Below are 72,089 nucleotides of genomic sequence, written 5' to 3'. Positions count from 1 at the left end.
AGGCTGTTAAAATTATACTGAATTAGAATACATTTTTTAGCAAGAGTTTGCCTCTTTATTAATGGGTGAGCTCAATATACTGATAGAGTCACTTAAAAATTCCGTCATTACGTTTTGTATAGGCCCAGCTGAATGTTGCAATAATAATGTGTGGTTATCACAAAATCCCACAGCACACTGCAGTGTGCTGCGGCACACCGTTTGAGAACCACTGTTTTAGGGAACCAGCCTTAACGCTGATTATGTCATTATTCTATAGCAGATACATTGGGTCAACATTAGCTTCATAATGATAAGTTAGAAAAACGTGTCCATTTCCACTAGAGATGTAGATGTAGATGTAGATGTAGGTTAGTGGATCTAATCCAGGGGGTGAGGACACCCATGAGGCCTGTTTCCACTGAAGAAGTTCCTGGTACTATTTGGGGGGAAGGAACTACTACAGGAACGTCCTCTCGCTCGCTGAGAGGTTGTGAGATGGTTACAGGGATGTAAAAAGATGTAGATGTTTGGTGCTCGCTCTTCACTTCCTTCTTTCTTCGATTTCTGTGACCCTCTTCGATACAAAGCTGCTTTCTCTGTAGAGTTGTATAAATGATTTGGATTTGTTTTCTTACAAGTAGTCTGACATTAGGTCATTGTTCATACTAGGGCTTCCCCAGACTAAGAATTTTCATATTGGACCAATAGTCCTCATTTAGGGCCATTAGTCCACTAGTCGCTCTCATGTTTACGATATTAATCTAATTATTAAATGATATATTTTGGTGATTTGAGTTGAAGGTGTGAGAAAGAATAGTATCAGTAACATTGTTAACACTGTGCTACATTACAGAGAAATACAAACCGTACTAATGAACCTTCATTAATATAGGCCTATATTTTATCTCCAAGTGCACGTCACACACTGAGCGAGCCGCCTGTTAATGACGCTGTGGGCTAATGGGCATGTAGCTACTTCCATGTTTCAGATGATACGTCATGCTTGTAGTCGACCAATGAAGATGAGTTTACATATCACCTTGGGTTCGTCCTTCACCTTCTCAAAATGATCCCACACTTTGGATTTCCTGCCCGACATGTTATTAACTAGCCTGTGGAATAACCGCAGGTACCAGCCCTGGAGATTAACCTGACTCCTGTCTGACTGCTGAGCGTGGACACTTCCTGTGTCTGTCCTTTCAAATTAAATTCCCACATGGTCCAGTCATATAGTTTTGACTTATTTTGACAAGGCACAGCTCCTAATAAGAGTTTCACATTTGTTTTTGGGTTTTTTTTTTGCGACTAAGCGACCAATGAAATCTTGCGGACTAACAACCTTTCTGGTCGACTAACATTTGGTGGGCTATCAGGGGGCAGCCCCAGTTTCTACCATGTTTATTTTATTTCTGCAACGCTGTATGAACAGTTTATTAAACTCCCACCTCAAACCTGCACACTGCTGAGTCTGAGTTTCATTTTGTCACCATAACCCGGTTTATATTTACAGATGAGGAACTGAGAGTCACTCCTGACTCTTTAATTCCTCATGTTCATTTGTTGTTTTGTTTTGGAGGAACTGGAGGCAGCAGACGACTCTGCAGTGAGTCAGTCCAGCATCTATGGCTCTGAGGAAGGAAGTTCAGGCATTTTCAAAACCATTTTTTTTTTTTTTTAAATTATTTCGCAAAGTTCTTGATTCAATATCCTCTAAATATGAAGGATTCAGTCTGTACAGAGTGTCTGGGTGGCTGTGGTCAGACTGCTGACAAATGTTTTTGTTAAATCTGGATACATTAGGGTGTTTCCAGAAAAGTCTCAAATACAAGCCCACGTCAAAGTCACGTTTCACCTCTTAATGAAAAATAAGCCTCTCAAAGAAATGGCTTGAATTGTATTTGAACATTCTTCCAAAGCTAGTGTGTTAATAACGTATACTTCACTTGTTCTCAAACTTTTTTTCCGCCAAGTACCTCCTGACCCAAATGACGACCGAGTGGCTTTTCCCTGCAGCTTCAGTGATGGTTCATATTACCCCCCTCATCGCAGCTCTGGCAACTCCCAGCCCTGCCAGAGCTTTAGAGACTGAGCTCCAGGAAACCCGGGTTGGCGTAGTGGATGGGTCACAAAGAACTGAACTTTCATCCGTGACTTTCTGAGTGAACTTTGAGTGAATTTTAAGTTATTTTAACGTATGTCCTCACCATGTTTCTTTTCCCAAACCTAACCTCCGTAGCTTTAAATTCATTACGTAACTGTACGTTAAGGATGTAACATCAGTCGTGGGGCACAAATTTGTAGGATATCATATGAATTGTTGTGCATGCATTTTTTGTAGGATATCATACGTACTGTTTCTTCAAGAATATGTTGTGTAGTAGCATGACACACTGGCACAGGCCTCCATAGATGGCAGATGAGTTATGAACATGCACAGAGGCGTTTATACTCAACGATTTGTTGGTTTTATCAAAATTCACTGAAAAACCAAAATATTCTGTGGATTAGCAGGAAGTCAACGAGTGTTACCAGAAGAACCGGACCCACCTAAAAAAAAAAAAAAAGAAGTACTCTGCCTGGCAAAAGTTGTAAACACCAACGTACTGCCAAACATTGAATCTGTGTACTTAAATTATGTGGCAACTTTTCTGTTTGTCATTTGACCGTCCCTGTGGTCTCTCAGTGAAGAATTGTAGAGTCTGCAAACCTGCACAGTGGGCGCCTTATGACAAAAATCCAAAGGTGCACAATTTTTAAAGCCTTTGTGCTCAATGTCAAAGGAGTGATTTCTGGCACATGAAGCTCGAATCGATTGTTTTCTGCAGAGTACCACGGCAGCAGACTTACTTGTGCGCTGAAGGCTCCACGAGCACACCGGAGTCCACCACCTGAGCCTCCTGTGAATGCAACAATTTCAAACTATTTTCCAAAGATCAGAGTTTGTTGGTTGATTTTGTTTTATTAGTTTGTTATTTCAGAAGTTAAGTTATTAGTTATTCACATAATAATTAATAATATAATGATGAAAAACTGCAACCCCCTTACAGAATATGATCCCTTCATTACTGCAGCCCTATTTATATTGTTATTAGTGTGAAATTATTAAAGTGGGCCAAACATTTAATCCAGTTTCATATATTTTAAACACACATTGTCGTCTTAGTCAGAGAGAAGAAAAAGAAGAAGCAGAGAGCGATGACGGATGATGATACAGACAGCAGAGAATCAGACAGATAAACTATGTATTTAATAATAGATGGAAGCTATTACTCAGGACTGCAGGAAGTTGAAAAAAATCTCTCCACACCCTTGCGACTACTGCTAGACTTCAGTTAAACATTATCTCTGGCTACAAGCCTGACTCTGTCCATCAGAATCAACTGAAGTGGTGACAAAGTGTAACACACCCACTGAGAGAGGGCTGCAGACACATTGTCCCTTTTGTACCTTACAGCCGTTTTATGACACGCTGGTGTCACATGAAGAGTCACATGAATATATATAATAAGTAATGTATGATCATTTTACAGTGCATTTGCACAACTGAAACCTTATGGTGTTTCTCTGCCTTTAAAGCAGTCTGGCAGTCTAGCAGTGCCATAAATCTTTGAAAATCCACCTCAGCAATTCAACAAAAACAGCAACATTTGCTTCAAATTGTAGGCAGACCCCGACTAAAATAGGAGAGGTGGATGTTGAAGGTTTAACCTGCCTGCTGATTGAAAAAGCTCAGTGTTGGGAGGTATTGCAAACAAGTATGAGCTATGTTTACTATTTCCGTTTTACATCAGGTGATAAGAATCTTCTTTTATATCTATAAACTTCAGCTGGGATCAGATCAACAGAAGTTTTCCGATAATTATCTGGTGTTCTCTATCCTTGTTAAACACTGATTAAATCAGACAGCACCACTCGTGTCTTACATTTATGAATAAATGTTTCCTCTTCCCTCCACTGACCTTTGACCCACTTATCAGTGGCGGCTTTGTACCATCAGTGTTTGAGGATGTGAACATTTTCATGATGCATTAATTACTATGAGCTTCACCAGCAAATACAGAGACGGGCATTCATAGTGTTTATTACTGGCTTGGTGTGTGTGTACGTGTGTGTGTGTGTGTGTGTGTGTGTGTGTGTGTGTGTGTGTGTGTCAGATCATGTGACCCTGACTGACCTCAGCGGTTAATTAAAGGCTGAGAAAATAATGACAAGCATGAATGAAGATTTAAGAAGCGCAAAATCTGCCTCCTCATGGTGACATGAACCACAGTTTCTCTCTTCAGATCAGTCCAGTGGGAAAAATGCTGAAATGAAATGAAAGGAAATCTAAAGATCACAAATTTCACTATAGTGAAAATATTACACAGATTGCTCAAAATAGATCTCTGGGGTTTTGGGGACCAGACAGAAAAATACATCAGTTTGGACTCCAGTAACTCAAGAAACATCCATCCATTTTCATTTGCTTATCCGGGGCTGGGTTGTGCAGCAGATCAAGCAAAGCACCCCAGACGTCCCTCTCCCCAGCAACACTTTTCCAGCTCCTCCTGGGGGACCCCAACGTGTTGCCAGGCCAGATGAGATATATAATCCCTCCAGCGTGTTCTGGGTCTGCTCCGGGGCCTCCTACCAGTGGGACGTGCCTGAAACACTTCCAGCGGGAGGCAACCAGGAGGATCCTGATCAGATGCCCGAGCCACCTCAACTGACCCCTTTCGACGTGAAGGAGCAGTGGTTCATAATACATTGTATTTGTGCATTCCATCAAATCATAACAACATTTCTGAAAGATGAAATATAAGTTAACTTTGTCATCAGGAGGTGACGGGGATGGTGGATGGCGAGACGCCTGCCAAGCTGCAGATCACTAGCCTGGTAAGACCGTCCTGATGATGTGAGCTCAACATTCTATTTCACTCTCAGTCTGGTCCTGCTGCTGCCCAAAACACTTCCCAGAAATCAAAATCCAATCAGAGACAGTCAGGGATCTGCACCATAGTTGACGATGTAAGCAGCCAATCAGGGACCACGTTTTAGTTGATGACATAAAATGCAGGCTGTAGCTTGCTGTTAGTAGAGTAAACAATAAGTGAAGTTAATGCAGAAATAGAGTCAGTAACAACAATTAAATTCAGGAAAAGACTTTTTGCTGTTCTAACAACTAGATTTAGCAAAAGCTTGATTTATCAAGTGGCTACGTTAGTGATGAAGAAGATGCCCTGGTGTGTGTACTCCCGCCCTCTCAAAGTGTTTAAGGCAGCACAAAGTCCAGGCTGATACAGAGAGTGAAACAGAGTGTTGAGCTCATGTCATCAGGATGATCTTACCAGGCTAACAGACCACTCTTTGAGACCAACAAACAACAAAACTGGGTATTTTTTTGCGATGCATCGCAGTGTTTCCAGTGGGGACTATGCCTACAGAACCAGGTGTTTTAAGCCAAAACATAATCTTTTCCTGACCATAACCAAGCAGGTTAAGTGCCTAAATGTAACCAAGTTAACCACAGCCTTGTTGAATCGTTTTTCCAGTAATGAGGAGTGTAGCCAATTACCAATAAAATATCAGTAAAAATTACAGTTACCCCAAAACCAAACCACTAGTTACATTACTTCTGTAATGACATCACTACTGACTTGAAATACAACATCACACCAGCAGACTCATTTACATAATCTTCGTGCTGTGCAGGCACGTTACAGAGCAGTAAGCAAGTTTGGAGGATGAAAACGCAGACCTGCCAACCTTGAAGGAAGGTTATGAGTACCACCTTACCCGACGCTCGCAACCCAATCCCAACTGTTTACAGACAGAAGCTAACTGCTAAGAGATAGAAGCTAACTCTAATAGACACAAGCTAACTGCTTATAGTAGTAGTAGTAGAATCTTTATTTCGAACATAAATAAAAATAGAACAAAATGTAGGTGATCAATAAGGCATACAAAATAAAAATAAAAAACAATCATAGTAACAGAGGTAAATATTTAGCTGACAGAAGCTCTCAATTTTTGCATTTCTCTCGTCATTTTACCTTTTCAACGTTGTTTGAATTGACTATAAAGTCATCACTGAGGACTATCCAGAGGTGTGGGCGAAGAGGGTTTGTCTAGCTGATTGTCCAAAAATTTTTGCTCCGCCTATGTGCCTATGCTCACAGGGCATCAACTTGAGAGTGACAACTTGCATAGACCAATAGACTGAAACCGGCGAAATGCGAGGTCGAGCGATATGCGTACTTTTAGAGCATCAAATCGTACCAGCGTACTTTGATGTCAAAATGTGTGCCTGGTACGCAAAATGCGTACAGGTTGGCAGGTCTGGAAGCACTTACCGTAGTGACTGGAAATTTTCCCATTACTTTCATTTTGTCGGGAAGAAAGATGACAAGAACACTGCTGCTGCAGGTAGTTGTACTAAAACTCTTTTCACTGTGAAAAATGCGTTGTTAAACCTACTACGACCAGCAACACAACATAAAGCTCCAGGAAATACACCCCATCCCACCAAAGGTGTGCCCAACCCATCCGTGGACATCACAACCAACAACTAAAACTGGATTTTACTCTTGGTGAAAAGTAATTTGAGTAGCGTCACAAATTACTGTTGGCAAAAAGTGATAAGTAAAGTAATATTACGTTTGAGATGAGCAACAAGTAAAAAGCAATTTATTACATTTTTAGCGTAACAAACCCAACGCTGATGATAATGTAATGTAAGTGTAACGTAACTGTGGTTTGCAGAAATGTGCAAAGTCAGCATTTATTCTGCCAATTCAAGAAAATAATTTGTCTTTATTTGTGACATCTAAGAGGCTAAAGAACTAATTTGCAATATTATAGAGGTATATATTTTTTATTTCTTTAACCAGGAATAGTTCCATTGAGATTCAAAATATCTTTTTCAAGGGAGTCGTGGCCAAGACAGCAGCATAAAGGATGAATATCCATGTTGAATAATTATTATATATTATTATATAATATAGTATTATTATATTATTCCCAAGACTGAAAAATCCCATAAGAAATGACAAGAGCACGAAATAGAAGGATCAAGCTTAAAGTCAGTAAACAAAAAGTGTGTGTGAGATCGAGGCAGTCGCACTGATTATTGTAAGTCGACTCAGAGAACACCTCAGGTCTGTTTGATTTGGCTGATTGTGGTTTATCAGGCTGATGCAGGTCCATCTCTCTCCTGTTGTCTTAAGAAGGCTGCAGATGGACGTGTTCAACCTCTGTGTCACGTGTGTTTTTCCCAGCTGCTTCTCTTCACCTGCCTGTGACAAGCTTCACCTGGAGATCTGAACACCTGTGGGAGGCTCCTGCTCTGCAGAGTCCTGCGACAGTGATGTCATCCCTCACTGGCTTCCCACACTCTAACCAGGTGTGTGTGGAGGTGAAAGATACTCTTTTTGCTTTTCCATATGAGTATATTAATGCATGCATGAAGTGTGTTCATATTTTACATGGATCTTTGCATCTTGATGCTTTTAGGTGTGGATGAGTGTATGCGTGACGTGAACTCAATGACCTTCTGTAGGCTGACCAAACATCCTCTTTTGCCCGGACATGTCCACTTTTCACGTCCCGTCCGGGGCGTCCGGGGCGTCCGGGTGGTTTTTATAAACTGATGATAATGTCCGGTTTTCCCTGTGTTTGTGTGTGTGTGTGTGTGTGTGTGTGTGTGTGTGTGTGTGTGTGTGTGTTAGAGTGCGGCACAGGCCACATATTTCTGTCCGAACCCGAACCGAGCCAGACATTATTTAATGACCAAAGCACTGAGTTTGTGTCACACAGTGGTTACAGGCTATTTAACAGGCCGGGCGTGTGCCGTGGGTGCTCAGCTGCGGAGAGGGAGACCTCCGTGTTTGAGACGGGAGCGGTAGGCAGGAGGTCCGACGCTTCTAGCGAGAGGAGAGGGAGAAATATAACAAAATAAGATAAAATAGGAAAAACCTGTCTCCCTCGTTTATTTTATTTTCAGCGTTTAATCAAGGCGGAGGCGGGTGGCTGGAGGTCCGAGACTTCCAGAGAGGGGAGCGGTAGAAACAATCAGCCAAAGGTGTTGTCACGTAACAGGACAGACAATAGGATTTTATTTATTTTTACACTACATTTTCACTGAAACCTGACCGAATCCGACCCGAGCCCGAATACAATTTATAGCTACATTTTTGACCAAACCCGGCCAACTCATCGGTTACCGTCGGGCTCAGATCGCCACACTCTAGTGTGTGTATGTGTCCCCTATTGGGGCCTATCTGAATTTCTGTCTTTAAGAGATATTATTTTGTAATATAACTGAATTTTCTATCCATACATGTAAACTTTAAATATATTAAAATCATAAGGCATCTTTGAGTAAACTGCGAGTATCATTTAAGTAGGCTATGTCATGGCTGGCCGAGTGTCCTCTTTTTTGGAAATCAAAATATGGTCACCCTACCTTCAGTGTGTGTGTGTGTGTGTGTGTGTGTGTGTGAGAGAGAGAGATATAGTACAGCCTGCTGAGCAACGGCTGAAATAATCTGAGCTGCATTTCAAAATTTAACCAAGAACAGGAAGTAGAATTGTGTGGGTACATGTACATTTTTGCCTGTGAATGTACTCATCTTAATGCTCATGTGTTCAAAATAGTGTGTGACTGAGTGTTTGAGAAAAAGATCTTTAAAGTTGGACCTCCCCTTTAAATCCCTCCAGCCGAAAACCTCTAAGCATTTTTTTTCCTTCTCCCACACATCATTCCACGTGCCGTGTGGACGCCACGTCAGCTGTGTCAGCCTGACTCTGCACTGTGTGTGTGTGTGTGTGTGTGTGTGTGTGTTTAAAGAGCTCTGTATGAGGCTGTCTCTAGCAGCAGGGAGCAGTCAGAGTCCATATTTCATCATCAGACGCTGGATTTGGATGCAGATGTGAGGTTAATATTTCTATAAGGCTGCACTGAAACTCTTCGCAGGCTCAAAGAGTCACTTCAGCTTTGGTTCACTGAGTGTTTCACTTTACAGCCTCTGTGGTTTCCTGCAGTAAATACCTTAGAATCAAATAAAAACGGCATTCAACTTGGATGACGCCGCATAGTATAACAGTGATGCCTCGTCTGAAATCAAGCTTGGTTATGTCAACTTCAGAGGAGGTTATTATAATATCCCTTCAGAGTAGAAGCAGAGACACTTCACACAGGCCACATATTTAATAAGAGAGGGAGCTGTTTATGCACCATCTAAGAAATCCTGATTCAGCTCAGCAGGTGACACTGATTGATCAAGTGTCATACTGTATGATGGCTTCATTGTAATTAATCAGCACTGCACGTGAGAGCTGGGGGAAAAAGAACCTGAGTTTGTCAGAGCAGAAGCAAATGGCTCAATCAGTCAGTCAGTGAGAGGAGAACACGAGTCACATATGTAACTGAACTCTATGAATTTCAGGTATTCAAAACTCAGCTATCCATATTGTGTCTCTGGAGGTCAGGAAGAAGAAGACAGGAGTTTACAACCTGTTTGAAGGAAATCCTGGAGGCAAGTGTGACGTGATGATGAAGTATAGATGCAGAGAAAAATGCCTCATGAAAATGCATGTGGATGAAGATAAAAGACAGGATGTCCTCTTAAAGAAAAAGTTATTTGGAAGAACATCATTTTTAGCCTCACTGTAGCCTGTAGCTCTAAGTGTCTCTATGTGGGCCGCGCTCACGTGTGTGCACGAGACCAGCGAAAGCACGTGAACACACATGAACGCGGTGCCCATGTCTCACGATCTCTCTCCCCTGGGACTCTAAAACTTCACCTGAGCCTCCATCGGCATATGGGTGAGTAGATAATGGCTGAATTTTCATTTTTGGGTGCACTATCCCTTTAACAGCCCTTTTCAACTTTGCCAGTTCAAGATTTCTGATAGCTTGGACTCATTATACCTAATAAAGTCATTAGTTTAAGGTATGTAAAATTAAATTCTGATTTTCATATTTGCCTTTAAGTTTTATGGTGTTTCTTTGACTGTCTAAAAGTGACCAAGATCCAAGTGGGAGCAAAATAATGCGACAACCTCCAGAGCTAAAAAATTAAGACAAAGTGGAAGTGCCAAAAACTGCAGTTTCTTGAATGGCCACTAGAGGCTGGCACAACAGTGAGTCAGTCATGGATCTATCAGGAGAACTGGATAAAGCATTGAATGTGGGCCTCTATTCATTCCTATGAGAGGCGCATGAAGCCAAAATGGTTCAGCTGCTGTGTATAAAATTATTGATGGTCTGAGAATTATCAGCACTATTCCACACTGTGCAGCCCACAGAGCAGGCACACTACAAACTTTTGCTGGCCAAAATGGCTAACTTTTGAACAGGAATAAAAAGAATTGCAGCTCTTCTAGACTTTCCAAATGTTGTCGGACCAAATAGATGAAGTCACTTTGGGGGGGTTGTGATGGCAAAAAAAGAAAGAATGGTATCCACTGATATAGATATAGATATAGATATAGATATAGATATAGATATAGACGTCTCTTTCATCATGTAAGTGCATGGGAAACAGTTCTTTTGGGCTTCAGGGCATCACATGACAACTACAGAACCACTGTTTCGCCATTACGAAAATTGGCTTCAAAGCCTAGTGCATGACCTGGGGGCTTGGAGTCAGTCCCTGTAGACCCCACGTTAAAATGCTCAACTTGACAGCAGAACTAAGCATGTTTACAGCCTGGTAAAAAAAGAAACCTTCTGATCCCTAGAGCTATTTTCTGCATTCATGACAACTGTGCAGGGGATGAATTGAATTATTCAACTTGCCCATTTAAATGTTATTAAGTCTTAAAGTTTTGCATCGTTAAGGGCGTGGCTACTGTGAGTAACAGGTGAGTGCCATCTGTTGACAAGTTGCTACCATAGTGACAACATTGGTTAGGTAACATAACCATGGCACAACTCCAAAACTCACACAAGATTTGGTTGACTAAAAAATGTCTTGTCTAGTTTTTGGTTGTACTAAAAGACCCTCTAAAGGCCCATTTATGCTCCCTTTATGTATGAAAATGAATACGTCCGTTTCAAACGATGTTACCGTCACTGCCCTCATACTTCCATGCGTCCTTTACGTTGGCATGGATGTTAACCAATATATCCACAAAAACAAACATGGCAACTGTGGAGGAGATATTGATAATGTACCTCTTGCATAAAAGACAAAAACAGGGGCAGCGTTGTAGGAGGCGGTGGTCGGTGAGGTTGTTAAATACATTGCGGCTGGAGGACGGAGAATTCTTTTCTCTAGTACTAGTACTTTCTTCTTCGTGTCTCACTAGAGCTACATATCGGGTAGTGACAGCAACACTGCCCCCACAGTTTCCGGTGGTACTGCTCCGTTTGGCCCGTATCCGTAAGCTTTATGGAAACGTGCAGAAATACGAAATGAATGCAGAGCACTGACAGAAGGCTCCGTCTGTATCCGGATCTAACGTCAGGATTTGATGTTGAGCATAAATGGGCCTTAAGGAGTCGGATGTTTTGTTTTTCTGGTAAATAGTTTACAAAAAAAGAAAAATTATGGTTTTAAGCCTGTTTTTGCTAGAGAAATTTAGCATTAGCATTCTCACAGTTAACCATAGCTGTAAATGTACCATGCTAATCAAGCTAGCAGCTTGTGTTATGGTTAGCTCCACCCTCTCATCTAAATATAGTAATTTCTGACCTGGAAAATCCAAGATGGCGACTGGGGAAAAAAAAAAAGCCAAACTTTCAAAACGGGAGTCCACAAAGCAGTGGTTGACGTCATGGTGGCTACATCCATTTTTACAGTCTATGATTGAAACGTCACAATTTAACTTTTGTGGCATGAAGTAAGTCCTTTTCTTCATAGTCGTTACGTTCTGATCACCTGGCACTTTTTGTATGAAATGTGCTCTCCTTCAACTCCAGGATTATCTAATTCTATAATATCCGTACCTGTTTGATTCCTTAACGGTAGTCAGTATTTCTGTTAAAGTCCGTAATTCTGTGCTTAGTCCTTCACAATTAAATATATCCTTATTATCTTTTTAATTATGTCAAATGATTGTATTACCAGTCAAAGTGCAGCTGTAAATATCTGGAACTGGAGTTCTGAGCAGTCTAATGTAAAGCTGAGATACCCTGAGTTTGAGTTACTCGTGAAAATCTCCTTCATATAACCTATGACACAGTGATAAATATATCACTAGGAGCAGATATTTGCATAGATATCTAGAGAGCAGAGTCAGGTATCAAACCTGTGACGAACCCTGACCAATCTTTTTTTATTATTTTGGTCTCGAGGCGGCGAGCTGCAGCCAACACATTCCTGCCTGAAATAGAGCGAGTGTAGGATTTCACCGACCTGACCTGCTCGGCTGCATTACACAGATCGTATCCCCGGTGATGACATAGTAGCACATTTAGCTCCGAACGAGGCGTGGGCGGGGCTTACTGCTGCTGCAGGACAGCTAGCCAACCGGCAGCATCGGCGCCATCTCTGCTGAAACACATGATCAGGAGTAAAGACTGGATCACCGGGACTTTGCCTTGGCGTTAAGTGTAAATCGTTAACATTTAAAAGCGCTGCATGCTTTTGACTTTGTGAGTAGGAATAAACACTTTTCCTCCACTATCTTTAAAAGTCATATCTAAAGATGTTCTTCTATTTGAGTTCTTTATTCTTCAACATGTCTCCAAAGTGGATACAATGTACTGCAGGTTGAAATTAAACCTGACAAATACAGAATGACTCTGCAGCCAAACACAGTTTAAGCTCAGTGTCACTCCTCGAACACACGTCGCCTGAAGAAAGAGAGAGTGAGAGAGAGAGAAAAAAAAAAAAACTCCCGCCAACCAGCTGTCCAAAAAGAGTGCTGCTGCTTTTGAGTCCAAGAACCACCCAGTGAACCTGAAGGAGGAGGGGGTGGAGGGGGGTCGTCAGGTTCTTGGGTTCAGTCATGGTCACATAGAGAGAGAGGGAACAGCGGGGGAATGTGTGTGTGTGTGTGTGTGTGTGTGTGTGTGTGTGTGTGTGTGTGTGGGACAGCAACAGGCTGCCAAATATGGCGAGGGGAGACGAGCATCCAAACATGTCCGACGACTACAGTATGTTCCCCTCACACTGCGGGTGATGTGTGGTGTGTGTGTGTGTGTGTGTGTGTGTGGGTGTGGGTGTGTGTGTGTGTTGCTCTTGCTCTTTATTGGTATCAGCTGATGTTGGACATGTTTCATGCCTCCATCCAAAGACAAAAGCTAAGTAAAGCAGACTCACTGAAGTGTCCCAGTCATGTGAGGTCAGAGCACAGATGGAGCAGAGGGGTACTTGCCAGTAAGTCAGGATGTTGCTGTAATCGTTCCTTCTAAGCAATCTTTAAATGTCCCTACTGACAACATTGCTTTAAGAAAAACAAAGATATACAAAGTTGTTGGCCAAAAAAAGCTGAGGAGAGAGAGCTGCATAAAGATATTTATATCTATGGACCGGAGATGTTACAATACCCATAAGTGTCCACAATGTATAGAAAGTAAGCACTATTTTCAGCCTGCTCTCATTCCCAACTTGTCAAATACCACCGCTAGTATCTGAGATTTCAGCGTGAAAAGGCATTTTTTGCAGTGATGTGATATGCTTCCAGGTGACGTCAGTTGGTAACGCTGCGGGGCAGTGTGAGTTTGAAACGCTACTGGCAACTACATAATGTAAAGAGCTGGAAAGTCCCTACAGGGTGAGAGGGAGGGGTTGTGTATGGGTCCAACGCTTCCCATGTGAATGTTGAGCCTAAACCTAACCACATGCTTTGTTGCACAAGGAAATAAACATAAAAACAAGTGTATGTATTTAAAGAGCAGAAACTGAACATTTCCTGTGAAAACAGAAATGTATTTTGAAAAGGCACAATGCATGTAACAAATGTGAATTGACACGGCATCCCAGAACTTTCACGACAGATGCAGGAGGCTACCTCGCGTGTCATATTTAGACGTGAAAGTCCACTGACAAAGCAGCAATATTTGATGAGTTGCAATGAGGTCACGCTACTATTTTAAACAAGGGCATGCTGAGATCAAACAATCAGATCAATCAACTGTTGGGCTTTCAGTAATAATTGTACAATTTTTTAGGTTTTTATATTACTCTGCAGCTTTCCAGTTGCGTTAGTGATGTATTCAAACCTGTAAATTCATATTTTGGTTAAAGTGTTTACATTTTAGCCTCAAAATACTGTTTTCTCAAGCCTCTCTAATGTTTTGTTTACACTGGCTGTGAAGAAAACAATTCGCATGAGTAAATAACATGTAAAGTCATTGTAAAGACGTGATAACACACGAATTCCAGGCTGGCGGCACGATGGATGTGACGCAAATGACTCGAAATATGCAAATTAAGCAGCATGAATGAAGCGAGTTGGATGATTTCAAGAGTTGAAAAATTTGAACTTCCACAACCAACTTGCACCGCAATGGCCAATCAGCATTTAGATCCTCTGGGGATGTATGAAGCCAAGGACGTATCGGCAGAAGTTCATTCATGACAGGAGTTATTCGCTCATATGAAGCAAGTCAACACATTAAAATTTGCATCACGTTTGGTGTGAAAACATAAAAACTTTTACTGCTGCTCACGCCCACAGCCACCAGACTCCACCAGAGACAAAAAGTTACTGGTTACTACTGCTGCTGATTGGTTAGCAGCTTCCGTTATTCTGCAATTCTGTGCCCCAGTAGGCTACTTCTGCCTGCTGCTCCAAACTGGGATCAGTGATGCAGGCTTCAATTACATCACCACTTTTTAAAAATGGTCAAGTGGGAGTTTTCATTTGCACAGGAAAAGAACGCAGATCGACCCACCTTTTAACTTCCCCCATAGAGTCTTGCCACCGTTGTCTCTTACGTTTATATTTTGTTGCCTTTGCAAAACCCCTGATGACTGAAGGTTGATTGCTCACAGTGTTAGCAGGGTTTTGGTCCGGCTGCTCTTTGAGGATGGAGTCAGTCAAAAGTTATGTATTCTGTTGGATCGTGAGCTGAGATTTGTGATGTTTCCATCTTTGGTCTGAATTTAGCACACAGCTTTCAAATCACTTTGTTTACGTTCTCTGGCTCTCCTTTGTCCTTTGGTATAAAACCAAAGAATCACCAAGTGGGTACATTTGCATTCTTCTTGTTAATGAGAGCAGACATTTTTCATGCTAGAGTGATATGAGATGGAATTATCAACTTGAACTTGGTAAGTGGGCAGATTCCAAGGTCTGGACCCAGGCAAGGAGGTAGGACTATATGGGTTATGACGTACAGCATCATATGTATGCTAGCATGTTGTTATTTTTTTTAATATGTTACAACAATGCGATGATGAGAAAGAGACTTAATACCACATAATTCATAACAGGTGTTGTATAGTTTAATGTCTTTCTTTGGCCGTGGACACGTAAGGACCATAGTTGTGGCCAACCAGTGTTGTATTTAACAATCATCTTGTCATATCCCCCTAAGCCGAACTCCTCCTGGTCACACTGGCCATAAAAAGATCCAAGACTGCAGTGATGTATGAAGCTACAGCAGACCGACATCAGGACACTCTCAGGACCTTTGAGCAGAATAATCTGCTAAAATGCACAGATGTATAAATATTTATAATAATAAAGATAGATCAATTTATTTCTGCATGTCTTTCTCCCTCTCTGTGTCTCTTTCTTCTCGTAGTCCTAAAAATAAAGTCCTCTGGTAACACCACTCCACCACACTAACCCTGATCTCCCGCCCTGTTTCCACTCCTCCTCCTCCTCCTCCTCCTCCTCCTCCTCATGGTTCGTTCCTGAAGTTCCTAGAATCTTCCACAGTTCCACTTTCAGGGAACGTGGGGAACGTCCAGAAGCTGCCAGCTCCAAAAACTGTGGTTGGCCTCAGACGATCCCTTGTTCCTTCTGTCTCTCCAAATGTAGTTCACATGTGAGACTGTACGTCTTTTCAGCTGCCTTATTGGCTGACAACAGACCTGTCTGCTTCTGCAGCATTTGCACTGATCAAGGTTTATATCCAATTACACATATTTAAAGGAATACTTCACCACAAAATGACCATTTGTATCTCAATTACTCACCACATTACCTTGAACTTGTGAAAAGTATTCTTGCATGCCTCCATGCAAGAACTGAGAATCCAACATGGCGAACTGTCTTCATTAATTGAAGTAAATGGGGTCCACATTCAACAACAGCAAAACTAGCTCACAACCAGCACAACCAGCTCAGTGGCCTATTGGTGGAGTGTCCGCCCTGAGACTGGGAGGTCGTGGGTTCGATCCCCGGCCGGGTCATACCAAAGACTGTAAAAATAGGACTCAGCATCAGGGGTTGGAATTGGGGGGTTAGATCACCACATGATTCCTGAGCGCGGCATTGCTGCTGCTCACCGCTCCCTCAGGGGATGGGTCAAATACGGAGAACAAATTTCACACACTCAGGTGTGTGACAATCAGTGGAACTTTACCTTTACCTTTACTATCAAAATATCCTTGAACAAACTCCCACACAACTTGTGGAGTACAATCCACATCTGATTTATCCAGTTCTCCAGTTCACAAAGATGTTACAATATAAAACACTTCAAGGCCAAACTTGATTTCTCACCTGAAGAGCCGATTTCCAGAGCTATGACTCTCCAGGCAGAATCTTAGTGGCCATGGTCTTTATGATGTCGGGACTGTGGGTTGTTTAGCTCAAGATATTTCCTGACCTCAACAGTGAGTCTCTCCCCATCTGTTCTTTGTCACAGATGAGACACAGCAGCAGTTACAGAATTGACCTATGGCTAAGCCACGCCCCCCTCAACTCACTCCGACAAACCATCAACATTCAGTGACCGGCGCTATGGCAGGTGTCACCGTACACAACATTTTGCAGGAGGCAGTTGATGATTTTTGGAGACATAACGATCAGATGTCAGTGAGAAGTAACCGAAAGGGCCTAAACTGCGCATTGGAGGGATATATTCATCATTTTATTGTTGAGAAGGTCGATGAAAAGCTTAAATTACAAGACAAAATTTACAGGTCACAGCGTACGCTTGTGAACCGCATCTCGTTGCCGTCGCCATCAAAGACAACAAGTTAAAGTGCCACTGAAGTTAAGGTTTTTGGCTCAGAATATGAGAAAAGGATAACGGCCTTTTTACCATCTTTACCAAGAGTGTCTCTCCGTTAGTTTGGTGCTACAGTATTTACACTGAATCATTCAGCATAACGTTTGCCAACCTTTGTTATCTCTGCGATTACAGATAAGTTAATGAAGCTAAGCTCCAGAAGTTAACGTTAGCTTAACTAGAGCCCTTTGGACAACAGCTAACAATGATGTACGATCACCAAAGTACAAAACTAGAACAAAACAGGCTAATGAACTCCCAGCAAACAAGGTGACATGATGAACAACGCAGCTAGGAGCTAACGTTAGGCTAACTTTAGCTAATGTTAGCTAGAGATGTTAAAGATAACTTTATATTTCTTTCCAGCAAAGTGACAATATGTTGCCTCAAACATGATGTTGACTTACCTTAGAACAGATGTAGACATCATTGTTAATCTTATTCACGTTGAGTTGATGTTGTGGTCTAACGTTACCACACAACTTTATCCAAAGGAGACACTTTTCTCGGTTGAGATGTGGTTTAAAGGGTAAAAAATACACCTCGTCACCCAGCCTCTCAGGATACCTTGTGTCAGAGTTGCATGTACCCCATGCACACCGTTTGACCATTTTTAAACTTCAAATCTCCGAAAAAGCTCATAAAACTGAACAAAACTGACTTTCTGTAATGCATTTCAATGGACGTCCAGGCAGAGAATGTCCGAGTGTATGGGAATGGCTATACGCACTGTGATTGGCTCATCGCATTTGAGGGCGGGACTTAGCCATAGGTCAATTCTCTTTATGCATCCATGGTGAGGAGAGGAGTCAAGCTGCCATAGGAGCAGGGAACAAGAGGAGGAGCTGGTCTGTACAAGCAGAGAGCAAGTGGGGGGGGAAGCATTTAATTGCGGGGCAATGAGGCTGGAAATAGGACAGTGGTGTGAAGTGGTATGTGGCGTCCCGTCCAGGAGTGCTGACGTGCATTTTGGCACGGTGGGGTTGTACATTGAAATATTGGGGCATATTTTTTGATGTGCAGCATTCACTGTCAGTGTGTTTGAGCCTTTTGAGACTGGCTAGTGAAGACAGTGGAGCTTTTAGCAGCTAAAGAGACAGACATTTCCCTCAGGAGTTGGTGGGGACCAAAAACAGAGCTAAAAGGACAATAATTATTTGTTAAATTTGTTGGGGGACCAGACACACAGCTCCAAATGAATAATAATGTTGCTCTATGTCGGCTGGATGTGTGAATAAGCAGCTGGAGACATATAATATAATCTGTAATGGTGATGATATGTCACTGTTGTATTTACAGTTTGTTGCTCTGTCCCCAGGTGGCTAAAAAAATCAATTATTAATGCTTTCAATACAACAAGTGAATGAGTTAATGAACAAACCCTGATTCAGCAGCAAGCTGTAAATTTTTATGTCACTGTAACATCAGTTTTCAATTTGGGACTGGGACTGCTTAATATTTATGCACAGTAGTTATAGGCTATGGATAAATTATTTTGAAACAAGTCTTTGTCTGTATTATCTGCCAAACATATATAGCTGTGAATTTTGTTATTTGGCAACTGAATGATGGCCCAGTGTTGGCTCACACTTCAACTTTAATTTTCACCCATGAAACAACATCTGAATCTAGCAGCAAGACTAAAGCCATGACTGACCTCATCTAGGCAAACTTACAGTCTGAAAATATAATGGTTTTTGAACAACACAATGGGCGGCACTGATGGCGGTGTGTTGTGTGTGTGTGTCTGTGGCACTGGTAAGAAAACTATCATTTATTAGATACAACGTGCACTATTCTTTAATAAGTTGCATCAATGTCTTTCTAAAACAGAGGATTCACTCTTCCCCGGCTACAGAACATAAAAGTGTCAAATCGAGTTAAACGATAAATGGATCGTGAGACTGAATGTTCCTAAACTGAGATGTGCCAGGAACCGTGACATTAAAACGTCCTGCAGCTCCTTCCTTAAGTAATATAATAACCAACCGGAAAAAAGGACATGTGATGAGACACGGGAAAAATGTCTCCACGGGGCTGTAGGGGTGTTCGATCACACAAAGGAGCATCTGTGACTGTGAGTTTAGAGGCCTGCAGGGGATTAACTTGTGCTCAATAGGACAGTGTGTTTTGTTTATGTGTGTGTACAATATTGGCTGAGTGACAATAGGGGCAGTGTAACTGAATGACTGTACCATAAGTGGGGCAGGCCGGTGGCTCAGCAGGCGGGAACGACTCACTCTGAGCCGGCGGCAGTTCGACACTCGCTACTGGCTTTTGGCCTTCTCAGAGAATCGACCGTGAAATGTCATGAAAATTATCTTTTAAAGAAAAATGGTGTCTTTATACCGCAAACATTAGAGGGTTGTATCAGGAGGAAATTAAATGTCAGAGCAATTCTTAAGGGGAAGAGATATTTATTTATTGCCCTTAAATCTTGTTTTGATATGTGTTAATTCACACACTATTTAGTTATTTACTCTGTCCTCGTCTTTGGCACTAATTCCTGTGATGTACTGCTAAAGATGACAGGTCGCTGCCCTTTTCCTTGTCTGTTCATCTCTGGTGACTAATGTTCCTACAGCCACAGCTGCACCAAAATGTCACTTCACACATTGCATTTACTTTATATAACCTTTGTAATGATATATCAAATAAGTGAATTATAGCTGAAATCACCCTTTTTAAAAACACTATTACACAGTTCAGGGTGTCAGAGTCGCATACGAACAGGAAGTCCTGATTAGAATTCAATGCAGATGGTCTCAGGAATTTCTGGGCAGACATTTTTCAATTGTACAGTAGCATATATATCAAACACTTAGTCCCCGACTCTCTCACTGTGATACTGGGCTGTTCTGATTACTCTTTGACCCGCACGCATTATTACAGCGAGCTCTTAAATTTGGTATAGTCATAGCAAAAGGGTTATTTGGCGAGAATGGAAACTGCTTCCCCTCCTTGCTTTACAAAACGGATAAATGTCATGGTGTCTTGTCTGCATCTTGAAGAAATTCAATACACTCTGTCTCACCCCTCATCAAGTTTTCTAAAATCTGGGGACATTTTACTGAACGCATGAAACAGATGAGGAGTCAGGCTGACTAACTGAATTGGACTACTTTCTTGTACTGGACTGTACACTGTGCTTCAATCTGCCAGTACACTATGTCTCCATTGGACCTTCCCTGACCGCTCATGGTCTTTACCCCATGGATACTATCGCTCTCCTATGGACATAGTACAAACTGGTGTATAATTGTACTGTTTTTCCTCTAGCTGGCAGTGTGTTATCATTTAACTTAATAATTTTTTATCATTATCATTACTTCTACATTTCCTCATTTGATTTATTTAGTTTGTGTTGTTGTATTTTTGTCTTTTTTCCATCCTGTATTTCCTATGTCCATGTTTGTGTATTATTAAAATGTTAAAAACTCAGAGAGTCTATTAAAAAAAGAATTCATATTAGTTCATTAATTCTGAGCAGGTCTTTATGTAGTTTGCAAATAAGGTTGTTTTGGAACAGTTTTTTCTCCACAGATTCAATTCATCCAGATATGAATTACTCTATACTTCTATAGGGAGCACAAGCCAGGGTACACCCAGGATCTCTGCCTGGCAGCCATTCATGACACCTATACATGACAGCTGTGGCATGTTGCACAGAGCACATCGCTTTCCTGCTCCAGGCGCTGTATGTTAGATAGAGAAACAGTATGAATATGAGGATTTTTTTTTGATAACTAAAACACAGTCACAAGTCTTTGATCCATGTCATTCATAATGGGCTTTTAACAGTTGTCAGTGACAGCATAAAAAAACACAGGCTTTTCAACAACTGTGAGTCAGTGGAACTGCGTGAGGTCTCTGAGCGTACAGTTATAAATGTGCACACAAAATATTTTAGGGGTTGGCCCAGTACTTTGAGAGATTAGCTGCAGATAGACGGATAGAGATACACACACACACACACACACACACACACACACACACACACGCATGACACATTCATACACATACTACTAAACATATGATCCTCCCCAGCTTTACGCCTGGTGGATATAATAACAATTCACACAATCACATATAGCTACGAGCAACTTAGAGCTACCGACCTGTCTTTGGATTTTAGGAGGAAATAGTTGTACCCAGAGGAGCCCCATGCAGACAAACAGAACATGAAAACCCCAACGCATTCTCATCCTAAGTTATAACCTTGTCAGTGGCCTTTCACATCTACGTATTACTCGCTACGTATCCTCCTGCATCTGCTGTGGACGCACTGGGATGCTGCTACCAACGCTGGGACGTCAACAAAAGCACATGGTAAGGTTTAAACAAAAACATCAGGGTGTGGATCTACGTCCACATGGGAAGTGAACACTGGACTCCCAGGAGAAAGTCCAGGGTTTGTTGGATCTCTTTCTGCCTGTGGTACAGGAGTTCTACAGCTCCTTATGTCTGTTACCAGCGGGTTTCAACCTGACACTGTCCAGCCGCATATCATACCACCATGACAGCTGCCATCCAGCCGACCTGCAGCATATCATAGCACTGTAAAAGGTTCCATCCGGTGCCAAAAAGCGTCTTTTGGTGTCAGGTGTCTGACGCCTAAATCACTGACATTGTGGCGGTATTTGATGACTTCAGAATGAAACTCCACAAAGACTGAATCCAGCCGGCTGGTGCATTCAAACCATCGACTAATGTAAAATACCATGTACTACCATGTAAAATAATGGACGTAACCACTGAAACATCACCCACTGGTTAATGGACTCCGGTTTTGAAGCCTCGAGTCTGGCATTTTGGCTGTTGCATCTTGGATTTTTGGAGCAAAACGTGACCATGTTTGGACGAGGGGGTGGAGCTTTGTAGGAGAGAGGGTGGTGACACTCACACCCTTAATTATGCTTAACTTTAAGCCTTAATGAAACTTAAAACGGTGTTTTATAGAAATTCACCGTTTCATGAAATTAGCAAAGAAATTAGCTATAGGGACCAAAACCATTTTTGCACCAGGCTGTAAAAATGTTAATTTCTGCTGTAAAGTTGGATATTTTAACATAGGGTGGTTTTAAGGGGATTGACTTGCTTCTGGAGCCAGCCTCAAGAGGATATTAGAGGGACTGCGGTTTTTGGCACTTTCATTTTGGCTTAATTTTTCAGCCCCGGAGGTTTGCCACGTGGTTTGAACCCAGGACTGCCATGCTGTTAGCCACTTTAAGGCCTTATTCAGGCTGTCAAAAAGTTAAACCTGGCTTAATTTTACCAACACAATGCTGCATTGGCCAATCAAAAATAGAGAAAGACAAACTCCTGGTAGATGGAAGATAAACCAATTGTAGCTGCGGTAACTTTCCATAGATGTAGACTGCTATGTTATAGTAATATTCTATATAAATACACATAACTGTATAATAATTATACACAATATACAAAACTGTCCGGCATGTAATACAGAAAAAGGATCTGTTGAAACCCTGCTGATTGTTCCTGTTAACAGCTCTTTACTCCTCCCTGATGACAAAAGGGTTGGGGTTGGTTTTTTTAGAGTGTTCTCAAAGACAGACATATATGACCTGTTGTCTGCATGCAACACATTCTCAATGCTTGTGACACGCAGGGTCCAGAACATCCTATACTTTCTATTATTAAGCAGAAAGAGGAAGAGTTGGTCGGGCGGTAAGGGTGATGGAGGCCTCTTCCTCTTCCTCCCTTTCCTGTTGCATGAATGAGCGGGTTTCAAGCTGACTAAATGGAGAAGTGGCGCGTGTCTGTGCAGACTGCAGGCTGATCTCGTATCATTCATGTTCTATGAAATTTGGTGCAGATATTCATAGTGCCCTGAAGATGAATGCTAATGACTTTGGTGATCTCTTTTAATCTAGTGCCAACATCAGAACAAATTGGTCCCAAACAAATGACATGCCAATCATCATCAGCTGTACTTTATTGTTAATCAGCAATGTTAGCATGTTATCTGGCTTAAAGTGAGTGTTGTGAGCTGACATTAGCATTTAGCTCAAAGTATTTGTGCTTGGTGCATGGTTATAGACTCTTCGTTTTGTTTTATTATTACCAGCATAAACATTGTTTAAATAAACTGGACCCTGGTGCCTGATGTTACTGAATTCAACTCCAAATCAGCTAAACATCTAAATTAAAACTGTCCATTTAACTGCTACTACCAACTGACATACCCAGTTTGACATTACACTTTGTCCACACTTTGCCTTTTGCAACAGTGGTATTCATAGATGTCTTCAGCAGAAGTGATGCAGATTAAGATCTCACTGATGTGTATAAAAAGCCTCACAGTGAAATTTACCGAGACGTTCTGGTGGCACAGCTTCCTCTCAGCAAAGCTAATAAGATCATGTCTAAAGGCCCTTTAGGTCTAAAGGTCCTTATCAGCTCTCTAATGCTGCCATACAGTGACACATAAAAGTCAACTTATTGCTCAAAAAGCACCAAGAGTACAAAGAACACAGACTGAAGCACTGAGTGACGACTGATGATTTAACATGTCGCTTGTAGAGCCAGTCACCAGAAGAACATTTTGCATTGTGCATCTTTGCACAACACCAATACGTTACATTTGCACTTTTCATGTTAATGATATCAACGTTTCTAAAGTGGTGTAGTATATGAGCTGACTTTGTCATCATGAGGTGGAGGGGTTGCTGGATGATGTGAAACCTGCCAAGCTGCAGACCACTGTTCAAGACCAACAAACCAAATAAAACCAATTGTTCTTTAGTGATTAATATTTGTGTATCAAGCAGCTTTTTAGCCACAAAATGTGGATATTTTTTGCCACAAGTCATTTTTCAACGAAAGACAGTGGCACAAAAAGCGATTGTTCTTTACCGAGACATTGACAGCTTCTCCAGCCATGATTGTGCCACCGAAATCATGCTTTTTAAGCCAAAACATGATGGTATCCTCACCATAACGAGTAGTTTCCGTGCCTAAACCTAACCACATGTTTATCATAGCATTTTTCAAGCCAATTTCAAAGTTCATTCATTTAGGGCTGGCTCAGGCTTGCCTTGCACCAGCCCCTGGTTAGGCTGACTTAGGCCTAGTCTGCCATGGGTCCTCCTATAATACACCAGGCACCTTCTCTCTCTCTCTCTCTCTCTCTCTCTCTCTCTCTCTCTCTCTCTCTCTCGGCCATACTGCATGTCACTAACTCAGCTTCTTCTCCGGAGCCTTTGTGCTCCACTGTCTCTCAGGTTAACTCGTATCACAGCGGTGCCTGGATAGTGTGACATGTGTGGTTGTGCTGCTGCCGTGGTCCTGCCAGATGCCTCCTGCTGCTGCTGCCATCATTAGTCATTAGTCATACTTCTACTGTTATTATACACATATGATTATTGTCACACATGTATACTGCCAGGTATTAATACATACTTTCAACATATTGCACCACAATAGCCAGAATTATAATTATAATATTATTACTTTCATTAATGTTGTTGTAAGCTACTGTCATTACCCTCTGTCCGGCATCTCTCTCTGTCTCTCTTTCTGTCTCATTGTGTCATACAGATTACCGTTAATGTATTATGTTGATCTGTTCTGTACGACATCTATTGCACGTCTGTCCATCCTGGAAGAGGGATCCCTCCTCAGTTGCTCTTCCTGAGGTTTCTACCATTTTTTCCCTGTTAAAGGTTTTTTTGGGGGAGTTTTTCCTTATCCGCTGTGAGGGTCATAAGGACAGAGGGATGTCGTATGCTGTAAAGCCCTGTGAGGCAAATTGTGATTTGTGATATTGGGCTTTATAAATAAAATTGATTGATTCATTCATTCATTTTCCGTAACTACTTATCCTTTTAGGGGTCACTTGGGGATGGGAGACAATCCCTGCTGACACTGGGCGAGAAGCGGGCATATCCTGGACAGGTTGCCAGATGATCACAGGGCTGACACATAGAGACAGACAACCACTCATACCTGCGGTCAATCTAGAGCACAGAGCTCCACACGGACAGGCTCGAACCCCACACCCCAGGTTTGAACCAGGAACCCTCTTGCTGCTAAGTTACAATGCCAGCTACTGCACCATTGTGTCGCCAAAATCAGTTTCACCGTTACAAAGGTCAAATATCTTGATCTCACAGACAGAGGTGAGTGTCAGTGGAACCAGACTTCCTCTTTTGGTTTAGATATTGAGTTGTGTCCTGGTAAACCATGTGTCTGCATAAAAGTATGTGTGCAACATTGAGTAAATGTGTCTGTCTGTGTGTGTGTCCTTAGTTTACCTGCAGACCAGTTATTTCATTCGTGTAGATTGTGAGATCTTGATGGTGCTTGATGAAAAGTCAGGTGAAGTCAATAGGATACTCTGGTCCTCAGTAGATCATGGATATGTGTGCCAAATTTAATTTCAAATCATCTAATAGTCGTTGAGATATTTCAGTCTGGACCCTAGATTTTAATAATAACTAATTACTTGACCCCAACATGGTGCCTACTCATTCGAAGGGAGTTGCTTGCCTGGTGCATACACCAAAAGTTTTCTAGCTTCTGGGTTTACTTCCGTAGAATGCGGCCTACTGAATTGTGTTTCTCTGGTTTGCCCCACCCACAAGTTCCTACTCCGCTCACAGATTTTACATTGTGATGACATCACAGATTTTTCCATCACTTCTCTCTGCTTGAGGAAAGTTTTACAAAAATAAAACCATCATAGCTCAAAAATTGAGAATAGAAGGATTTATAACTGACCATGTTTGCAGTTCTATGTGTCCTGTCAACAGTTTTATAGACGTCTCTTTTATAATAGTAGCCTATGGGGAAAATGCCTTTTGGGCCGCAGGGGATTTTGTGGCCACTGTGAAATATTGGCTGCAAGGCTGAGCAGTGTTCCCGGGGGCCTGGTCTGGACCAAACTGTAGCTTCTGCTGGTCATTACTGACACATGAGGGACTGACTGACATCCGATTACACGTTGCCTAGCAATGACAGCACTGCCAAAAATGCATCAGTGTGATGGGAATCAGAGCTGCAGGAAGTCTTTGTGTAAGTGCCTTCATTTTTTTTTTCTTTGACTGATCGTCCCATGAAGCCGCCGCCACATCTGCCATCTTGGTTGTTATGGATACAGGTATAGCTGAAAGTGGAGCCTGTGTTTACCTACTGATAAACACACATAATAGTACTCAGGCAAGGCAAAATTCATTTATTTATACAACAAATTACAGCAAGAAGGCAATTCAAAGTGCTTTACATAAAACATCAAAAGAAGACAAAATGCAAAAGAAACACATCATAAAAGGACATTTAAATACAATTTAAAAACGCCATTAAAGAGCCAGAGGATAGAAAATAAAAACAAGACTATGGAGGGTATAAAATACAAGAACAAAAGTTACAGTGCAGTGTAAGGAATGGAGAAATATTTGATTTAATAAAGTGGCAAACAGGAAAGTCTTCAGCCTTGATTTAAAAAAAATCTTAGAGTTGCAGCAGACCCGCAGTTTTCTGGGAGTTTGTTCCAGATATGTGGTGCATACAAACTAAATGCTGTTTCTCCATGTTTAGTCTTGACTCTGGGGACACAAAGCAGACTTGCACCAGATGACCTGAGAGCTCGGGGTGATTCATACTGTAGCAGAAGATCAGAAATGTATTTGGGCCCTAAACCATTTTGTGCTTTATAAACCAAGAGTAGTATTTTGAAATTGATTCTGGAGTGATGCGATCTACCTTCTTGGCCTTAGTGAGGCCCTGAGCAGAAGTGTTCTGAATAAGCTGCAGCTGTCTGTTTTTTTAGGGATACCTGAAGACATCGTACAGTAGTCAAGTCTACTGAAAATAAAAGCATGAAGAACTTTTTCCAAATCCTGCTTGCTCAAATTGTTAGCCAGTTTACAGGTATATCATATCACTGTTACGCTGACGACATTCAACTGTATGTCTCGTTTAAGCCTGATAACACAAACTTACTTTCTTCACAACTCTTTGATTGCCATCAAGGAGTGGATTCAAACAACTACTAACAATTAAACACAGACAAAATGAAGGTAATGACAATGGCTTTGGATAGTATAGCTTCAAAGGTTGTCCATAGTATTGGGTCCCTTTCATCACCTATATGGTCAAGTTTTAGGAATCTTGGTGTTATTTTTGATCAGGCCATGCACTTTGATCATCATGTTCATCACTGACCCGTACTTGTTTTATTCAGCTAAAAATTATTACAAAAAGCACGGATAATCATCTTCAGCCCAGGTCAAGACACCAAAGACCTGGGCTGAAGATGATTATCCGTGCTTATGTGTCCTCCCATCTGGACTACTGTAATTCTGTTTTTACTTGTCCAAACAAATCTCCTCTGAATTGTCTTCAAATAATCCAGAATGCTGCTGCCCAGATGTTAACCAAGTCCAGCAGGTCGACCCACACCACTCCCATTTTAGTTTCTTTACACTGGCTTCCCATCACGTTCAGGGTTCACTTAAAGACGTACAGAGGCCTCCACGGTCAGGCACCTGAATACATTAGTAATCTCCATTCATATTTCAACAGTAGGTCCCTTAGGTCTTCTGACCACAACTACTGGCTGCCAATCGCTCCAGACTCAAAACAAAAGTTGATCGTACCTTTGAAGTAGTGGCTCCAAGACTATGGAACTATGTTTACGATCTGCAATCTCCTCAGAAAGATTTTGAAAAGCAACGGATGACCCACCTTTTCAAGATGGCCTTTGTCCCACTCTAAATTGTCCAGCGCTCGCTCCCTGGTATGTTTCTTTTTGGGGCCTCAGTAGCCTGTATTTGCTATGTTTTACTTTCTTTCCATTGCCTTGTTTTATTTGTTTTATTGTCACATATCCTGCACCTGATATACAGGAACTGACTGCTTCTTTAATTTATTGATTTTGTCAGTGAAGAAGAAGGCAAATTCATTGCAGGCCCTGGTGCACAGAAGTTCAGAGACTACTGACACGAGGAAGGTTTGTTGGCCGTTCAACAGAGGCAAACGAGGCATGTGCATTATCACAGTTTTTGGCAATGATGTCAGAGAAGAAGGAATATCTCTCATTTCTCAGTTCTATATTATGAATGCAAAGTCTCTCTGTATAGATGTCATAAGCGGGTCACTCTGAGCTCACATTTACCAGACATACAAGGTTTGCGTGTGTGTGTTTATGTTGAGGGTGTGTGTTTCTGAGGAAAAAACACTTTCTCTAACGTTTCTTCACTTAAACAGAAGTCAGAAGTTTCAGTAACTGTGATACTGGTCAAGTGTGTGTGTGTGTGTGTGTGTGTGTGTGTGTGTGTGTGTGTGTGTGTGTGTGTGTGTGTGGTTACAGGCAGGAGGAAGTGGGATGTGTGTGTGGAGTCAAGTGATAGTGTGTGTCTCTGTGTGATCAGATGCCTTGTGTTGCATTATACGGCCAGCTTTCTTATCAATGAGCTCGTGTCTGGTGTGTGTATGCCTAACGTGTGTGTGTGTGTGTGTTTGTGTGTGTGTTTGTCTGTCAGGACAGCAGCATGTTGTTTCTGATAGCACTCCAGGGATGAACAGTGTTTTTCTGTTTTCCATTGATTGTCAGTCAGGATTCACTTATCTGTCCTGACACAGCAAGCAACTGATTACACACACACACACACACACACACACACAAGCAACTGATTTCCTCTCTGTTGAAACACAACGGTAGTACAGACATGGAGCTTTCCCGTAGCAGGAGGTTAAAAATCAACCAATTAGCTGATGTCTGATGATGTCATTATTACAGTTAGACTCTGACAAAACTGCAACTATTGTTTTAAAAAATGGATGCACTCAGACATTTTACATTTCGGTTTTCTCCTTATACAGTTCCAACTGCTGTCATGTAAATAACTTCTATAAGCCGAATCACAAAGAAAAGTTTTGCCAGTAATGTACGTGTATGTACGTTTGTGTGTGTGGGGCTTGTTCGAACAGTGTTTCTAATAAGAAAAGGAGGAGATGTGACAGAAGGGAATAGACAATGACATCATGGCACACTGCATTCTGAACAGTAGCACCAATACGTTAGGACACGCTTCTTTAACGGAGACAAAAAAACAAAAATGGACTGATCAAAGAGCAAGTTCAACACTTCCTAAGAGAGAAGTTGAACAAGGAAGCAGAAATTAAAGGAAATAAACCATGACCATGAGGTCAGGCGGTTCGGGTAAGCTTGTAAAAAAAAATATCATTAGTTTCGGGCAGGTTTCTAACAAATGACGATCTTGTCCTAACCCTAACCATAACCAAGTAATTTGTGCCTAAACCTAACCACACATTAACCACAGCAGTGTTGAACCATATAGTCTTAACATATCTGCTATATAATAACGTACAAATGTTACGTATGGGTGGTTTGCAGAAACATACAATGACAAAATTTATTCTGGCAGTTGGGCTGCTTCTGTCTAACATGCACTTAAAATCACCAAAATTCAAACTTGGACTTAATATCGACCTCTCCTCTCCTGTCTGAGACACACACACACACACACACACACACACACACACACACACACACATCTTTGTCCTTATGAACCCATGCAGATCAATCTACTTTTGTTTGTTAATGCACAAACACACACACATTACTGGGAATCTGTACTGTGTTTTGTGTGCTTGTGTGAATGTGCGAATAGATATAAATATCTTACAGCTGATTTCCGTTCTCCGATCAGCTGACGGAGCTTCAGGATCTGAAACTGTTCTTCGGGGGGAAGGAGGTTCTGAATGTGCTGTTGTGTGCTGACTCTTAAAGTATACAGTGTTACTGACTGCTCTGAGCTCTGAGCTCATTGGTTCCTACCGAAGATCAATATATCAATCAATCAATCAATCAATCAATTTTATTTATAAAGCCCAATATCACAAATCACAATTTGCCTCACAGGGCTTTACAGCATACGACATCCCTCTGTCCTTAAGACCCTCACAGCGGATAAGGAAAAACTCCCCAAAAAAACCCTTTAACGGGGAAAAAAAACGGTAGAAACCTCAGGAAGAGCAACTGAGGAGGGATCCCTCTTCCAGGACGGACAGACGTGCAATAGATGTCGTACAGAACAGATCAGCATAACAAATTAACAGTAATCCATATGACACAGAGAGAGAGAGAGAGAGAGAGAGAGATATGCAGGTAATGACAGTAGCTTACAACAACATTAATGATAGTAATAATATTATAGTTATAGTTCTGGTTACTGTGGTACAATATGTTGAAAGTATGTATTAATACCTGGCAGTATACATGTGTGACAATAATCATATGTGTATAATAACAGAAGAAGTATGACTAATGACTAATGATGGCAGCAGCAGCAGGAGGCATCTGGCAGGACCACACACATCACGCTGTCCAGGCACCGCTGTGATATGAGTTAATCTGAGAGACAGTGGAGCACAAAGGCTCCGGATAAGAAGCTGAGTTAGTGACATCCAGAATGGCCGGGTTAGCTAGATGCAGTAATAGGATACATAGGATATATAGTTTCATTTTTAAAAAATGCTCATTCATTTCCTTGAATCGCTGGTCATTGTTGTTTTTATCAAATGTCTCTCAAACATGAGGAAATAGGGGATTTGTTGGACTATTTCAACTATGTTCAGCGATGGATTAATCCACATTTGGTGCTCTGGTGAATATTTGTGGCAACAGGATGGTGTATGTGAGGTCAAAGTAAACTACAGTGTGTTTGTTCACGGTAATGAAGGAACATGTCACCCAGTGCAACAGTGCAACCCGGTCTCACTCTGAAGTCATCGAAATCCAGTGTTTGATCAGGGACTTCCAGCTTCAGACACCAATGAGAAAAGCTGTTTTTTCATGTTGGCATGATACGCAGCCGGTCACCATTATTGTTTAACAGCACCCAACGGCATCCTGGGGAAACGCGACGAGTTTAACAATGAAAGTTAAGGCAGCTGAAGTCCCGGAGAGGAGGGTTGGTGGATGGGTCCAACAACCGCCGGGTTTCACCCAGGAGGCTGGTGTTAGCAAGATTATTATCTCAGAATTCTGAGAAATATATTAATGGAAAAAATCTGCTCTTGCTTTTCTGAATAAATGCAATAGGAATGTTTTTCATTATGGAAAATGAGAATTAAGATTAGAGTTTATATGATATCCTAAGAAAATGCCCACGTCTGTTCATAAGATATCCTACAAATTAGCAGCCCACAAATGATGTGATGTTCCCAACATAAGGTTACGTTTTAAAGTGAAGTTACCATGGTTAAGTTTAGGGAAAGACATACTGTGAAATGACTGAAATTTAACATGGTTCATAACACCGGTGTCCTGGGGAAAGTCCTGTGTTTTATGACCCATCAACCATCCCAACCTGCCTCCTAACTAGCCTGTTCAGGACCACTTCCTTCTTTACACCTGTCAGCACATTGATGAAGTGACTGCAGCCTTTTAAAATACACGGATTATGCACAAATTATTGGCTCAACATTTCATGGTTTATGTATGAATTTTGGTGCATTACTTTTCGTTGGAAATGTACGAACAGTGCATGAGAATCGCCCGAATAACTGTACAACTGTCTCCAGAGTATCTCTTCAGCCTGCTGCTGTTTGATAATCAGCTGATAACACTGGCTGCCTCCTGCCTACACTCAGCTTTTAAAGGGTTCCCTGGTTTACTGCTGCAGTCAAATGGAGCACAACCATTGCTGCACACAGCACATGAAAATTCCCACATGTCAGCATACATGCTCAGCTGCTACCTGAGCAGAGGTCTGATCAGACAGAGTAACTGAAAACACCTGTGTGAGGGTGCAGGGCTGACAACCAACATGTCTCCTGCAGAACTGACTGCTATTTTTTAACACATCCTGTGTTGGTCCTTTATAAGGACATAAGTACAGGAACAAACACACACACACACACACACACACACACACACACAGACAACCCCGGAGAAAGTGCAACAGGATGCACTTTTACTTGTTCCTGGCAAAGCTGTGGTTACTTCCTTTGATGACTACCACCAAGCATGCTGAACCACACATACCAGCACACACACACACACAGGCACACACACCACATGAAGGCTGTTCCCAGAAGGAATGCTCCACGGCTGCCGGCCTCTCTTCCTCCTTTTTCTTCCAGCAGCTAACTGAGGTCAGACGGACGTTCGTTCCCATTAAAATCCTTGAGGGAGAAACTCCACCCAAAACCACTTAAACCCTTTAAAAACCAGCTGCTGGTGGTCTGCCTTAGATTTTCCGTTCTTTCGTTGTATTGTTCTTTTTCCTGACTGTGAAGTCAAGTCCTGATATTTCCAGTATATCGGCACATCATGTTTTCCCTGGTCTGAAAAAAATGTGACTGTTGGAATTTGGTGTCAGTTTTTATAAAGATTTCCACGTTCTCAAGTTGTAATGAAAGCTGGTGTTTTTTTTTATTTTTTTAAAATTCCAGTGCTCATGGAAATTACTCACTTTTATTTCTTGTCCCTCATCATGGTGGCGTTGGGATGAATTGTCTCGTCTGAAGTTGCAATCAGGTTTAACGCAAGGCACAAGTTTGCCTCGGTGTATTTGCTCATTTCCCACCATTGGAACCTTTCCAAGGATCTGAGTACAAATAATTTAACTGTTTGTTGTGCGTGTGACAATAAAGAACCATAACTTTAAAGAACTTCCATTTCCCTGCATCTTAATTACTGCATCTATTCTGTACATAGGACATCTGTTGCATGTCTGTCTGTCCTGGGAGAGGGATCCCTCCTCGGCTTCTCATTCTGAGGTTCCCTCCATTTTGTGGGAGTTGTTCCACATTAAGGGTCCAAGGACAGAGAATGATTTATGCTGTACAGACTGTGTGCACCCCTTGAGTCAGGGAGATATTGGTCATATGTGATATCGGGTCATAAAAATAACTTCAACGTTACTTATTTATACGGCACCTTTGATACAAATATGGAGACCCAAAGTGCCAGAAATGTAAACAAATCAATTTAAAAAAACATATGCAAGACTAAAAATGACAACAGAAAGACAATAAAATGTTAAAAATCAAAAAATAAAAACAAGTAAAAGGTAATGGAATAAGATAAAATGAACACCAAGGATAAAAAAAAGGTATTAACCAATAAAGAATTGACTTGTCCTGACATCTCTTCATGTTTAAATATCCAGACTAACATATTTTAGTTTAAGCACATTCTCATTTTGGTTCCCCTGACATATAAAATGAGTTTTCAGTTTTGGGATGGATCATGAAACAGTGACAGTCAGCTATTGCATTGTACATTCCTTTCCCACAATAAATGATACAACCTGAGAAATCCATTGAAAATGTGGTGTCCATTCAACTCCATTTTGACTTGAAAAGCACAGGTAGACCCCCACAGACCCCCATGTTAAAATGCCTGGTACAAGGAAATAGTTTTGGTCTCTGTAGCTGATTTCAACATTTTTTTTTGCTGTAATACTGTGAGTGGCCACTGGGGTCCTGCTTCTGGCTCCAAACATCTGTCAAAATGCCAAAATGCCAAAATGCCATGTTTGTAGCCAAACTCGAGGCTCCAAAATGGCAGTCCCCAAAACAATTAGTGATGTCCATGGATGTATTAAGAGACCTGGTTACAGCATTGGAGGCGGGGCCCTGATCATTCCTATGAAAGTTGCTCAGTGTCACATGAAGCCAAAAAAGCTCTGTCTCAACGTTATGAAATTACCTGGATCTTCCACATAGTGGGGCCCATAGAGCAAGCGCACTGCACTCTGCGAACTTGAAGAGGGATAAAATAATTTCATCTAGCAGCTCTGCTAAACTTTAAAAATGTTATCGGGCCGAATGGATCAAATCCTGATGGTGAAACTAGTCATTTTTAAGGGGGTTGTGATGCTCAAATATGTATCCACTGATTTACAGACATCTCTTTCCCAATTTAAGTGTATTGGAAAAAGTCTTTTTTGGCCCCATGGCATCACATGATGGACCCAACTGTTGTAATTCCACTTTTGGCCACTATAAAATTGGCTTCAAAGTCCAGCACTGTTCCTCGGGGCTTGGTGACATCACAGTGACTACGTCTATTATTGTTATACAGTCTACGATAAATACCGCTAGAGATAAGTACTTTTTTTTTTTTTTTTACATTATAACCACGTATAACTGTAAATAAAAAATACGATCAGAGAGGAGTTACCTTATTGGACAAATTGATGAAGAATGAAGGAACAAGATGGAGTAACATCACAGTTGCTTCAGTCCATTATTACCTGTACCTGTTTTTCTGTTGCCTTCATTCAGTCCGTCTCCCTTGTTGTTACTGTGACGACTCTGTGGACAGGCTGAAGGTCGTCAGGGAGATTTTGCTCCACTGGTCTGTGACATTATGTAAGCTAGTGTGTCCTCATCCCTGGCTTTTGTCTGGTGATATTTGGCTTGTTCTCTGCACCACACAACATTCCTACGGCACATTTTCCTCTCATTTATGCTTCACAAACACGACTAATGTTTCACAAAACGTGTTTTTTATTTTGGTTTGTAGCTTCTTTTCTATTTTCCATGGGCAAAAATATTTGAAGTTACAACTCATGTGTGTGGTCTTCCCTCTTTGGTCTCTGCTCCTGAGCTGGGTTGTGACAGTTGCTAAGTACTGACAGTCAACACCGTGATGTTGGTAGCACACTTTACTTTGTTTTTCAGCCATGATGGCAACGGTCCGTGTCTTCTTCTTCTTCTATTTATTGGAAGCAACCAGGAAACATAAAACACATCACTGCGTGTGCGCACGTGGATGATTTTTCTCAGAACAAATTTATATACAGCTCTTCAACACAACAGCACTAACATTTAGAGGGAGAGAGAGAGTGTGTGTGTGTGTGTGTTAGTGTTCAGGTCTGTCATTACACAGTTTGGTGAGATCCTGTGGCGATACTCTGAGAGCTGTAATTTCAGAGGAATGAGGAGAAGAAGGGGATGAGTCTCTCTTTCTCTGTGTGACCTTAGTGAACTGCAATAATGACAGAAAAAACTCCTCACTTTCTAATTTTGTCCTTCTCTCCTCCCTTACTCCTGGTAAAGATGGTGTGAAAGTTGCCCTTTTTAGCATCCTGAAGAAATGGCATATATGCTGTTCAGTGACTAATACTGTATATTGGACTAATATTGATCTGATATTAAGTGACATATCAGTGATATCAGCAGCTCGTGTGATTGTCACGGAGTAAGTGAAGCAATAAAACAAGCAATTGTAAGTATTTAATTGTTAATAGGATGTAATTTAGAGGCAGCTGCCTGTGTCACATTCTCATCCTAACTCGTCGCTTTGTCAGTGGACCTATATGTCAAAATATGATGAGATAACGTCATTTTCTGCCTTTTGCTCTGAAGTGGTGAATTATCTAGTGTCTTCAAAAAATGCTGTAGCATGTTTCCGATCTGTCGTTAGTGTAGTCAGTGCACATTTGCTAGGAGGGCTAACCTGGCATGTTTACCATATTTCGTGAATGTCTCTGTCACCTTGAACGTTCCACTGAAACCTGTTCAAACTAGTCTCACTGACATAATTGTGAGTTGGGTATAGCCCTACTATAATGGGACTGCAGCTATTGCATACTGTCCAAGCTGCAACCTCTGGGGCTGAAAAATAAGGCCAACACAGAAGTGCCAAAAATTGCAGTTCCTCTAACGGCCACTTGAGGCTGGCTCCAGTAGCGAGTCAATCCCCATCAACTCCAGTGTTAAAATGCACATCTTTACAGCAGACATAAACATGTTTACAACCTGGTGCAAAAAAACGGTTTTAGTCTCTATAGCTAATTATCCTATTCATGACAACTGTTCACGGGGTGAATTTTTATATAACTCACCTGTTTACATTTTATTAAGGCTATAAGTTACCCATAATTAGGGATGTGGTTGCTTTGAGTGGCAGGGTGCCTGCCAGGTGTCACCCCAGCCTATGAGTCAGACCCACCCCTCGCTCCTCCACAGCTTCGCATGCTTGTTCAAATATGATCACCTTTGGCTCCAAAAAACAAGATGGCGACAGCCAAAATGCCAAACATAAGGCCTCAAAACAGCAGTCCACAAACCAATGGGTGACATCACAGTAGCTACATCTATTATTTTATACAGTCTATGATTTGAACTGAGAGCTACAAATAAAAGCCTCTGTGGCAAAACTGAAAAGGAAGTCAAATTAAAGTTTCTTTTTTTTTAAACAAGACAGATTTTGATTTCATTTTTAAGAAGACTGATATCACAAATCTCTCTGCACACATTAATCTACCCTGAGTCCGTCCATTGTCACCCATGACGTGTGTGTGGGGAACTTATTCAGTAGCCACTGCTGTCTAATTTAAGCAGGCAGAAAGACAGGCTGCCGCTGCCTGTCTGTCTGCACAGAGACACACTGCAGGATGAAGAGTCCTAATAAGGAGGAGGAGATCACAGCAGTGGGCGCAAACACACACTCACACACACACACACACACACACACAGTCACACAAGCACACACAGAGCGATGATCCCATTCCCAGGCTGTCTCTCACCCCTGGGGCTTCGGCTGTGTGTGTCCTATTAGCTTACTAATGCCGTCTAGTTCACTGGGCCAGTAAACCTGTCAGTCAGTCAATCGGTCAGTCAATTAACCTTTTACCCCGTCAGTCAGCAATTTGAGTATTTAAACTGACAAGTAATTAGAAGACATTAAGCATCAAACTAAAATGTGGGATTGCACACTTAATGACACACTTTGGCGACTTATGCCCACCATAGAGGACTTTGAAAATAATTTAAAATACTTTAGAAAGACTAAAGTCTGACACCCTGTCACATCTAAAGACTGTGAGTCACACACTAAAACATGTTACAAAGACTGGAGATCTTGCAGGGTCACGATGCCAGTTGGTGGATCAGACACATGCCCAATTAAACACTGACAGAGTTTCTTCTCCTTTTCCACAGAGCAAGAGGAGTGAGACTTGTTCACATTCAGAATCCCCTCCATGTTTACTGTCTGACAATGTACACATCATGCACATTATTGCTCAGTATTCATGCAATTTGGCAACAATGAAATCATTGTAGTTTTCATTTTCGAATATTAGCGCAAGCAGGCAACTTTTCAATGATTTAATCCTTCAACTACCAGTGAAGAAGTCAAGTCATTTCAAAGTCACTTCAGTGGAAACCAATCAGCCGGTCAGCATTTCAACAAGTTCAGTGAGTCAGCAGGTAGTCGGTGAGGCGGCACTTTGACTCAGCCAACCAAGGGTCAGCTCAGATGTTCATCTTTTGACACACATAAATGCCTGATTTCACTGGAGATTTCAAGCAGTCAGCCAGCAAGGAGGTCAGAGGTTACTGCAGTGAAGTTTAGAGTTCTCACACAAATTTCACACCAAAAGCAGAAGTGCAAGAGAGCAAGGTCATTATTCCAACAGCAGACAGTAGCTGCATCCTCTGTGGGCAATTTGGTCTCACAGAATTATGTGAAATGACTACAACCTCTTAACACCACATTACACAGTGGTGACAAGGAATGTGATAAAATGACATGCCAGCAATATGGAGACAAAGCCAATGAAAAGTCAATTAGGATACTTCATCATGGTGGACACAGGAATTCCTTGGTCCAACGATGTCATGTGACGGTTAATGTAAGTACCTATAGGTAGTATAAAGAGCAAGGAAATCCAGTTAGGGAGGACAGTAGGATGGTAGAAGTCAACCAAACCCAGGACTTTCACCCAGGAGATCACTCAGTACGTTTACATGCACAGTAAAGTCAAGCTACAGTTATAGCTAATAGACTAATGTCGTTGTTCCAGTATACAAGTAATTTATTGTAGTATGTCCAACTCCACTACGATAGGTGGCGATATGCTCCCTTTTCCAGTTGACCTATTACGTCATAGACAAACAAGTTAGCTATGGTTAGCTAGTGGCAAACTGGAACCATGGTGGACAACTTTACAGCTCTGTACATTTAGTCGATCCAAAAATGCACGGCTGTGGATGCAGATTTCTCCATGTTGTTACCAGCTTCTTCTTCTTTTATGCATTTAATGCTATTTGACTTCAGGGGGAGAAACTGTTGAGCATGCCCAGAGGGTCTAGGCTGGTTTGGGTCCAGTTGACTGTATACATGCAGGAGTAATTTGAAGAAGTAAATGCTGACGTCTTTTAACTTTACGTACTTGCGTCCTTTGCATAGTTACTTTACATTATGACATACTTAAGTCCCGTACATAGGAAAAGCAGTTATTTTAGCTGAAAACACAATCTTTTTCCAAACATAACCAAGTAGTTTTGGTGTCTTAAACCCATCCAACCAACACGAAATGCAGCGTTTAAAGATCGTGGTCATTTCATGCATATTTCTGCAAGATCACATTGCAGCTCCTGTGACACGTTGTGCAATGTGTAAACAAACATGGCAGCACACCGGTAAGGTAAGACAACATGTTTACATGTCGTTTTCTATATGTTCTCTGACATTTATCCTAACGATATGAGGCGGTCTTTGTGAAAAAAAGCTTGTTTAGTGGACTAACTTTGCACTTGAAGGTTGCCCGTTCACTTACGTTTTAACAGGTCTGATGCTACTATGTGCTCCGGCTGTATCTAGGCTAACGGCTAACATGCTAACTGTTATTTTGATGTCACTAGTCACTTGAAACAAATTTAGGACGATAGGAGACGGGTTGAAATAAATCGAAATTTCCCTTTAAGTGCTGAAAACACACTTAGCAGTGATAGAGTGTGACTCACTGCAATGATTACATTTTTCTGTAGCTGGGAAGTGCGTTCATATGTTCCAGGCAGCAAAGGAGTTCTTTTGTAGTGTAAATCAACGTGTCACAGGAGTCACAGGACTCTGTTCATTGACTGGATGCAGGTATCCTCTGGCCAAAATTTGCTGCTAAAAGCTGAACTATTGCTAACTTTTAGTTTGGCTGCACTGCACCAAAATCAAATGGCCGCAGCTTTCCATAGAAATGTCATGGCAGCCTGCCGCAGGCCACACTTTATCATGTCAGCCAACCTCGTCAGGCAGTTGGCTGACATAGCAGGGTCGTTGCCTTGATTAAGCGCACCTGGGCCTTTCGGACTATAAAAGCTGTTCATTCGGTCTGTTCCCTCCTACAGCAGACGTCCACCCTACATCATTGCTTTTTAGGTTTTGCACCTTCAACACCTCTGCAGCACACCGGACACACATTCATGCTTGGCTTTCATTACTTACTTTGCTGACCTACACACTCCATAAATTCTGATTGTTTTAACTAAATCTTTTGTATGGACTCCGTACTTGTCACATTCACTGAGTCAGTTTGTGACAAAACCTAATAATATGTGGTGTAAATCTCAGTGAGTCAACATGTGGAGTGTGAGGATAAAGGTTGCTCATCATCATCGTTGGAATCAGGAAAAAGGCCTGTGACTCATTTAAGACACCGTAGTTTTGATAAGACAGAGGTGTTTCTGTTTAACCAAACGCATCACGTGCTGGAGAGTTTGGTGATAAATTAAAAATGATCCTTATAAAAAGCACAGCTTGTAGGACATTCATTTACTTAATAAGGAAGGAGGTGATGAGCAGTTTCACCTTCATTTAATTCAAACTCAGTACGTTTACATGCACAGTTAAGTCAAGCTACAGTAATGGCTTGACTAGGCCATTTAATTGGACTACTGTCCTTGTCTCAGTGTACAAGCTTTGGAGGGGAATCCATTTACTGACCAAAGTATGTCCGACTCCACTACAATAGGTGGCGATATGCCACTCAGCTTGTTAGTGTTGGTCCTTTTTCCAGTTGACCTATTACGTCACTGTTACAAGACACCTAACGTTATGCCTGACTCGTTACCTGACACTCCTAACACTGGTAACTGTAACCTTTAACTAAGCTTCGTTATTTCCCTGCGGTGTGCAGTTGGACTTGAACGTATGCCTCACGTACCTAATGTGTGTAGATCTCTGAGCTGTCTAGGGGGTAAATGGGTTACTCACCCTTCATCAGACCCGACCACTACTGTAGGCGGCCACCCCAGCCCGACGCTTCAGGCGTCCCCTCCGGTCGACGGCCAGGCTGGGCCAGCACAAGCAGCATTGTTGTGATTTCAGTTTATAGGGGGGGTTGAACGTGACCCCAGATCAGGTGAGGTGTGTAGTGGCGTTCCCAGATCGGTGGATTTTGATTTCTGAATGTCTGTCGGAATCTTCTGCAGAAATGTGGCGTGGCAGTCTGTCGGCGTCTCCAGCAGCCAGCCTTGACTCCAGTCAACCGCCGCCTTTTCAGGTGTGTGAGCTCCTAGGAAGGGGAGTTACCCGATACCCCAAGTGGAACATCAGCCTCTCCCTGCTTCCTATCTCCACCCCTAACCGTACACCTAGGCCTCCTAATTATGTGCCATAACAGTCACCGACTAAAAATGAGTATCATCCAGCTGTTCCGCCACTTTTTTGAACAGGATGTCATCCCATGCTTTCCTCTCATTCATGTATTTTGTGTGAACTGTTTCTCCTTGTCCGACCAAAAATGCACAGCTCTCTATGTTGGTTTCACCATGTTGTTACCGGCTTCTTCTTCTGTTATGCATTTAATGCTTCCAGATCAAAACCTGGGGCAAACTCAGTACAATTTCAATTGGACTAACATGTTAACATGTATTTTAAAAGTCTGGTTTTAGTCACATTAACACAATAAATCCTTTCATTTTCCATAACTGCTTATTCCATTAGGGGACGGGGTGTGCTGGAGCCTATCCCAGCCAACACTGGGCGAGAGGCAGGGTACACCCTGGACAGGTCACCAGACTATCACAGGGCAGACACATAGAGACAAACCATTCACACCTACGATCAAATTAGATTCACCAATTAACCTGCATGTCTTTGGACAGTGGGAGGAAGCTGGAGGGAAAACCCACGCTGACACAGGGAGAACATGCAAACTCTGCACAGAAAGGCCATTTGTGTTTGATTGACTGTACACATGCAGGAGTAATGTGACTCCCAATCACATTATCTGGGTGTTAGTCCGACTTAGATAAACTCAATTTTGCACGATTTCAGGTGGACTAACATGTTTACATATAATTTAAAAGTCCAGATTCAGTCAGACTAACACAATAAATCAATTTTCTCTGATGTCATGTAAACATACAGACCGACAAACTGTAATCATCCTGAGCTGATGACAAAACATCAACTGACCTCTCAGTGATCTGGACTGTGAGTTTTGCAAACGTTAAAATCATTCAATTTGAATGTATGGCCTAATACTGATCTGTTTTGGGTGGGATTTCTGTGAAACAATTTGGAAATCCCAGAACTGACCAGTTAGTCAGAAACTAAACCAGTGAGTCACTCCGCCAGCCAAGAAGTTTAGTATCCAGAGCTGAAACCAGGCCAGTCAGTCAGTCTGCCAGTTGGCCTGTAGGTGGCACATTAACCCAGTTCTTCACATCCACATCCCTCCTGCTTTGTGTGCAAAATGTTCTTTTCTGCTGTGCTGCTGTGATCCGCCCTACATCAGCTGCTACAGACAGAAACCCCATCCTCCCAATGTAGCACAGCAGACTTTTTATAAAAATGCAGCACAGGTTTTTTTTTATTTCTTTGTAGGATTATGCTGCAGTCCCCCTTCTCTGGGAAGTGGAGAGCATTTACACTCAGCAGAAATAGTTTCCATGTGGCAGACTCCCAACAAGGCTGTGATTATATCCCTAGAAGTGCAGAATGTATACAGTAAGGGCATGGATAAATAACAATAAATATACAGGCGATGTTTATTTACATGTATGGTTACACACAAGGGTGTAATTCAGCTTAATTCACCGAGTTGTGTTTGGTGTAGACCAGACTTCACACACATTTTTACCATTTTAACATAAATAAGCAGTGATTATTACTGCAAGAATAGATATTAGAAATAACTGAGCCATTGTAATGTATAGCCTAGTGTGCTGTTTAAAAAATATATGTTAAATCCCATATGATCACCAACTGGACCGTCTCAAATGAAAATATCATATTATATGGGCGTGTGCGTGTATTTAAAGGGCTGTATATAAATGCATGTGTACGGTCGGTATGGAGATTTCGAGCTCCTGTTACAAGAGCCCTTGGAGCTTGCCGAGAACTCACGTGAACCGGGGCTGACTCGCGCTCTGATTGGCCGCCGCGCCTGCACGTGTACCGGCGAATCCCCGTCCGTTATGTAACGTGCAGAGCATGAGAGGAGAGCTACAAGAGGCGGAGGATGAGGAGGGAGGGCTGCGGTATCTGAGTGGGGCAGCTTGGAGTTCATTCATCCCAGTGCACAGCCAGTTCACCCAATTACTATGTATTTATTTATTTATGCATGATATCAGTTTTGTTTTGACGGAAGTTTTTGCTGTTTTTTTTTGTTTGTTTTATTTCAGGTTTTTATTTTTGCACAGAAATAAATGTGCAAAAATAAAATATGAGCACTTAAAATGTGTCTATGGCATGCAACTAATTTCACAACAATTATGAATATGCATACAGTAGCCTACACAAGAGTGAGTTTGCATTAAACTGAACTTAAAGTGCAGTAATGTCCACTGTTCTGCTTTAACACCAGGCCTGTAGATGACAGTTTGAGATAGTCTGTACGGTTGTAGTAGTAATAGTAGGCTCGTAGTGAGAGGAGGAGGAGGGGGAGGAGGAGTTGGGGACAGATGGATGGATGGTGAAACACCCCTGCAAGAGTTGGAATTGGAGGACAACGTGGCTCTGAAAGCATTCAGCCTGTCTATCTGCCCGCCTGTCTGTCTGCCATAACACTACAGACAGGGAGAGTCAAACACACTGTAATCTCACTGTTCCTAACATGCCATAAAAATACCACACCGGCTTACTGAACCACATCCCCCACACATGGCTGTGAAAGTTTATCTTTTGTGTGACTAATCATTAATGCATCTAAATAGGCGGAGCAGCCCCCGAATGCATCGCTTATTTGGTTGTTTATTCTGAATGTAGTCTTAAAATGATGATTAAAACAGTTTCAAATTGCTTTCGCTCCGTTTTGCGGCGCCCCGAGGCAGGACAGACAGACAGGCAGGCAGGCAGACAGGCAGTAAGACACCCGGCATCTCCTCACAATCCACGTGTGTTTCTGTCCTAACTTTTACCCGCCACCATTTTCCTGGAATCCCAGCCTGAGCGGTATCACTCCGCGGGGGAGGCAACATAGACCCAGACTTCAGTGCGAAATTACCGGAAACGCCGCATTTTTCGGTGTTTCCGCCTGGACTCGTTCAAAACAGGGACCGACTGAGGATATATAGGCGATATGCTCGGTTGCCGTTAACGACATTTCGTCGGTTTGTACGTTTTGGCGCGATTTTGATCGTGGCGGAAGCACACCGGCGGGTGGCGGACATATAAACCAAGCGACCCCGACGGCCACACCTACTCTGTCTGCCCGTAGCGGAGGAGGAACCTGACAGGGGATAAACACCATGCTGCCCTGTTGTAACTTTAATTTTACACGCAGAAAATCTCACTCGAGTTGATAACTCAAGTTCTTGCTCTCCCTGTGGACTTTACTCGGATATTTCATCCACTTTTCTTAGTGTTGAATTTCCCGTGAGGACAGTTGAAGGTAAGACAGCTGCATGCCGGTGAATTGAGGTTAAGATAACTTGCACACACAGACACAGGGCGTTTAAAGTCAGCAAAGTCATGGCTGCGTGTTGAGTTGTGCTTTTGTGCGTGTATTGGTTGTAATTTTGCATTTCGTGTGGTTTAAAGTGGTGAATTGAAGAATAAAGAACACCGGTTTCACGTGGGGACCCAGCGTTGCTCAACCCATGCCGGGTTTAAATGACCCGTGCATCGGGTTAACCTTTGGATTTTTAACAGACTTCCTTTGTGCTCTTATTGCCCCCGGAAACACTGAATTTGCGCAGACACACGGCTTGTTGCATGCTTGGTGTAAATTTCGAAATGTGATTTTATATTTGTGTACACGGTGTTCAGTTTTAATAGTAACTCAGTGTGGTGCAAGAGCGTGCAGTCCATGCGACCTAACAGGAGAGCTTCACTGAACCTCCATTCAAAACCGCATTAGGAATTTCACATTTTTTACATGCTTCATTTTGTGTACTCTCTATGCACAGTCTATGCTCAGTCGTTGCTAGTGCAAGATAATGGCATGCATTCGTCTGCGATTAACAGTCATATAGTGTGAAGATAAATGTGGAAATGTCATTTAAAACACTATTAATGACTCATTTCTACTGTCGTGTCGCGGCGCAGACTGGTCTGTGTTGAAGTGTTAGCTCGGGTTTCCCAGGCTGTGATGGTAAAGAAAGGCAGCCTTTAACTCCCAGAGTGTCTGCACCGCACACACTGCTGCTTTGTTCTCCGACACTGCCTGCTATACATGCACATACCATGAGACCCCATAGAAATCTCACAGGATTTTCCATTTCAGTTCCACTTCCAATTATGTGTAATCAGAGGATTGGTTGCTTTGGTTTTTTAACAGCATTTTTAAAGTTTTTCTTCATTATGATGGTTGGTTTACACATGGCAGCAGAAAGCCAGCATGTCCTGACTGGGTTGTGTTATCATACAAGATTCTTGGGGCTTTTTTAAAAGATAATTACCGAGGCTTTGTGTGGAGTAAAGTAGTATTTAAAAGAAGGTGAGAGTGTCTTGATTCTCTGCAGGGAGGCTGTGGGTCATGCATGTGAAACAGAAGCAGAGGTTTTACGTGTTGAGTAACAAAAAGAAGGACTAACAAAAGCCACCCAGGCTCTTTTTATTTCTTAAGGTTTTGTTTTCCGTGTCAGCCAGGCTCCACTTACTCCAGTTTTTATTAACTTTCTGAGAAGAAAAACGTGAATTGTGGAAAGAGGTGTAAAGTTTCTGCCCCTGTGTCTCCCAGCTGTTCCTATGATGTCATGGGGAGGGGAAGTTTTTTTAGGTGATTTACGGCCTCCCCTGGGGAGCAGTGGGGCGGGGCTACAGTGATGTAAACACAGATAAAAGATGCCTCACTACCGGCTGGGGTCTCAGTTTGGAGAAACTGGCCTAAACTTTCACTACAACACGTGTTGGTGCTGCTGGGATTTACGGCGTACTGACACAGAGCTGCTTTAAACACACTACTGGTTCAGCTTCTCTGGACTTAAACTTCACTACCTCTCTGATTTTTATTCTTTTTTCCTGGTTTTTGTTATTTTCTCCAGATTCTACAAGCAAACATGTTGCAAAGCTTCTCTCAGTCGCAGGACTGGCTTTACTCGGAGCCGCTGCTGTTTGACGATGAGTTCTGCCAAAGTTTGATGAAGGACCTCCAGTCGCTGCCGACACCCCCCCAGTCCCCACCGATGAAGAGCGGGCTGGGTGGCACTAAGCCCCTGTCCAAGGAGGACCAGCTGAGTTATGTATCAGACATTCTGCTGGAGGACCATGACATGCAGCTCAACTGGAACTACGATTTCTTCCACTCCGATGCTGCTGAGAAGGAAGGCGAGCCCAGCCAGCCCTGCTCCCCTCTGGAGGAGGGTGGCGAGGACTGCCTGTGGCAGTGCCTGGCAGGGGACAAGAGCCTGGAGGAGAAGCTGGTTTCCTCGATGCTCGGCTCCAGCCCGCTGCTGTCCGACATCAACACCAGCATCTTTGAAGAGATCGCCGGCTCCACGCTGGACTGCCAGAATCTGATGGACACTCAGGAGCCCAGCGAGGCCACATCAGACTACGGCTCAACAGGTGGCGAGCTGTCTACATATTCATCTAGTGACTCTGGTGAGTTCAGACCTCCTCTTACATTCATGATTTTCTTTCATATGAAAGCTAAGCCGTAATATTTGCACTTGTCGTGAGCGTTCAATCAGCGATTCCTTTAGAATCTTGTTTTTAATGAAATGCTGCCTTTTTGATTATTGTCAGTGTTTCCATTCTGATACTTTAATCTCATTCCTGCCTTGTCATTGTGCAGCTTATCAGTATAAACACTCCTCGCCCCGAACAGCCTCGCTGACATTTCATTGATAATTCACAGTTAATGTTTAGTGGCACTGAGCCCAAAATTGTTCTTTGCACTCGGCTTATCTGGATGCCAGCCGCCCACCTGAAATCCGCAGGAGCCTTTATGACTCGAGGATGTTGTTTCAGTGTGGGCGGGGTTTTAGCCGTTGACTGACATGAGTAGATGAGAGGTTTTAGGAGAGATAATTGACTGGGAGGGTGTGTGTATGTGTGTGAGTGACTCATGCTCAGCAAGCACAGTTGCGGCTCCATCCATTAACTCTTAATGAGTCATTTCACCGACTCAAGCCCTCTGGCATCCGTGGCTATGAACCCAAGAGGAAGCGGCAGATATTGCGGCATTTATTGAATTTACTTTCAAGGAAAACTCATTGAGAAAAATATGTTTTTAGTAAAAAGTGACTTTTTTTAAGTATTTGACACAATGTAGCTACCTATTCATTTTAACTGTAAATAGCTTAAGTTCCACGTGATATACTTAATTGTACATTCCAGAGCATCAAAGTTTAACAACTGTTTATACATTCAACTGTTGCTGTAATCTTGAGCGGCCTTCACTCAGCGACAGAGTTAGGGTTTGTAAACAGTTGTAAGCTTCTGTACGTTTATGGCTGTTTACAGTGGGACAGATTTTCACTACTGACTGGCGTGTGTGCGCGCCAAGCACACGTTGGTGTGCTGTGTACACTATCTACACTCTTGTTGTTGGTGTCAGCGTTACTCTGAAATGTCGTCACGCCATCACAGGGTAGATGAACTTACCACAAGGGTCAGAAAATGAGGTTGTGCCAGAGAGTCCATCTAACCCTTCTCCACTTTCTTTTCTCTCTGACAGAGGAGGAGATTGACGTGGTGACTGTGGTGCGCTGTCCCTCCAGCCCCTCCCCTCGGCCCCCTTTGGCTGACCTGTCTGTCCGTCAGCAGAAGCAGGAAGAGGAGCAGCGAGCTCTCCAACGTCATCACTTTGAGATCCAGCTGCAACACAACTACGCTGCACCGTGTCCCGCCTCACCGCCAGTTTCATCCTCCTCCTCATCCAACAAGCGATCACGAGGGAGCGATGGCTCATCACGGTACCATCACTCATCTCGCAGCTCTTCATCATCGTCATCATCATCATCCTCATCGCGGTACCACCACCACCATTCGTCGCGGAATTCTACAGAGACCGAAGATGAGGAGGAGAGGCGGCGGACACACAACGTGATGGAGCGGCAGCGGCGCAACGAGTTGAAGAATTGCTTCGTGCGCCTCCGCGACAACGTGCCCGAGCTGTCACACAATGACAAGGCATCCAAGGTGGTGATCCTGAAGAAGGCCAGAGACTGCATCTACGGCCTGGAGGACGAAGGCCATAGACTGCAATCCAAGAGGGACAAACTAAGAGCAAAACAGGAAGAGCTGAAAGCGAGGCTGGAGCAGCTTCGCAGCTAATGGTCCAGGACCGAACTATGGGCTGCATTTTTAGCTGTGTAGAGACAATGCGGGTGGGGGGGTAAGGGTGGATAAGGGAAGAGACTTTGTACAAAGACAGAGGGTTAGGTGGGGAGAAAGGATGGCGTGTCATGCTGAAAAGAGTGCACAAAGATTTGACATTTCAAGGACTTGATGGTAACAATAGCTCTGAACTGTAAAGAGTCACACATGCAACTGTTGCCATGGACAAACACGACACACTCATTGCCTCAGAACTGATCATTCTCATGCCTTGACTGCTGACTGTTGTAGAGAGTAGGATGTTTTTTAAAACGAGGATGGAGCGAGCAGATTTTTTTATTTTTTAGCTTGGCTGAATGCACACTGAAAGACAAGGACAGTATATTTTTGTTATCGTTTGTTTTTTAATTTCATTCCATTTGGGAATCTTAAGTCTTGGGGATGCCAAATGGCACATGTGAAATTGATGCGAGGCAGAGTGCCTGTTGAGTCAAATAACTTGGAGCCCCATCAGCTCAGTAGTTGAATGAAACTTGAATATTGTTTTCAGGATGTCTTATAGCCATACTAACCAGTGATCCCTCCACTCTGACAGGTGGTTGATGGTGGCTTCGAAGTTATTTGGGCAGCTGCACTTCTGTCAATTCCAGTTAAATTCCAAATCTGATATTATGAAATTTGTCTTGGTCAGGAAAAAAGGTTCTTCAGTGTGCTTTCAGTCCTGTTTGGCCTCAGGCGGACCCTTGGGCCCAGCACCACTCTGTTAATCAGGTTAATGTGTGTCAATGACAGTACTGTATAGACCAGGTTTGATACTGTACACATAACAATGCTCGGCCTCGGTTCAGTTCACCACCACCTCAGTCACTTCAGAGTGTGTGTGTGTGTGTGCGCGCGTTTTCTGGAGTTGTGAAATTGGAAATTACTTTGTGTATTTAAGTATTTGTCATTAACTAACTCAAAGGTAGCCATATTAAAGCATTCAGGTTGTGAGGAGACTGAGCTGCAAAGTGAACTGAACCATGGGCCGTGCTGTCGTAGCAAATCAGCCAAAGTCGGGACGGAAAACCAATGCATAACATTTGATATTTGCATGTCGGAAATGGAGCGACAGACCGATGGTGTCCTGATGTTATTTAAAGGTTCTAGTTGGAGGAAGCTGCAACCGCAGTAATACTGTGATCTTTAGTTCCATAGCTTGGAGAGCAGCCGTTTGCTAAGTGTAAATTAAGGAAAACGGTCCACATATTTATTATTGGACGACCATTGATCTCGTGGAAATTGTTTAAATGTCAGTGATTTATTTGCCAGTGGCCCTCTTTGGTCAAACGTTCTTCATCACATTATGAGGATGACCCTGAAGATGCTGTAATTAAGTGACCGATTGATCATGACCTTAAGCCTGTGATGACTAAATGTGTTGTCAGTTTTAACATAAGATTTGAGCCATGTACATGTTATATGAATGAGGGCCACTGACCAACATTCCCATTTTTTTCAAAGATGGACGGCCTCGCTGGAGCCATTTTGTGCCCAATAAAAGATATATTTTATTACACGGACACAAAATGGCAGCTGGAGAGAGCCGTGACGCCAAGTAATATTTTAAGAAAGTAAAAGAATACTGTGCATGTTCACCAGGATCCTGTTATATCCATTTACTACAGGGTGTTTTGTTGAACTTGTACTTTGGGCTGTATCTGAAGTTTGAGATATCAATAATGGGCATACATGTTTAATTGAATGCTATTTTACTCTAAATATCAATTTATTGTAAATGTTATCCATTTATGTGCTGTTTGACACGGATAAGCAAATGTTCTCCATTTGCACATTTCAGTACAAATGTCTTAAGTGCATCCTGTTTCGTATTACGAGTTCTTCCTCCTTCAGACTGAGTGTACTTGAACAGACCTTGGTTGGTAGGAATAATGAGATTTGAGGTTTTTTGGTGTTTTTAAACCTGTTCTGCCTTGAAATGAATTCTGTTCAGGTCTTCTTGTTTCCTGTTTGATTATGTGGCTGTCTGGTTAAAACCTCATCTCCTTCAAACACAAGCAGAGGCTTCCTGATTTTTCTTCCAAACGTCTCCCAGTTGATTTTTTTTTTTTTCTCCTTGTGTGAAGCCTCCCAGCCATGATGAACCACCTTCTGAAGTCAAGAGGTTTTAACCAGACAGCAGGGATGATTTTTGTTCTTAGCATGATAAAACCTACCTCCACCTGACTGCAGTCTGGCCTGTAATGTTTTGAGTTTTTTTCTTTCTGGTTAAAATATTGTACAGATTTTTTTTAAATGTAAATATTTTTGTTATTGTATCATAAATTATTTTAGTCTTTTTTTTCCTCCTTTGTTCATTTTGAATTTGAATTTAAAAGAAATGTTATTCTTTACCAAGCAGCACTTTTTTTAATATTGATGTAATTAAATAATGAATGAGAGTTGGGAAGTCTGTGTGGTTTTATTGCATGCGCGCACACACACACACACACACACACGCACACACACAAACACACTCAGAGCTGTAGAGTAAAAGAGATACACAAGGGAAGGCAGGGACATTTTGCATGTTTCCATATATTTTAATTGTTAGATGTGAATCCTGTATTCGTCCCACAGCAGGGAAATTTGCAACATTACAGCAATCGGAATTTATATTACTGCACGTATCAAATGCAGATATTTCAGTTAATATATACAGATACTGCACACGAGTGATGATTGTCCACAGTTTTAGTACGTGTGTGAGGTCTACTCAGAGCAGTGTTGGATGTAAAGTCTGACAGCAACAGGAAGGATATAAGAATATTGAATAACACACTGAAGCATATCCATGGAGCTCTGATTACAGCTGAGTTACAATTTTCTTAAAATGAAAAGGGAACAATAAATATGAAGTTGTCTCATTTCACATCAGTCCCACAGTTATACTTGTCTTAATATGTGAGCAGTAAATATTCAAAAGGATCAACTGAGAAAACAAACCTAAACTGTTTAGTTGGATGTCACTGTTCTTATTGATGAAGGTTAATCAACTACAGACCCTGTTGATTGTTGATGACACTGCACAAACTCAGAGGAGCTCCTGCATCTCTGCAATGCAATCAGTCTTGTCATTCACACTAAAGAATGATGAATCGTTGGTCAGTGACGTTTCTGTAACATCATATTGAGCTTACATAGCCCACCTACATATAAGCAGGATGCTCAATCAATGCAGCAAAATGAATATTTTGTCTTAATGCAGGGGTAGGCAACCTGTTGCTCTGGAGCCACATGCGGCTCTCTCGCCCTTCTTCAATTGAGAACCTCCGGGTGGGGGTTTCTGTGGGTACTCCGGCTTCCTTCCGCAATCAGGTTAACTGGTGACTCTAAATTGTCCATAGGTGTGAATGTGAGCGTGAATGGTTGTCTGTTTCTATAGCCCCTTTTACACTGCCAGATTTTTGGCGAATGTTGGGCCGTTTTGCAGGCAAGCTGTGAGCGTTTAGACACAGAGCCGGAGAGTTTTCCACCTCGTAGGGTAGACATATTGGCGGAACCTTTTTGGTTTAAACAGAACGAGGCGGCCTTCCGCAATGGGAGGAGCTGTTGATGACGCCGCACGTGCGACCCACTGGCGGTGGATAAACAGGAAACAGCTGATAGCAGGAATTAGCAGCTAGTAGCAAGAGGGAAACACAAACCTGACAGACACTGTAAAGATGAGCAACTGGGGAGACAAGGAATTGCGCGCCCTCCTTGTCCTCGCAAACGAAGAGGCCATTAACTGTCAGATGACGGGGACAGTGAAGGACGGGCTGACTTACGAGAGAATTGCCGAAGGACTGACCAGCCGCGGCTTCCCTCCCATGTCACTGTTTACGTCACACACTGAGCTACATGTTTTGTTACTTGCTCACGTCCCCCATTGCCCCGAAAAAGGCGCATTCTGTATGAACAAAGCAGGTAGGCGGCATTTTGCTGCACTCCCTGATTTTGTTTTTATACTGCCAATGCTGAAAGAAGACTGATTGGGCTTTCCTGCAAATTTGCACAATTCCTATTTAAAAAGGGCTACTATTTGGTGTCTGCTGCATTGGTGACCAGATCATTCCTAGCATAGCTCCTCCCAACTCTAGTCTGAGGGCTAATCAGCAGATCAAATGAAAACATTTGCGTGGACAGGGCCTTTAAAGTGATATTTTCTCCTGTCCGTACTGGCTGTGAAGGTTTTTCTTCCCTCTGCAACTCAGCTGTAATGGTACAGGTCAATGATAAAATTTTGGAAAGCAAAACGAACTTTGGCACCGTGCTGAGAAGCAGCCGGGACAGGAAATTGAATGGATAGAACTATAAGCACAAACTGTGGGAGGTAGCGAGGCTTTGTAAATTATCCAGCGTCTTTATACTTTACTGTCATTAACCCCTCTCTCTCTGTCCTTGCTCACTGCAGCCAAGCAGCATTCCTCTTTCTCTGCTGCTTGTAATGTTTTGCTGTGCAGTTATATAAGCACGGATAAGAAAAATCAATATATCCTGATATTCTGACAGAGAGGTCAATCCCGTGCCCCCAGCTGGCAGGACACTGGAGAACCAAAATTTCAAAATTTAGTCACTATACCATGAGAGTTCCACTATGCCTGTTGTGCGCAAAAATGCTCACCATAACACACCTGTCACCCTCAGCAGCCCCTCCCAGGTGTAGAGATATGGGAATGTTTTCTCAGGGCAAAGTGTGAGGCAGCAGGTAGAAGTTGTGCAACCTGAGCTCAGTCCATGTGTTGCAATGTGCATGTGGTGCAGGTGGACATGTGCCAGTCAGGTGTGTGTGTGTGTGTGTGTGTGTTTTACTCTCCAGAGTTTCTATGTTATCTTGTTCCTGTGCAGCGTGGGTGTTTCTTTTAAATTCACTTCTGGAAAACGTTCAACAGCACAGGTTCAACAGCCTGAATGTTCAAATATTTTCTTCATTCGCTGCTGATTTTAACCTTAAAAAAGCTGAACTGTTCAGACCTCAGAGTTCTATAGAGGAGTCATAACTTCAGCAATAACTTACAATTGTGATAATACATTTGTGTAGAGTGGCATTTATTAAAACATGGGTTTAAAGTTCTTTACTTTTACAAGGTAAACTGAAAAGGAAATATTGATTTGTTGGCTTTTGGGTCAGAGGAGTCACATCTGATAATGATTACTATTCATATACTGGAGATTTTAAAAAAGCAGAAATAGGTTCCAAAACACGTTGGGTCCGGATTAATGAACTCCCAGTCTGCTCTCTGCAACCCTATATACCTTAAACCTTACTGGGGCAGCTGTGGCTCAAAGGTAGAGTTGGTCGTCAACTAATCGGAAGATTGGTGGTTTGATCACCTGCTCCTCCAGCTCGTTGAAGTACCTTTGAGCAAGATACTGAACCCCAAATTGTGGGGTACAACTTGTGTGAGTGAATGGTTACTGAGTAGCAGGTGGCACCTTGTGTGAATGGGCGAATGTGACATGTAGTTTGCTTTGAGCTTTGAGTAGTCAGAAGACTAGAAAAGCGCTATACAAGTGCAGTCTATTTACCATTTACGTATACTCATGTTACTTTCAGTAACAGTTCGACCTTTTCGTCGGCCCAATCAAAAGCCCTTTTTAAATAGGTATTGTGCAAATTTGCAGGAAAGCCCAATCAGTCTTTTTTCAGCACTGGCAGTATAAAAACAAAATCGGGGAGTGCAGCAAAATGCCGCCTGCCTACTTTTGTTTATACAGAATGTGCCTTTTTCGGGGCAATGGGGGGCGTGAGCAAGTAACAAATCGTGTAGCTCAGCGTGTGACGTAAACAGTGACGTGGGAGAGAAGCCGCGGCTGGTCAGTCCTTGTAAGTCAGCTCGTCCTTCACCGTCCCCGTCATCTGACAGTTAATGGCCTCTTCATTTGCGAGGACAAGGCTCCTCCCACAAGTCATCAACAGCCCCTCCCGTGGCGGACAGCCGCCTCGGTCTTTTTAAACTAAAAGGGTTCTGCTAATATGTCTACCCTACGAGGTGGAAAATTGGGCACCTTGGATCAACTCGCCAATTTGGCTCTGTGTGTCTAAACGCTCGCAGCTTGCCGGCAAAACGGCCCAACATTTGCGGAAAATCTGGCAGTGTAAAAGGGGCTAGAGAAAACTCTGGTCTTACTTTTTACCAAACAATCAAACAACCCCACAGCAGACAATCTGCTTCCTGTGTACATCGGCATGCACATGCCCAGTGTACATCAATTGTTTTTGTTTTAAAATGCTGTTTTAGAATTAAACCATACAAATGTGAATATAATCTTAATGTCAGACCACTTTTACCAACTCATTCACTCCTTTTCACTTTAATTCCAAGACATATGAGCAACGTTACTGAGTCTGTAATCATCTTTCATTCATGTAAAAGCAGTCAGAATTAATGTTAAAGGGTTAAACAGGGAAAAAGATGAATAAAAAACATGTTGGAAATGTCCTTTAAATGGAGACTTGACAGGTTGACAAGTGCTGTATTTTGGAATTAAACGTTTTAAATGTTCACAAAGGAACAGAAAAGTAGAAAAGGACAGTTGTTGTTTGTGTGGATGGAGGTTAGGATGAGTTTATTTTAGGGTCTGGGAAAGAATGTCAGTCAGCAAAGTGTTACACAGTAATATAACGATAACTGTGAAGTGTGCGTGTGTGTGTGTGTGTGTGTGTGTGTGTGTAGAGCTATGTAGGTCAAGGCAAGAAAGATGTGACTGTCAGGTGCGTCAGATAGCAGCTAACAGATCGGGTCAGATGCCATAAAAGCCTTTTCATCAGTGAGTGACAGATTAGGTTTGTTGTTTTATGAAAGAGTGCAGGGAGAGGCCTGATAGTACATGTCCTAAATACACAAACATACACGCATTATCTCAGCGTGTGTTTTCCTACACACTCTATTAAAAACATGTAGTTGTTGGAAGGAGGTGAAGAGGTGGAGCTCTGATAAAACCTGGCATCAGTGGCAGGCGTTCATCCAACATGTTTTCGTTTCCAGGTGGTCAAATACTGACACTTTGTCAGACATGGATTTTTTTCAGCCGATACCTATACAATAACCGATAATTTCACATTTTGGTATTTAAAAAGAAGTTAATAACCTGTAGGTTGTGCATGCTTGAGGGTAAGAAAGGCTAAGATGTAGTGAGCAAAGGTGGATGATTTAATATTCCGTAGCTCTGACATTATCACATTTTGTTTTCAGTTATCAAAAAACTTTATAAACATATTTTGTTTTTTACAGAGCACTTTGCCTAAGAAGGCATGTCAACATGTTATACACAAATATTCAAAACAGAAAGTAAAGTTCCTCTGCTTCCCCGCCGAGACACTAGGAGACTACTGCTGAGCCGATGCTGCTGTGTTAGCTTATGCTAACCGGGCAGACACTGATCATTTGTCAATAGAAAAGCAGCCCCGAAGACGTTCCTTGCTAAACTAGTGGGAAGTCAGGCTGTCGGGATCAGACACTCGGTGCAATCGTGTTGTCGTCCGCTGAAACTGTTAAAGACGTTCACACAGACGGCGACATGTTTTGTTCTCTAGTAAGTCTGCCACGCTCTCCGTGTTATCTGGCAGCTTGTAAACCAACTCCAAACGGTAGCGCCACCCACTGTGTCAAGGTGTGTATGTAGATGCTGCTCTTATCAGTCAGTGAGAGCAACTTGGCTTTGTATTCATTCATTCATTCATTCATTCATTCATTTTCTGTAACCACTTGTCCTGTTAGGGGACGCAGGGGCTGGAGCCTATCCCAGCTGACACTGGGCGAGAGGCAGGGTTCACCCTGGACAGGTCACCAGACTATCACAGGGCTGACACATAGAGACAGACTACCATTCACACTCACATTCACACCTACGTACAATTCAGAGTCACCAGTTAACTTGCATGTCTTTGGACTGTGGGAGGAAGCTGTGGGAGGAAGCTGGAGTACCCAGAAAAAACCCACGCTGACACAGGGAGAACATGCAAACTCTGCACAGAAGGGCTTCCCCAACCCTCTTGTTGTTAGGCTGCAATACTAACCACTGCAGCACCGTTCTGCTTCATATAATGGGCTCTATTTATCGGTTATAATTTAAAATTACGTAATGTTGCGTCAAAACAACATTGACTTTTGGTTTCAAACAGGACAGGAACTGTGGTCTCCTGGATGAAAGTCCTGTTTTGTTTGACCCATCCACCTACCCTTCTCCCGCTTTATGTGAACTTTCTCACTCTTTGAACCACATCAGTTGCTCTCAGCGTCAAGTATTGCAGAGAATGGTTTTACTTTGGAGTTGAAAGACTGATGTATCTCATGAACACACTGAAGGGTGCCTTTAGCATCGGTATCGCACATCAAGGGCCGTGACAAAGCATTTTTATTTGACAACCTGGGAACGAGAACGGGCTGGTTCATCTGTGTTTACATTTCTTATTTACAGGCTATTCGTTTTTACCCTTACTGCTTCTTCCCATGCTGCCTTAGTATAACTGAGTCATACAAGTTTATGTTAGTCAGAGGTGAGAAATGTCTGACTGACCAACATTGCCATTTACCCCCCCCCCCTCCAATATGAGTCAGCCACACTGTTGCACTGGGTTGCATGATCCTTCATCACCATAAACACACACACTGTAGTTTATTTTGACTCAGTGCCACACACACCATCCTGCTGCCACAAACACTCCCTACAGCAACTAATGTGGATCAATCCGGATCAATAGTCCCCATATGTTCATTGTTTGCGAGAAACTACAGTTATTTTAAGGAAATACTGAGACATATGTCATAACCAGTGGGCTAATCAATAGACTAGAGCGATAAATGGCTTCACTTTCTTTTTGTCTTGATGCTTTTTTCTGCCGTGATAACTTTATTGGAACTTATGGTAAGTGACATAAGTTGAGCATGACTGCCGCTTTCTATGAAAGAGGAAACTAAAAACCTTTTCCAAAGCCACAGGGCAGTGGAGTGGAGGGTGGAGTGTCACTTTTAATTCAAACTATAACAGACCAAGCCTAGTGTGTGTATATTTGTGTGTGTGTGTGTGTGGGCGTTGTACAGTAGCTGACTGTGTTTGCTTCTCATGTGGTTCAGTGACCCAAATATTCTGACTCATTCATTCTGATCCGCCACATCACGACTTAAAGGGAGAGAGAGAGAATGGAGAGATGGAAAAAGAATTCAAGAGAGAGGAAACAAATGAGACAGAGGTGAGGAAAAATGGAGAGGATGGAGAGGGAAAAAAAGTAAGGAACAGAGAAAATGAAGAGTGAGAGATAGAAAAAAAAGCAATGAGGCTAAAGTTCATCCCTTTTTTATTTTTCCTACAGTGCAGGAAATAATGACAGAGCTCAGAGAGACGGTTATAACACAGCTCGGTCCAAACCACATTATGAATACAGACACTGAGCCACAATACAACACACACACACACACACACACACATACACACACACAAGTCATAAATGGAAAAATGGCTCTGAAGCATTCCTGCAGGAATGCAGCTGTAGTGAGCTGCGTTAACAGCAGTTACGTTAGATTCCAGTGAGTTGTGGCAAAAAATGAATGTGTCCAAATTTGTCAAAATGTCCCTATAAACCACTCAAACCAGTACACTGACATAATTAAAATCTCCATGGACCACCAGTACGCTCAATACGTTCCAGACCATCAAATTTCAGACGCAATATGACAAAATATGGCTACAAACATAGGATAAAATTGCTGCTAGCTGTTGGCATTTAGCTTCACGTCGCTACGTAAATGCAGATGTTTAACAGAAATGATCCACAATATGGCAAAACACACACTTTTGTGTGTGCAGTTAGCGCTTATTTGTATTCACACCATGTCAGCAGAATAAAAAGGGAAAAAAAAAACGTGTTGGTTTTGGAGCAAATTGATTTCCCCAACTGCTAGTCCTGACAAATGGAAGATAGCCTACATTACTCTACATACAAACAATGTAGAGCTCCCTCCTGATTAGCTGAATTGACCATATCATTACTATTTACAGCCATTTTTCCACCTCTTTGTTTATGCTGTTATAGTAGCAGTATATTTATAGAGTATATATATATGTACATCTGTGACTCCACATTGCAACTTCGAGGCTGACATGAGTAATTTTGCCCATTTAGCTGCTAATAATTAGCCATCTCTGCAATAACCCTGCATAGCTAAACAAATGCAGGTAGAACATGCCAAAGATCTGAACAGCTAACCATGCTCACACCTTGAGAAATGTTTGCATTGTACAAAATATTTGCGACATTTGAAGCAGCAAACTTATTGAACAGTTGCGCTGGCATTGGAAACATCTTTGTCTTGTAAATGCCATTTTTCTGATGTGAGTCATATCTAAAAGATACAACATAAAACAGTAAAATTGGTGATCTGGCAACCCTATCAGGTGCAAGATTTTGTTATGCCCACAATGTCCCAAACAGTAAAAATTGGGTCTGAATATACTCAGTGTTCCAATTTTAAGTAATCACAGCACAGTTAAAAATCAAACAATTTTGTTGTTACTTACTTTGAAAAGTTTGGAAAAAAAAAATAATCACGTGCTGACAATAGTGACGCCATGGAGTGCGCCCGCGGAGAGGCTCTTTGTCTGGGCAGTCTTGTGCTCATTCCTCATGAGGTAAAACCACTGCTTCAGGGATAAACATCTCAAATAAGCTGGACTGGTCTACTATGAAGCTGTGGTTTCATGAGCCAGTGATTTGAGTGAGTTTGTTTGAGTGTGTTTGGCACATTAAATGCAGTTCATATGACACTGATCCTTTTTTTTTTATTTTGAGGCAGTTGTAGCCTGTTGCAGTTTCATCTTGAGTCTCCTGATCCTTGTTTAGAGCTGATACATGGGCTTATGTAAGGTTTAACATTCTGGTATTTTTAACTTGCAATTACGTGACAGAGTATCTCAGATTATGTTGCAGAGTGATGCAAAAGTAATGCAACAAGCAGAGAATCAAATGTCAGAGTGAGGGGGCTGCCTTGGACAGACGCCTCCAGCAGCACGGGGTTTCGGAGTTCGGTGTTATGTTTGAGGGCACCTCGGCAGTGCCCGGGAGGCCAACTGGCACTCTCCAGCTACTAGTCCACAATGCATATTTGGTCTGGATAAGGACTTGAGCCAGTAACCCTTCGTTTCTCAACCCCAGTCCCTCTGGACTTTGCTATGGCTAGCCCAGAAATGACTTTCTCCAGGGAGTAATTCAGTAAAATAAGACATTACTCTTTTTAAAAGTAACAAGTAATATATAATATATTACTTTTATAGTAATTACACCATTTAATAGGTATATCTTAAGCCCTTTTAAAACAGGAATTGTGCAAATTTGCAGAAAAGCCCAATCAGTCTTTTTTCAGAATTGGCAGTATAAAAACAAAATCGGAGAGTGCAGCAAAATGCCGCCTACCTACTTTTGTTCATACAGAATGCGCCTTTGTCGGGGCAATGGGGGGTGTGAGCAAGTAACAAAATGTGTAGCTCAGCGTGTGACGTAAACAGTGATGTGGGAGGGAAGCCGCGGCTGGTCAGTCCTTCGGTGATTCTCTCATAAGTCAGCCCCTTCACCGTGCCCGTCATCTGACAGTTAATGGCCTCTTCATTTGCGAGGACAAGGAGGGCGCGCAATTCCTTGTCTCCACAGTTGCTCATCTTTACGGTGTCTTTCAGGTTTGTGTTTCCCTCTTGCTACTAGCTGTTCATTCCTGCTATCAGCTGTTTCCTGTTTATCCACCGCCAGTCGGTCGCACGTGTGGCGTCATCAACAGCTCCTCCCACAAGTCTTCAACAGCCCCTCCTGTGGCGGAAGGCCTTGTTCTTTTTAAATCAAATAGGTTCCGCCAATATGTCTACCCTACGAGGCGGAAAATTGGGCACCTTGGATCAACTCGCCAATCCGGCTCTGTGTGTCTAAATGCTCGCAGCTTGCTGGCAAAATGGCCCAACATTCGTGGAAAATCTGGCAGTGTAAAAGGGGCTATAGAGTATTGTCAAGCTGTAAAATGAGAGAGCAAACGTTCTCATTTCACAGCTAAACAGTACACTATAATGTTTCTGAAAGCATTTGAGGTGAGAAATAGGCAATGCAGTAACAGACTCTAGATTCATATTTGATCAGTGCTGCCCACTTTGGCATTTTGACCGCAATGTTTGACAGCAGAGTAACAGGATTATCTGTGTCATGTATACTACTGTCTGGATATAATGATGGTTTTAGCAAATATGTAAATTATTTTTTCTAAAAGTTACCAACAGTGACATTTGGTGAAGAATTTGTAACATGTGACTCATGTCACTCAAGTTCAAACCACTCACACAAACCTTTAAATTTGTTGTCAAGCTTCTGAGATTTCCTGTTGACCTTCAGGCTAAAATGATAAATGAGAGTCACTGTTATCTAAAATATTGATTTCCTCTCAATGAAGAGTGAGATAATGGATGCTCTGTGGAAAAAAAAAAAGCTTTTTCTGAGGGTTCAACTTTTCCTCTGAGTTGTTTCTGAACAACATTGTTACTGTATGAAAAATTCATGTGTGATAAAATCTCTCCACTTTATCATTCAAACAGTCAGTGAGAGGCAGCTGTTCTCAGTCATCGTCTTCATCATCATGTGTTCACGCTGAGATGTTAAATCTGCATTTAGCCTGGATGTGACTCAACAGCCGGTAAGTCTACTGTCCTTCTCGCTTGTTCCAAAGCTGACGCAGCTGCCCTACATTCCCCTCATCTGTAACCCATTACCCAGAACCCTTTGCTCTAGTGCCTGGCCAGGAGCTCCCTCAAGGGTTGCCAGCCAGCTCTGACGATGCATTTCCTGTTCGCACGTCACTGGCTATGAACGTCATGTTAAAATAATAAGGCTATTATATCAGAGCTCTGTCACAAGCACGAGATCCAGAGCCGGGCTGGCTGGCTGGCACTGTGTGTGCGCAGCCTGCGGCGATGCCAAGAAAGTGTAAATGTGTGCTTGTTCGTGTGTGTGTGTTTGTCTTTGTCTCTCTGTGTGCAGTCGCTCTTGTTAAACTAGTTTCACGTAGAGAAAATGTATGTAATTTGCTGCCAGCCTGTTCTGAGGTATAAAAGCTTCACACAAACTGCAGACAAGGAGCTTAATGTACAAAGACTCACTAACGATGCTTTTTCTAAAGAGGCTGTCTTGAAAAGTGAACTTTCTGAAGGTGCAGCACCAAATGTGAGAGAAAAGGTTTGATTTTGAGCACAACAGACACAGGCAAATGAACATAAAAGTAAAATAAAATCAGACAAAATATCACAAATATGATTCCTGCTGGATTAATATTCGATTGTTGCATTTGGCAGTTCTCATTTTAAATCAGTTTCAACAGAGAGCAGACGGATACTAATTCTGCCTGTCATCATTATTACCTTCAGACGTGATGTGTAAGTGAACTGAGTGTATTGATCGTGCCCAGCTCTGTGCAGACGCTGTCTCTTAGAAGCGCTGTCTGATGAATGTCTGATTGATCACTTCACAATGACCAAGGGACAGTTTTTAGAGCTTCAGTTTTCATGTGTTACATGTCTTTGTATAAAATGTACCTTACACAATCACATCTTTAAATGGAACAATTCAGATTTTTCGAAGTGGTGTTGTATGTGATACTTATCCATCGTAAGGGTATTACACATAGTGGATGTTTGTCGACTCACCCCCAGTTTGGAGAAGTGGCAGGAGTGTTGACAAGGAAGCTAAAGCGTAGTTCACATTACACTATTTTCACCCTGATTTTGCGTCACAGAGACTATCGTAATCTTTTGAGTGTTCATAGCTGGCGACGTGTGTTTCTGTCAGCGGGAGTCTCGCCAACTGCATTACGACCTGTGTGTGCACACCACAAGATTTCACCACCGAGCCCTCACCGACAGAGCCCCAGATAATGCGGTGATGTCACCAAACTTGGAGACGACACATCGTAAAGGCATGGATATTCTTTCCAGTGTTGAATCAGATCTGCCTCCAGGGCCTGGGTCCAAACACAACGCGCTCCCCGTGATCCTGTGGACGCCACCATCGTTGTTGTTGCTTGCCGGCTTGTCGGTGTTGCCAGATTTGGGAGAGAAACAAGCAACCAGGGCTATGGAAACAAGCCCAAAAGAAGCGACTATCATTTAAATAACTTATTAGATGGATATATATATGTAGTGAAAGGTGACGTTTGTCCTCCTCTTATTTCTTCCGTCCTCCTGCGTGCTGATGTGGGACGTATCCCGCCTCCCATTGGCTGATGCTCTTTGTCAGTCATGTCACACTTCTCCAGTTTTCTAGCATGCCAGATATCCAGTCCCAGTCGCAGGCGAGGGGGCGACTTGCTCATAGGCTTGTTCACACATGAGGAGTCGTCGTAGCAGACTATCTGCTGACTCACCTCCGACCCAAGGTGGCTCTCAAGATCCTCTGCGACGTCAAAATCGCGGTGAAAATCGTGTAATGTGAACTAGGCTTAAGCAATGTCCTGCTATGGATGGGGGGCAGCGACAAAATGTATATTTGCAATCTAAAAAAAAAGTCTTGTCTAAAAGCATCTGTAAGAGTTTAAGTGTATGTTATATTGAGAGTATTTTCACTGCTTCACTTTTCCATCAGACTGCCCGTTGCAGTAGGGAAGCAGTTATTGGATTCAGTTCTCGATCTATGCTCTTGTGAAAGTCACCAGACTCCATTGAGAAAAACAGTAATTTTAGCTCACTGAAAACAAGAGCAGCTGGCCTACGACTGCCTCCATCAGTTAATTTATTTACATTATTTTGTGACTTTGTTAAATCTGCACAAGCCCTAATAAACACCAAAGCCACGAAATAACACAAACAAAAGGCAGCAGTAGGCCAGCAGCTCCTGTTTTCAGCAATGTTAAATTACTGTTTTTCTCAATGGAGTCTGGCCTCTAAGTTTCAGTTCCCCCTCAGAAATAATTGCCTGACAGTAAGGTATAAATATGTTCTAATATAGCATACACTTAAACTGATATTGATTTCATAGGTGTCTTGTTGCTGCTCCTATCTACAGCAGTACATTGCTTAGCTTCCTTGTCCGACTTCTGTCTGCTTCTCTAAAATGGGGGTGCGTTGACCACCATCTCCTGTGGATAATACACTGACTATGAATGTGTATCTCATACAACCCCCTTCAAAAAAATATTTTTTCTGATTCCAGTGAAGGGAGGTCTTAATGCTACAGCATACAACAACTTATCAGTGCCCCCGTGCATAAGGCCACATCCATTTTAAAATGGTTTTTCACAGTTTGTGTGGAAGAACTTGACTGGTCTGCACATCCTGACCTCAACTCCATCCAACACAAGCCAGACCTGACCATTCAACATCACTAATGCTAATGTTGCTGAATGGGAGCAAATCCCTGCTGCCAGGTGCAAAACTCTGGTTGAGATGCTGAAGCTGGAAGAGTGGAGGCTGTTGGAGCAACGCAATAATATCTTTGGTTTTGGAATGAATGGGGTGTCCACATAGTTTTGGCCATGTTGTGTACTTTAGTGTCCAGTTACACACTGAACAAGTTCAAATGAGAAATGTGAATCTCCCACTATTCCACATCAGCAACTACCCCCAGTGAAATAATGACCCTGCTCCTCCAGTGTCCTCAAATGACATGATGTCAAGGTGTTAATGTATTTTTGATACAATGCCTGAGAAGAAACACCTCAACCTGAGTTCACACTACACTTCTTGCTTTCTTGTAATCGCGACTCTTGGAGCCGTTGTGGTTTTCACACTACACAACTGACGGATGACAAGAGGTCACACACTGCGAGATCTTTCACCGGGAGGAATCCCCACTGTCTTGTCAGGTCGGGCAGGTGCTTACAAAATATCACAGGTTATCAATAACTTACAAAGAAGCTCTATGCTAAAGTCCACCTTCGACCTGCTCTTCACCACTCTCTGTCACTTTCTCTCTCCCTTGAAACACACACGCACACACACATACCTCGGAGTGTTGCAGCGCTCAGTCCTTGTCTCTATCCTCAACCTGTGTCTTGGCTTTCATTAAGTGAAGCTTGCCAACAAGGTCACCGGCTGGTCTGGATATGCAGCCTGCTAGATATCTGGGGTGCATCTGTAATGCAACAGCAAGCCTTTTGGCTTGAGCACAGATCTGTGAGCACAGAGCCAACGCCACTTCCCCTCTGATCTGGAGCGTTTACAGGGAAGCCCCAAAAACTGTCAGCAAGTGGAAAATCACAGCTAAAGTTTTGTAGTGTGAACTAGGCATTAAGGGGTGTTTGACTTTAGGGAACATGTCAGAGCCCCCAACTTTGACGTAATGTTATTAGCTGTGGGTCGTCGCTGCCTGCATGCCATGAATGGAGTTTGTGTGTGACAGTGTCACAGTGAGTTCCAGTGGCGTCGCCTGGCCTGGGCATCCGGGGCTTTAGCCCCGAACGTTTTTTCTTAAGCCCCGGATAATTCAACTTCAGAAGAAATAATGATAACTGTACATTAACGAGCCACTAAAGAAGTTGTAGTTTTCCATTTTCAGTGAATGCAACACAGGATGACGTCGAGACTGGTTAATCAGAGAGAGGGGTTGCATGAAGCATCCGTGTTTTATTGGCTGATAGCCTCGCGTCACCAGGCTCTTCCCGTATCTAAACCATTGGTGCGCTGGAGGGAGACGTTTTAGCAACAGCACGAAAGATCATGGATATAAGACGTTTTTTCAAAAACAAGGAGGCTGACTCGGCTGAGGCTCACGTCTCCGGGGAGCCCTTACCAGAAACAGGTAAATGAATAATTTAAATTCTGTTTATTCCTTCAAAATTATGTGAAATGTGTAGTGTTAGGGGGGCGTGCAGGCGGAGCTGCGGGACAGTCCTCCCCGGTGATAGACGCTCTTAGGCGGGCTGAAAGTCCCTGAAGGCTCGGTACGGCTGGCGACTTTTCCCACACACAAATTCAGTGATATTTTTCTCACATAAGTTACCAAAGATACCGCACACAACTACGTAACTGTTGTTATGTCCTTCTAACATTGCTGTGTGGGTTGAAGTGTTGGCCTTTTTCTTTTTATTGTGAGAACTGAGCTTTCACAATAAAACTCCCGAGGACTTCCGAAGGGCTGCCGAGCGCTGCCGAGCACCTCTATCTCATTTTGCCTGCATGTATACAGTTATTCATGTAGATATTTGTCAATGTTGTTATTGATTAGGCTACTCATATATTGTTGCAACATTTAAACTCTTTACTACCATCTCTTGTATTTCATAATTAAAACAATATAATTGAGCCCAGTGAGTGCCACTTTAGCAAGGAAGGAAAAATAAAATACCAAAAATTAAACTGACTCATGTAATGTGCATTTTTTGGGGAAAATATGGCTCCTGATATAGTCTGTAGGCATCATCACTCAACTTTTTCACATGGTCTGGTGTTAAAAAATAAAAGCAAACTAAAAATCGCAAATCATGTAACCTCTAACATTTTTTAAAAATTGAGGGGGAATATGACTTGGCTTCAGTCAAAATATTTACAAAATATTTATTTTTTTGGCTTTAATTCCTGTGTTATCTATAAGTGCATCATCCTGTTTCTATCAATATAATATAATTTTATTTTGACACATTTTGAAGTACATGTTGGCAGTATTTGGCTGTAGACAAGATGCAATAAGGCTCAAGAAAGCATAGAGCTTTTTTCCCAGGTAGGATCCCCTAGACTTCCCTATAAGGTTCTGGGCTCAGCCCCCAATGTTCTCAGTCCCAAGAAACGCCCCTGGTGAGTTCATGTGTAAATGTGACAGACGCAGCGGCTGCAAGTTTTCACCTGATAGTTTAGAGGCTTGTTTACGCCTCCTGTTTGCCCTCATTCCAACTACACCCCTCCACCACCACCACCACCTTCTGCCTCACTGACCCAGCCCCACTGCACCTACAATGTGTGAAACTGGTCTCAGTGAAACTATTGACACATCATTAGGAAGCAGATAACTGTGTTTCTCACACATTCGTATTCTCTCTGCTGTGGTTCGGTGTTGTTGGATCATAGCTGGGAGGTGCAGGAGACTCCGCAGAGTCTGCTTCCTAAACCTCTGACATGAGTGAGTGGAACAACGTTCACACAGCTTGTTACACTTTAACACTTTAACACTTAATTCTGACAAAAATATTTGTCCTTATTTACAGAATATATAGTGAGAGTTTCAGATTGTGAGAATTATTTATGTACACCTGCAGACAGGTACCCTGGAAATCCAGAGTTCTCGCGAGAGCACAATTTGAATTTGCTCAGCGAGTCACTCTGGCAATCACTAATGATGCTCATTACCCATGCCGTTGGAGCCGAGCTGCAGAAATCACATCGGTGTATCTGATATAGGCGGGCCAGAGGCGAGCTAAACAGATGACGACAGCGCTGTGACGACGAAGTCCGGAATCAGTCAGTAAACATTGCAAGATGGCTACAGATGAACACCATTTGTTTGAAACGGCTTTGGCCGCTACAATGAACGAGTTAGACTTGGCTTTTTCTCTAAAAGAGGAACAGAAGACGGCGCTCGAGTCTTTCCTTTGCAAGAAGAACGTTTTTGCTGTTTTGCCGACCGGATACGGCAAGAGTCTAATCTACCAGTTAGCTCCGCTGGTAGCTAAGCTCTGGATACGTCACCCCGTGTATTGTTCTGATTGGTTGTAGTGTTATCCAATTGCGTGCAGTGATATTTTCAAATGCATGCTTGGTGCCGCCCCTCAAGTTGGGCCATTTGCATTACTTATGGCCAGACCCTAAATCTTTCTAGATTTGGGTCTGGATCTCCAGGCTAGCAGACAGGTGCATAGAAAAATAAAATTGTGCGAAAGACAAGTTGACTTTTTTCATTGTATCCTTGGTTAATAACAGGGCAGAATGCTGTATAATAAGTATTTTTTGGACATAGACCTGGGTCAGACATGGACCATATTCATATTTGATTAAAAAAAATAAAATTAGACAAAAAAAAATAGATATAAAAATCCATATAATACAAATTAGATTCCTGATTTGAACCCCAGGGTGGGGGAGCCCTTCTGTGCAGACTTTGCATGTTCTCCCTGTGTCAGCGTGGGTTTTCTCCAGGTACTCCAACTTCCTCCCACAGTCCAAAGACATGCAGGTTAATTGGTGACTCTAAATTGTCCATTGGTGTGAATGTGAGTGTGAATGGTTGTCTGTCTCTGTGCATCAGCCCTGTGATATTTTTTTAATTTTAATTTTATATACTTTATTAATCCCTTGAGGGGAAATTCAATTTTGCACTCTGTTTGTCAATTACACACAGGTCCAAACACACACACACACATGCACAAACTGGACCTATACATGCACTAGGTGGAGAGATGTCAGAGTGGGCTGTCCATGACAGGCGCTCCGAACGGTTGGGGGGTTCGGTGCCTTGCTCAGGGGCACCTCGGCAGTGCCCAGGAGGTGAACTGGCACCTCTCCAGCTACCAGTCCACGCTCCATATTTGGTCCGGACGGGGACTTGAATAGACGACCCACCGGTCCCCAACCCAAGTCCCTATGGACTTGGACCTGACCACGGTGAACCCTGCCTCACGGCTAGTGTCAGCTGGGGTAGGCTCCAGCTCTCCCGCAACTCCTAACAGGATAAGCTGTTATGGAAAATGAATGAATAAATGAGCACCAGATTTAAAATTACAAAGACCACAAAACCAGCTGTATTTTGGGAAAGATTGGTTTTTAAATGAGGTCTCAAAAGCTAACTTATTTCTAGTTTTTGTTGTTGTTGTTGTTGTTGTTGTTGTTGTTAGGCTGTCAGCAAATAATTTGTTGGGCTCAGGGAAACACAGATCTGTGTGGGTACATGAGACCCTAAAAAAGAGGGTGTATCATAGGGAGTACCACCAGTTAATCTACGACCTTCGCCTTGATGATGGCCATTTCAAGTACTGCGCTTATATGCTTCCACGCCTGCTGTTTTCAGTTGAGATGGTGGTCACAGTGGTTTGTTAAGTCATACAGCTTTGAGTATACAGCGACCACTGTCACCAGTTTCTCTTCCATTGTTTAACAATTGTAAACTTGTTGTTATGACCACCGATTGGACAATGAAAAAAAAGTGATGATGTTGGGCGCTTTTCCGCTCTGAGTTGAAGTTTTTTTCAGCCTAACATCAGAGCGCTCCAGCAGAAACGGCAGACGCCCATAGTGCAGAAACACGAGGTGCATAGCAACGCAAAAAAACAAGCAAAAAACTTAATTCTTATTCAAAACAATTACAAAAAGCTGCCTCTACCTGCTAAAATGCTTTCTGCATGATCGGGACCTCCCTTTTGATTTTCAAAGCATACTATAGGTTTGTAAATTAATAAATACATTGTGTTCCTACAACTTTACCACAAGCCCCTGAACACATCGTCAAGGAAGAGTTTCCAAATCAGCCTTATTTACATGATGTTCTCTGTCATAGATCACTGCACTTTCATGTCCGTGCAAGGTGATTCTCATAGTGTGAAGAAATGATTAGAGACCAACTGCAGTCTGAAAGATTGTGAAACCATCTGTATGACTAAAAACCCATGATCTTTCATGATATGTTAAGTGGATGGTTTGGTCTCATTTGGGTTGACACTATACTCCTCACTATGTGTTGCCACCATGGACGCTGGTAGCGGAGATTTGAGGGGTCTGACTAAAAACAGTGTCTTGGTATTATCGTTATCACCACACGTCCTTCCAGAGATTACACTGATAGTCAGAAAAAAATCATACAAACTCAGGTGTTTGAGGTCAGATTTCTGCTGACTTTGCACTTTGATCATGCTGATACTTCTATCTGCTTCTTCGCAGAATCAGGGTTACTGAGTGCATGTAAATGAGAGTGATGAGGGGAGGTCCCACCCTGTCACTTTGAGTGGAAAAACAAATGCAGAGTCTTGAAAATTCCCCCATGACATCTGACATGTTTCCTCCGTGGTTTGAAGAGAGAATGTGAGAGAGAGAGAGACACACACACAACAACAGCTTTAATTAGATTTAGATTCATTTTTAGATTTGTGGAGGATTTGGTGAAAGGTTCAGTCATGTAGTGGGCTTTTTTAATTACATCATAAGGAAGTCTGAAGGTTGCTTTGAAGTTTGGTTCAGAAAAACCAGAAACACTGTTGCCTTGTGTTTCATGCTCACACTGGTTTATTCAACACATTCTCACTCCCAACTTGTCAAACACCAACACCGCCAGTGCCCCTACGTGTTACACTATGATGCTCTAGTGGTGTTGAGGTATTTGATCCGGTGGGTGTACTACTAAGTAGATTGATAACTGATAACTGGGTATACTGTAAACAGCCATGTCACCGAGCTAGTTTGTTGTCTTTGTCATGTAGCTGTCTGTTTGTCACACACTCCACAGCAGGAAGCAGCACATCAAAATAAAACCTGTGTGCCTGAAATTCACTTGACTTAAAAAAAAAATAAAGTGTGTCTTGACACATTTGTGACCCACTTTTGGGCTGCGACCGACTAGCTGGGAACCACTGCTCTAGTGCCATCATGCTGCTCATATGTTAAGGCTTGGTATTGGTACTCGATATCTTTATCGTTATTGAGGGAGATAACCCAGCACCAAGTATTCACAAAACTTCTCCAGTCAAATGATACCTGCATTTGATTCTTTTGTACCCAGATCTGAAAAATGGCCATTTGTATGGTTTTGCTTGCAGCGAATCCACAAGCGTTCTTCAATTTAATACAAGATGTGATTAGCTCAATACTGCAGCAGCTACTACCCATACAGTCTGTGGTGTGATGAAGTCAAGCACAGTGTATTTGACATTGTATCTGACAAAGCTGGCAGTTAAGCAGGCTGAGATGCCACCAAAACATTCCAAAGTGTGACCATAAGCCTCTGACATGCTGTGGTGTCTGATGGCATTGTATGCAACTGAATGCTTTCATCCAAATGATGGATATCAAATGAAGTAGAAATAAAAGGTACCAAAGTGCTCTATTGGTATTGATACCACTTTAAGGGTACTGGTTTTGGTATTTGTAATGTAATTTTCTTAACACTACCCAGCCTTACCATTTGGTCGCTCAAAAACTGCCAGAAATGGTCAGCCCAGTCGCCAGAAGAAAATGTTGGCATTGTATATTTCTTCAAACTACAGATACGTTACATTTGCACATTTTATATGTGTCATAGCAATGTTACTGAAGTGACGTAGGACATAAGCTGACTTTGTCATTGGGAGGTAGAGGGGGGCGGTGGATGGTATGTCACCAGGATGCCAGCAAACAACAAAACGTGTGCAACATTTATTCTGGCGATTGGGTTGAAATAGTGTTACCACTGAACAATGAGAGCTTGAGAGAAGCTCAGACCCTGGCTTTTTCCTCACCCCTGCAGAGCTGACCAGTCACTCTGTGAATTTGCCGTGAACATTAGGTTTTGGAAATTTACCCAAACTGTTTACTATAGCCTTCCCAGTTCCGACGTTGGAAAGGTGTATGAGCAGAGTGCCCCCTTTACTGCTTCACTAATAATGCTGCAGGCTGAAATTAGAGCAGAGAAGGAGAATGAAACCCAGACTGGTGCTCACATAACAAAATGCTAACATCAGTGGTAACAGATGCTGCCTTGTAACATTTCTTTATCTGTGTGTACATGCAACAGTTGCTTGAGATGAGAAACAAGAGAGAGATTAGTGTTTGGGGGGAAATCCCTGCAGTGCATTAAAAGTGTGACTCACCACCATGAATCATCACAGCTCAGGGCAGGTGAAAGTAAAGACGAGAGGTTTATTTGTCCAGCAGACAGTGTCAGCTGACTGTGTGTTGGAACATTTCAACACTTGGATGCACATGAAAGACTTGTGGTTGAATCATCGGCACAAAGACACAATAGATATCAAATGCTGAGGGATAAATCCAGTGAGGGAGCTTTATATTCTGTTGCATGACAGCTCAAGGCCAAGTGAAATTTGAGGTTAATAAGCAGCTGATGAATACAGTCCCAAACAAAGTTGCTTTTCCCCTCCTGTTTGAGTAACATTTGCTAACAGTTACAGTGCCCAGTTCTAGAAATATACAAAGCCTTATATGTAATATAGAACTATTTAGTTGCGAGTTTAGTGGTAGCCACCATAAGCTCACAATGTAGGTGCGGACGCTTCCAGTTGCCTCTCTGTCAGCTCCACTAAATTTGTGCTGAATTGAGGCTCTTATGTCCATTTTGTAGGTGTTGGTGGTGCTTTTTGTGTTTGGCTTCAGATGGTGATGGTGTGTGACTAACTGGGATGTGGAAATCAACCTGTATTCTCTGTAAACTCTCCTCCTGTTGACTTCTAGCTAGCTGCTAGCTAGCCAGGCCAAGGGTTTCCAATGTAAGCATCAGCTAACATTGAGGAAAAGATGGAGAAGATATTCTGAACGGGTCCATGTCACTGGTCCAACAGCCCATTAGTCCGACGTCCCGTTGTTCCAATATGTGATTATACTAGGCTATACTGTATTTGTGTACCATAGAGGATCAGCACACGCAACAAAAGCAGGCTACTGGTCGAGATACAAGTGCCATAGAGAGAAGAGAATGAAACACCATAACCTCCTGTTATTAACTCTGGGGTCCGGGTTGTGTGGGGAGCTCTCCGCGGTGCTGAACGGCTCCTGGCGGGCGTATTTCTGCCTTGATGGTGCGCCGCGACCGGCTCTGGGTCAGCTGGGAAAGGCTTGAGGTGAAGCAGGCTCACGGCTTATGTGTTTGCCACTTTCTTTTTCATTTTAACCCACACCATGATCTTTTCCTGACCCTAACCAAGTGGTTTTTGTGCCTAAACCTAACCAGACCTTAACCACAGGGCATCATGATGATTTCGGAACAATGGGTATAATATGGTCGGAACAATGGGATGTCGGATCAATGGGCTGTCGGACCAATGGGCAGACCCCTTCTGAACTAGCATTCCGCCAGCTGTTGTACATTCATTTTTCATAACCACTTATCCTGTTGGGGGTGGCTGGTGGGCTGGAGCCTATCCCAGCTGACAGTGGGTGAGAGGTGGGTACATCTTGGACAGGTCGCCAGACTATAACATGGCCCAGACATAGACAGACAACCATTTGCGCTCACATTCACACCTACAGGCAATTGACCTATAGCTAAGTCCCGCCCTCAAACTCAATGAGCCAATCACAGTGCGTATAGCCATTCCCATACACTCGGACATTCTCTGCCTGGACGTTCATTGAAATGCATTACAGAAAGTCAGTTACGTTCGGTTTTATGAGCTTTTTCAGAGATTTGAAGTTTAAAAATGGTCAAACGGTGTGCATGGGGTACATGCAACTCCGACACAAGGTATCCTGAGAGGCTGGGCAACGAGGTGTATTTTTTACACTTTAAACCACATCTCAACCGAGAAAAGTGTCTCCTTTGGATAAAGTTGTGTGGTAACGTTAGACCACAACATCAACTCAACGTGAATAAGATTAACAATGATGTCTACATCTGTTCTAAGGTAAGTCAACATCGTGTTTGAG

At 42.5% G+C, this 72,089-nt stretch overlaps 1 protein-coding gene across 2 annotated transcripts; it reads left to right on the top strand.

The window, feature by feature from the left end:
- The first annotated feature begins 43,523 nt into the window (after nucleotides 1–43,523).
- mych (myelocytomatosis oncogene homolog) lies at nucleotides 43,524–49,883 on the top strand. Of its 2 annotated transcripts, XM_049590121.1 has the most exons (3): nucleotides 43,524–43,725; nucleotides 45,320–45,878; nucleotides 46,957–49,883. In XM_049590121.1, the coding sequence occupies exons 2-3, from the start codon at nucleotides 45,335–45,337 to the stop codon at nucleotides 47,553–47,555; spliced, it is 1,143 nt and encodes a 380-aa protein (XP_049446078.1). In that variant the 5' UTR covers nucleotides 43,524–43,725; nucleotides 45,320–45,334; the 3' UTR covers nucleotides 47,556–49,883. The 2 variants fall into 2 exon arrangements, with proteins under 2 accessions (XP_049446078.1, XP_049446086.1); XM_049590129.1 differs by lacking the exon at nucleotides 43,524–43,725 and having other exon boundaries at nucleotides 44,958–45,878.
- The last annotated feature ends 22,206 nt before the right edge of the window (nucleotides 49,884–72,089 follow it).

The sequence above is a fragment of the Epinephelus fuscoguttatus genome, linkage group LG1 (genome assembly GCF_011397635.1).
Source record: "Epinephelus fuscoguttatus linkage group LG1, E.fuscoguttatus.final_Chr_v1".
Lineage (NCBI taxonomy): Eukaryota > Metazoa > Chordata > Actinopteri > Perciformes > Serranidae > Epinephelus > Epinephelus fuscoguttatus.
This window is presented reverse-complemented; position numbering and strand designations above follow the sequence as displayed.

Coding starts and splice junctions, on each gene's coding strand:
- mych (XM_049590121.1), top strand. CDS start 45,335: ATGTTGCAAAGCTTCTCTCAGTCGCAGGACTGGCTTTACTCGGAGCCG. Junction 45,879..46,956: donor ATATTCATCTAGTGACTCTG/GTGAGTTCAGAC, acceptor TCTCTCTGACAG/AGGAGGAGATTGACGTGGTG.